At 50.5% G+C, this 70719-nt stretch overlaps 2 protein-coding genes and 3 long non-coding RNA genes across 5 annotated transcripts; 1 reads left to right on the forward strand and 4 right to left on the reverse strand.

Moving 5' to 3' along the window:
- Window positions 1–15617: 15617 nt before the first annotated feature.
- Window positions 15618–46106, reverse strand: LOC129656253 (uncharacterized). Its single transcript, XR_008716305.1, has 3 exons — window positions 45757–46106; window positions 16930–17122; window positions 15618–16456 (listed from the first exon to the last, which is right to left on the reverse strand). It is a non-coding gene; the product is annotated as an uncharacterized LOC129656253 (long non-coding RNA).
- A 1231-nt stretch (window positions 46107–47337) lies between these two features.
- On the reverse strand, window positions 47338–50927 carry FOXD2 (forkhead box D2). Its single transcript, XM_055585964.1, has one exon. The coding sequence runs from the start codon at window positions 50856–50858 to the stop codon at window positions 49398–49400; it is 1461 nt and encodes a 486-aa protein (XP_055441939.1). The 5' UTR covers window positions 50859–50927; the 3' UTR covers window positions 47338–49397.
- Window positions 50928–51317: 390 nt separating this feature from the next.
- Window positions 51318–56948, forward strand: LOC129655485 (uncharacterized). Its single transcript, XR_008716022.1, has 3 exons — window positions 51318–51721; window positions 56179–56395; window positions 56497–56948. It is a non-coding gene; the product is annotated as an uncharacterized LOC129655485 (long non-coding RNA).
- Window positions 56949–63898: 6950 nt separating this feature from the next.
- On the reverse strand, window positions 63899–65403 carry LOC129655486 (uncharacterized). Its single transcript, XR_008716023.1, has 2 exons — window positions 65361–65403; window positions 63899–64603 (listed from the first exon to the last, which is right to left on the reverse strand). It is a non-coding gene; the product is annotated as an uncharacterized LOC129655486 (long non-coding RNA).
- Window positions 65404–67124: 1721 nt separating this feature from the next.
- Window positions 67125–68860, reverse strand: FOXE3 (forkhead box E3). Its single transcript, XM_055585965.1, has one exon. The coding sequence runs from the start codon at window positions 68858–68860 to the stop codon at window positions 67913–67915; it is 948 nt and encodes a 315-aa protein (XP_055441940.1). The 3' UTR covers window positions 67125–67912.
- Between the last annotated feature and the right edge of the window lie 1859 nt (window positions 68861–70719).

The following is a 70719-nucleotide window of genomic DNA, read 5'->3' on the forward strand; positions in this document are numbered from 1 at the left end:
AATAAGACAGTGGGATCCAGGGTTCAAACTTAGCTGCAGAACTCAAGCTCTTACCCACAATGCCACACTCCATTTTCTCCTCCCCACCCTATCCCCCTACTCTGTAACTATGGTCCGATTCCCTTTTCACAGATGAAGAAACTAAGTCTCAAAAAGCTCAGACCAGCTACCTGAACGATCATGTTGAGCCCATGAATCTATTGTTTTCAATAGTTTGGGGTCGAGACATGGCAATTTCATGAGGGTCAACCTGACAGAAACAGGATTTTAGTCCAGATTTGTCTGACTCCAAAGCTATTTCCACTTCCTGTGCTTTCTCACAAGCAAACTCACTCATAGGTTCTAGTGGGTGAGAAGCTGCTCTCGGGTGGTATAAGCAGAGGTGGTGGGGTCGGGGGTGGGGGTTGGGGTGCCTCCCAGGAAAACCTAAAAGACCAGGAGAGATGGAGACGGCAGAATGGGGCTTCAACTGACTCAGTACACCTTCATGCGCATCTCTCGTGCCCACCCCTGAGCTGATCAGTTCTGGGGAGAGTCCTGGGAAAAAGGACTTGTCCCTGCCTGCATGGAGCTGAGGTCAAGGATTCTTGCATGGCCAATATTGGAGGAGAAATAGAACAGAACGGCAAGAAAAAACAAGGGCTATGCAACTCTTAGCGTGCAGAAGGGAGGCTTCCTGGTCAGTGGAGGCCAGAGCAGAGCCTGGAGTGACTGACAGGTCATGGAGGGGCAGGAAGAAGTGGCAGGTGTTGGACTGGAGCACCAGAAAGAGCAGAGGCACAGAGGCTGCACCGAGTGTGAAGCAGCTTAGGTGAAACACAACGCATGTGAAGGGACAACTTGGAAGGAAAGGTTGAGAATGTCATTGGCTCATTCTCCAGTATTCACCAGGTGCCTGCAGCACATCAGGTGCATGTTGGGAACCATGCAGGCCCAGGCCTGCCCCACAGGTCTTCTGATCCTTAGGGAAGCCATGTGCTCAACCTGGAAGGACCCAGACCATTAGGTAATTGCAGTTGATGTAGAGATGGCCAATGTGAAGTTCAGGGAGCCATGAGCATCTAACGGGGTGATAAGACTTGAAAAAGAAGTCAATGAAGGCTTCCTGAGGACATGACATTTAAACTGAAACCTGAAGAAAGTGTTCACAAAGCTGAGCACTCCCAGCAGAGGAAGCAGCAAGTGGCAGGACCTTGAGTAGGAAGGGGTTTGTCATGTTTAAGGACCCAAGAGCAAGTCATGGTGTTGGTGTGAGCTGCACAAGGGCTGGGGGAAATGTCAAGAGGGGTGACCAGGAGCCATGCTGGACACAGCCTGGCAGGTCATGGTAAGGAGTTTGGATTTTATCCAAGAGCCATGGAAAGTGATGTCATCAGCTCTGCATTTTTTTTTAAATTCTTTCCTTATTTATTTCTTTTTGGCTGTGCTGGGTCTTCACTGATGCGCTGGCTTTTCTCTAGTTGCAGTAAGCAAGGGCTGCTCTCTAGTTGTGGTGTGCAGGCTTCTCACTGCGGTGGCTTCTCTTGTTGCCGAGCATGGACTCCAGGGCACAAGCGCTTCAGTAGTTGCGGCTCTCTGCCTCTGGAGCACAGGCTCAATAGTTGTGGCGCACAGGCTTAGTGGCTCCAAGGTGTGTGGGATCTTTCCAGAACAGGGGATCAAACCCGTGTCTCCAGCATTGGCAGGCAGATTCTCTATCACTGAGCCACCAGGGAAACTCTCCGTATTTTCTTGAGAATCACTCAGGCTGCTCCAGGGTGAAGGCGAATGGAGACCAGTTAGCAAACTACTAGAATAATTGGAACTGGATGGGGTCATGGCAGGGGAGATGGAGGGATGTGAAGCTTCCAAGTAGATTCCGGATGTAAAACTGACTCGGCAAAGCAGTTTAGCACAAGAGTTATGTGATGTAATCTCCCCCTACCTCAGTTCTCTCATCTGAAAATGGGGCTGTGGTGGCGCTAGAGGTAAAGAACCCGCCTGCCATTACAGGAGACACAAGAGACGTGGCTTCCATCCCTGAGTTTGGAAGATCTCCTGGAGAAGGGTGTTGCAACTCACTCTAGCATTCTTGCCTAGAGAATCCCACAGACAGAAGAGCCTGGGGGACTACAGCCTATGGGGTCGCAAAGCGTCAGACACGACTGAAGCAACTCGGCACAACAGGACCTTACTCATAAGACTGTTGAAATTACATAGGTGAGTTGATGCACCATGAAGTGCGTGGGACAGTAAAAAGTAGCCTGATTGACAGGCAGATCTGGGAGAAGATTGGGGGTCTAGTTTTGGTCTCATTCAGGCAGAGGGGTTTATGGGACATCCCGGTGGGGACGTCAGGTAGACTGCTGCACGTCAGGAGTGTGGCCTGAGGAAGTCAGGGAATTACTGCAGCACAGGTGTATCCAAAGCCTTGGATAAGGAGGCAGTGTCCCCGGGGAAGAGAGAAAAGTGAGCCCCACAGTGCCCAGCTGAGCCCTGAGACTCTGCTCAGCTCTGCATGCCAGGTACAGCATCGGGCTGCTCCTGAATCCCAGGAAGAATATTGGGAGCGACCGTGGCTTTGGCAGTGCTACTGGAGACACCAAGTCACTCCTTCTGACTCTGACCCGGGCTGTCTCTTCTGCTGGCCTTCCCTGGTTCCCCGGGGAGCCAGGCCTGAGTCAGCTCTTCCAGGCCCTGAACCTGTCTGAGCCTTCAGACCCATGGCTTAGGCTGCTAAGCCCCCAGCTCATACTGACAAATCCCTTCTAATGGGGAGATCAACCTTTCAATACTACCACTGCTGCTGAGAGACACATCCCAGGGCAGCGGGAGAGTGGGCACCCCAGCCTCGTGGGCTCTCTTGGCCTCTCTTGGCTTGTTACCACCCACCCAGCAGCTGCAGCGGCTCCCAGGTGCCTTGGCTTATTAAAGCCACATGCTAGGAGCCCCAGGGGGAGATGGAGAGAGCAGATGAACAAAGAATCCTGTCCCTGTGGGGTTGAGAAGACCAGACTCACATCAAAAGGGAAGCAGGAACTCCTGCGCTTCCACCTCTGGGCCTGTGCTGTTTCTCTGCCTGGAACGTCCTTCCTCCAGATATCTGCAGAGCTGGCTCCATCATCTCCTTGAAGTCTTTATTCAGAACCCATCTTCTCAGGAAAGTAGTCCCTAACTACCCCCACTTTTACAGGCAGACACAGCCCCTCTGTGCTCTCTGTCCTCCTTCCCAGCTTCATTTTTGTCCATAAGAACATTATCTGCTATACTATATGTTATATTTGTTACTGTCTATGTCCATGCACTAAAGAGACAGCTCCCTGAGGGCAAAACCTAGACCAGAGACTGGCACACAGTGGACCGTCAAACGATAGACCATCAAGAAATATTTGTTGATTGACTGATTGATTAAAACGCTGCCGCCTAGGCAAGTCATTGGACCCAGGATGAAAATACAGAATTTGAGTCTAATTCTCCCTTGTGGAAGAATTACTGGTCAAACATTTCATTAGGGGCACTCTCCGTCCCCCTTCTGATGTCTGTGTCAGACACTTTCTCTGTCTCTTTTTCACTTCAATAAACCTCTGCTACACACATACACAAAAAGCTTTAGTATTAGTCTCCACATCCATGAAATGGGGGTTATGTTGCCTGCTCTGATTCCCATATCAAAAGATTTATTAAATTCTTTAATATATTATTATTATATTATTATTTAAATAATATTAAACACGTAAAGGTGGAACAGAGAGTGAGAGAAGGTGGCAAGAGCTGTGGCCTGAGGCCGTGGGATCAGAGTATAGAGGTGGGGAGCACTCGGTGGCCAGCATTTTCAGCCAGGAAAGTCAACCAGCCTGAGGCTAAACTAGGGAAGACTTGCCGGGAGTTCATGGAAGGCCACCTGATTCATCCCTGAGGCCCCAGCATCTGGCACAGGGGAGGTCCCTTCCACCGGCTGGGCCTACTCGGAACACAGTATGCTCAAGCACACCTGAATCGTCCTCCAGGAGGAGCCCCTTCACCTTGTGAAGAGAAGACTTCCTAGGGAGCTGGGGGAACCCTGATACCACACCCAAATGCCTAGACAGCTTGGAGGAGGGGAGTTTCAGGTGAGCGCTCCAGCATCCTGATTGCAAGACAGACACGCCAGTTCCCTGTACTAAGGTAGCTATGAGGTTAAACAGGAGCCCCTGCTCCAGACCTGCCTGCTCCCCTTCACCATCTGCCTGGCAAATACCCACGGATTTTTATGACGGCTCCAATATCACCTCCTCTGGGAAGCCTTCCTTGATAGCTCCTCCGCACCTCAGTGCACCCCAAGTAGAACTGACCGCTCCCTTATTTGCACCCCCTGTGTCCTATTCAGTCTTCATTCCCAGAAAAAATATATATTTATGGAGTGTCCACTATGTACCAGGACATCCACTGCCCAAGGACTGGGGCTGTAACAGTGAAGGGGACAGATGAACGCAGTGGCCTGCCCTCAGGGAGTTTACAGACACAATGCTCTACAAGCCTCATGGAGCCATGTCTGCTCTCCCGCTGCACTGGGTGCTCAGTAAGGCCAGAAGCTCTGCCTGATGCTTCTCTGTATAATCGCCCAAAGCTCTTACCTAACTGGTACTGAATATTGAGAGGCTTCTGTCAGCGCCCCTCCCCAAATACCCACCCTGAACTCCCTTGGCCACTCACACTTTCCTCTGAGATCCTCTGGACCTGCCTCTATCCGTCACTGAAGGGTCAATGCCCAGTGACATAGCCGGTGATCTGATCTGATCTGATCTGATTGGTCAGTGCTTGTGACCAATGCTTAAATACCGTGGTCAGGTATTTAAAATATTCGTTTAATTTTGGCTGCATTGTGTCTTAGTTGCAGAGCACGGGCTCAGTTACTGCAGTCTGTGGCCTTAGTTGCCCAGTGGCATGTGGGATCTTGGTTCCCCGACCAGGGACTGAACCTGTGTCCCCTGCATTGCAAGGCGGATTGTTGACCACTGGACCACCAGGGAAGTTCCCGTTGTCAGGTATTTTAAATGTCACTCATTCCTGCACCTAGAACCACATCTAGCACGTAGTAAGCACTTGCTGGTATTTGTTGAAGGAGAAAAGAAGGCGATTGATTCTGGTTCTTACACCATTTATCTATACAAACTTTGAGTCACTCATTCTCAATAATCAAGGGTGGTCCGTGGCTCTACAGCAGGGGCATCACCTGGGATCTTGTTAGAAATGCCAAATCTCAGGGCAACCCTAGGCCTATTGAATTAGGGGCTATAGTTCAACAAATCCCTGGTTGATCCCTGTGCACATTCACATTTGAGAAACACAGTTCTAAGCTAAAGGAGATAATATCAGCCCTCCCAGGAGAGTTAAGAGTGTCAGATGGGATGACTAATGTGAAAATCTCTTGAATATTGGAACACGCTGGGCAAATGAAATAGACTGCTATGATTATTCTTATGATTAATAATAGTCCTTGCAGAAAAACCACTTTATAGTTCTGTCTTAAAACCTCATTAAATTCTGTTCAAATGTGCTATTAAAAGTTATGTTCTAGTCCACTTAGTTTTGTAAACCCCAAGCCTTTTAAAACAGAAAAGAGTCTGGGCTCCAGGACAGGAACATGGGCCCTGCTTATGATGGTTGCCATGGGCATGATTGAATGCAAATTTATTTCCCACAACACCCTGCCAACTGATTGATCCTGGGGAAGGAGATGTTGGGAACCCAGCTCCTCAGAGAAAGGAAAAACTAAGTAGAGGCAGAGGGTGGAAAAAGACAACCGTGGGGTTTCACGCTGGTTTGCGGGGCTGTGCTGCATGCTTATAATCTTCTGCCTTTCAGCCTCTGCCAAACCATGTGGAAAGAAAAGAAGGGCATTGAGGAGAAGGGAGCAGGCTGTGGAGGGAAATTACCTCAGCTGCAGGACAGGGCAGTGGGCTCCGTGGAGAAAATCTTTCAGCTGGGACAGCCACAATCGCAGCTGCATGTCACTGCAGGGGCTTCTAATGCAAGGCTGGCCAAAGCCCACGGCCCTGCCAGCAGCCCCCGCCACAGCTGTGGCCGCAGACAAAGGTTAAAAGCTAGTAAGAAGATGCATCTTGAACTAATGTCGGCAGGGGCATAAGAGAACCAGGATTACATTGCTGCTGCTGCTGCTAAGTCGCTTCAGTCATGTCTGACTCTGTGCGACCCCATAGACAGCAGCCCACCAGGCTCCCGCGTCCCTGGGATTCTCCAGGCAAGAACACTGGAGTGGGTTGCCATTTCCTTCTCCAGTGCATGAAAGTGAAAAGTGAAAGTGAAGTCGCTCAGTCGTGTCCAACTCTTAGCGAACCCATGGACTGCAGCCCACCAGGCTCCTCCGTCCATGGGATTCTCCAGGCAAGAGTGCTGGAGTGGGGTGCCATTGCTTTCTAGGTGGACACTGATAATGAGTCAGGATGGTGAGCAAAGGAGTAACTACCAAGTGTGGGAGGCTCTCTCTGCTGTCTCTCTGCTGTCTCCCTGCTCCCAGCCATGGCCCCACACTCAGGCTGACCACCCCAGGACTGCCCCTCCAACAAGAGGTGAACGAAAGCCCCCTAAGTGTGGGGGGACTTTCTGGAAGGATCTTGAGCCTGTGGCTCAGTCTGTGAAGTCTGATCTAGTTTTACAGTCTCCTTCTCGGCTTCTCCCTTGTCTTTCCAGTTATAAGCCTCCCAGCCCTTCTGACTGGCACACGCTGCCCGCTGCCAGCATGACTTCTCAACGTTTCAAAACCACCACCTTGATTCTCTCCATCAGTCAGTCAGTCATCAAACATTCCCTGGCACTGTTATCAGACCAGGCCCCGTACCAAGCACCAGAGTCAAGGAGACGAGTTAGACCTGGAGGGGACCCTCAAGGACCCCACAGTCTAGTGACAGAGACAATTATCACAGATGAGGACAAGTTTTATTGCAATGGTGAGCACAGGGGTGTCTATGGCCATCCTACCCTAGATGTGCCCAATCTCATCTGACCTGGGAAGCAAAGCAGGGTCGGGCCTGGTTAGTACTTGGATAGGAGAGCACAGGGGGTTAAGGAAACAAAGGAGAGACAGGAAATGCAGTGAGCAGGGCGCAGTCAGGGAAGGCTTCCCAAGGGAGGACGCCTGCGCTGAGACCGGGAGGTCGCAGGTGAAGAGGAAGCGGAAAGCCAAAGGCAACAGGTGTGGGAGCGACACCCAGCCTCACCCTAACCAGAAGTATGCAGATCAAAACGGTGAGGGGCCATTTTACACCCATCAGATTGTAAATGTGAAAGTTGAGTAATACGAAATTCTGGCAAAGACTTAGGGAAAACTGACCCCTGAACCACTGCAGGGTACTATCAGGCAAGACTCGGGGAAATTAAATCCAGGTCTGAGCACCCACCCCCATCCCCACTCAGCAGTGCTCCTCCTGGGTATTCACCACAAATAAATGCTTGCCCTGTCCATGATCATGAAGGTACAAGAATGTTCATGAGAGCACTGTTAGTGGTCTGAGGAGCAAGGAGTGGCAGGGGAGCAGGTAAGAAAAATGCAGTGAAATCACACAGCGTGTAGGCAGTTAGACACAAGGAACTAGACTTCAGAGGAGCATACAGTGATATGGATAGATCTTAGGAACATCGTTAAGAGTACAAACATAAGAAACAGAAGGTGCTCAAAAGCAAAATACCATTTATACAAATTAAAAACATACACGAAGAAAACAACACCATGTATTTTTTTCTAAGAAATGTGCATTTCCAAGCTCATACACCAAACACATTAGAGTGGGGACCTATTGGGAAGAGTGAAATGGGAGGAGGAACTAGGGATGGAGGGGTAGGAAAATCATAAATAGAATAAAACAAGAGCAGGGCCTTGCAGGATATATGAGAATGATGCTTTACCACATGGAGAAAGGTCATCAACTAAATTTGCTATGCCTACCTGAGATTTAAATAGAAAAAGAAAAGGCAGGAAGGAATTGGAGTTAGGCAGAGAGAGCCGCAGGTACAGAGACCCAGAGAAAGAAGAGAGGCCTGGGATGGGACACGCAGGAGAGCAAGCGTTCAGGCAGAGGCCCGGCAGGTCAGGGCAGGCTGTGACAGGTGGTGGGCCCATGGTGAGGACTTTGAACTTCATCTCACATCCACCAGGCATCCCTAGGAGAGATTTTTGTTGTTATTATTGTTGCCTTTGTTTATTTTTGGCAGTGCTGGTTCTTTGCTGCTGATCACTGGCTCTCTCTATTTGTGGCGGCTCACAGGCTTCTCATTGCGGTGACTGCTCTTGTTGCAGAGCCCAGGACTCCACGTGCAAGGGCTTCAGAAGCAGTGCCTCAAGGGCCCTCGAGCACGGGCTCAGTGGTTGTGGCACACGGGCTTAGCTGCCCCGAGGTATGTGGGAGCGGTCCAGCCCAGGGATCGCACCCATGTCCCCTAGGGAAGTTCCCTGGGATGGTTTTAAACTGTGAAGGGATTTGCTCAAATCTGGGTCTTCTTAGATACTCTCATAGCAAAAGAGATTTGTGGAATGTTATAAAGAGAAGGGACCAGAGAGATGACAGGGTCTGCCCTCCCTCCCCTTACTCATACACCTCCAAGGTCAGGAAGGTCACCTGAGCACTTGATTGTCTGCAAAGCACCTTCACACTCACAATCTCACTAATCCTCAAAACACCCGCCAAAGAGGCAAGGCAGATGTTACTGTTCCTCTTTAATAAGTGAGTTCATTGAGGCTTAGGAAAATTAAGAGAATCTTACACTCTTCAAATCTTAGAATTGCAGCCCACTTTTCCAAAGATTGTCAAGGTCCAAAAAAGTCAAAGTCCAGCTGAAATAAAGTGCCTTGTGTTAAATATACTAATTAGGGTTAAATCAATTGGCATTATGCTCAGTTGAATCCATTCACTCAAAAATGTGTTTCTAAGTGGCTCCTGTGTGTCGGCACATGCCAGAAGCAGGGCATGCGGCCACACACAAGACAGTCCCAACACTCGAAGGCAAGAGACTAGCAGGAGAGAAGTCTCTTGGATCTCACACTGCTCTTGTTGCCCTGGCCTTCCTGTCCCTTGAACAAACCTAGTTCATTTCTGCCTCAGGGCCTTTGTACTTGCTGTATCCCATTCCTGGAAAACGCCCCAGATAACCAAAGGGCTTGCTCTTTTGTTCAGGTCCCTGATCAAATATTATCTGAGAGAGGCTTTCTATGACCAGCGTATTTCTTCATAGCATGAAGACCACTGCTCCACCCCCATCATCCTCTACCCCTTTACTCAGCTGTGTTAATCCTCACTGAACTTTTCACTATGTGGCATTACAACATACATGCACACATTCGTGTGTGTTTATATATTTTTATTTTATTCTTGTCATCTCTGCTAATGTGAGCTCAAGGAAAGACTTTGTCAGCCTTTTCACTGTGATACTCAGAGCACTGGAACTCTTCCTAGTACATAATTGAATAAATATACAAAATTTTTATAAGTTGGATGTTTGATATAAGAGGTCATAGAATCTAGTTCAAACTAAGTCTAAAAGTGGAACGAAATGGAGTCAATTTATATTGGGCCAGAAAAAGTTCATTCAACAATTCATTTTACAAAGATTTATCGAGCATCTACTCTGTATCTATTTTATTTCTTTGGGATACCTGGATGACTAAAACATACACAATCTCTGCCCTCAGAGTTAATAGTCTAAGTTACTAAAGGAGTTACTAAAGGGTTGAGATCAATTAGCTCAAATCTAGGAAAGGAAACTTTAGTTGAACTTGAGTCAGACTGGGTCGATTCAAGTTGGACCAAGTTGTTTTAGACTGGGTTGGGATAATGGGTCAGGGCACAGCTAGTCTTGGCCCAGCTGACTTGTACTGGGCTGGATAAACCTGTGCTAAGGTAAACTCAGCTTTGTTGCACTGCATTAGATTGGGTTGTATTGATATAAACTAGACTGAGCTGAGGGGAGGAGTGAGCGGAGTTAAGTTGAAAGTGTCTTTGGGGGAGAATGGATACATGTTGCAGCATGTTGACACCCTGAGTCACTCTGCTGTGCCCCTGAAACTATCAAAACATTGTTAATTGGCTATACTCCAATATAAAATAAAGAGTCTTTTAAAAGTTGAGGGACTTTTAAATCTGAGCCACAGATCCATGGACCCTCCACTACCCGGATCCTCTTTTGCAGACTAGCAGACAGTAGAGACGCCTCCCTACCCTTCAGCCTCCCATGGAGCTCCCTGAGGACTGTTTGATTGCAGCTGTGAGCCTTCGAGAGGCTCGGCCGCAGCATGCACTCAGCCCTCTCGGCCATGCAAGGCACACAGGAGGACTCCGGGCAGCAGCCCCCAGGCCCTCGAGTGCCGTCAGGGCCCTGCTAGAGCAGTTTCTCCTCAGTGACTCCAGGGCACCAGCAGCAGCACCTTGTAAGCAGCTGGCCCAAGACAACAACCTGCTGCTCTCCCTGAGCAAAAGCATAGCCACATCTGGCCAAGGGGACTTTGAGGTTCAAACAGTCTCTTCTTACCCCGCTTCTCCTGCAGCCCACATACTAATTAGTCCCAAAGCCAGAGCAGGGCTGAAGCCTGGGTTCTCCAACCCCAAGCCTCCTGACAGCAACTACCACCACCCACTCTTCACTGCCTCACACACACGTGCACACGCACACACACACACACACACTCATACTTCATCTGGGTCACCTACATGAAGAATGAGTCACGTTGACAACAAAACCAAAAATTCCATGTTTTTCTCCTCCTAGCAGACACTGATAGGAAGCGTGGAGAAAAAAACCAGAAGGAGAGGAGAGCAAATAAGAAAATCCCAAGCATCATATGTCATTTCAAGATTGAGGAAATGGGAGAGAAGGCCCAAGATACAAGGAATGTTTTGATGAGGCTTGACGAGGGAATAGAATATCCCTTTTCCGGTTTTATCCCTGTTTTCTCCAGTCTTTGGGGCCACAGAGAACAGAGGGAAGGAAGGCCAGTTCTGAACATCCCATCTACTGTGAGAGGCATGAATCAAATGAGACGGAAGGTGCGTGTCAAGCACCCTCAGGTGGCAGAGCTGAAACAGTCCTTGTAGAGCATTTGTACTCTCTCTGCCCCAGGACCTTGGCAAATACTGTTTCCTCTGCCTAGAGGTCTCTCTTGCCCTATGCCTGACTTAGATGTCACCTTCTCAGGAATGCCTTCCCTGACTGCCCCCCACCATCACTATCAGCCTTAGAGCACTCTGCTCTTCTCCTTGAGAATTTCCCACAGTTCTTTATTGCTCACCACTATATCCTTACATCTCGTACATAGTAAGTACTCAACTGATATTGATGAATTAGTGAATGAATCCAATACACACACATACACACACACACACACACACACACACGCATGCATGGTCATGCACAATTTACAGATGAAGAAAGTAGTCTGAGAGCCAGGGAGTGACACCCTGGTCCACACAGAGTAGGCAGTCGAGTCAGGACTAGAACTCAGACACCCCAACTGTTGAGCCAGGGGACCAATTCCTCTCCCACATCTGGGCAAGCTGTAGTGGTCTCCAAGCACAGGGTGGGGTAAGCGCCAAGCAGAGGCTGATGTGAATTAGGGCTCCCCGCCCCCCCACTCCTGCCCTCAGCTCTGAAAGTCTCTCCTCTCCACAGTCACTGCCAAGGGCTGGGCCTGGAAACTCCTCCCAGCCCTAATCCACTGCATCCACCATCAAAGCCCCACTTGATTACCCACCGCAGAATGACAGTCTTAGAGCGGAAAGTCAGGAGCCTTCTGTGGATCAGAAACAACTGTTCTGACAATCAGTTCCTGAGCCTCAGCCTGCTGGGTAGGGGGTTCAGCATCCCAGCCTGTGGACCCCCTCCCTGCTCTCCTCACTCCACCTGGAGACATCCATCTATTATATGCCAGGCCTGCAAGGCCGTTATTGTATTTCAACTTCACAGGGTCATACAGAGGTAGATGCTATTATCATCCCATGTTATAGATTAGGAAACCAAACCTTAAAGAGGTTAAGTAACTTGCTCAGAACTGCAGAACCAAAATAAAACAGGGTGGGCTTTGGAAGCCAGGTCTATGTGATTCCAAAGCCAGTGGGCCACACCACCTTCAACAGGCCTAGCACCGGACTCAGCACAGTACATCTCATGGATGTTTGTGTGGTTCGGCTTCCTTGGATCAGTGGGACCCCAAGACTCTATGAAAATTTCCTGGGGGCACCCTGGGGCAGAGAAGGATGGCCTGGAGCTGGAGCTTCAGAACCCAAGCCCAAGAACACAGTTGTGTGTGCACACAGATATGCACACACAGATGTACACACACACGCACCTGCACACACCTCCTCCAATAGAAGCAGGGCCAGTCTCCATCGCTTCCCGTGTACGAGTGTACAATGGATCTGAACAGAAGACTGGGCTGCTGGAAACCATCTCAGGAGCAAACCCTCACCTCCTGAGCCTCTCCAGGGGAAGGGTCCCTGATTCCCTCATGTCTTCGGAGTGAGCAGGGTAGGGCGGCTTTTCTGCTCCTCCCACTCCAGTCCCTGGGTGCCGGGTCTTCTCGCTGACCCGGCAGCTGGGGCTGGGAATGGGGCTGGGCATGGGTGGAGAAGCACTGGCAAGATTTGGTGAGGTCAAGGGCAAGGCCTGAGGCAGCAGTGTGGGTGGGAAGATCCAGAGAGAGAGGGAGAGGCTGGGGGCAGGGAGGGGAGTACTCCTGCCAAAAATGCTTAACCTGAACCTAATCGTGAGGAACCACTGAGACAAATCCAAGTCAGGAGATAACTCCCTGAACGACCAACCAATCTAGGCCCTTCAAAAATGTCAGTGTTGTGAAAGATGACCAAAAAAGACTTGGAAACTACTCTAGATTAAAGGAGATTAAAGAGACATGACAACTAAAATAAATGTTCTACAGGGCATTATTTAGAAAATTGGGAAATTTTGAATGGGTACAATGTATTAGATAATACTAAAGTATCCAAATTAAACTCAGGGCAATAATCGTATTGTGGTTATGTAGGAAAACATCCTTGTTTGAAAGATATGTACTGAAGTTTGAGGGCTGAGGGCTGTTATTTACTTACAAATGCTGAGGGACAGATGGTGGGGGAGAGAAAGAGAGGGAGGCAGAGAGGAAAGAGGTGAGTAGGACAGAGGGAGGAAGGGGAGAGTGTATTCAGACAGGTAACTTGAGATGTACAATGCTGTTAGAACGATTCTTACAACTTCTCTGCTCTTCAATTTTTTTTTTTTTCCCAAAATAAAAAGGGGTATTGGCTAGACAACAGGAGAAGGCATCCCAAAAGCAGAGGTGTGCAGGGTTGGCGGGGAAAACCATGGGGCTGATCTTCATTACGAGAGAAGGAAGGGAGTGGGGGTGGGCTTCCTGAGCCAGAGACCACGGGCTTAGAAATCCAGGAGGGGGTTTAGTACTGTTCCCCCTGGAGCTCAGGGCAAAGAGAGGAGGGAAATGAGGTCTAAGGGCAGCGCGTGGGCAGCAAGCTGGGTGGCGCAGGAAAGAGAGAGGCAGACACGGATACAGAGGGAGAGGCTGGAAGCCAGAGCTGAATGAAGGGGCCTGGTCAAGTGCCATGGGGCGAGATGGACTGAGATGAATCTGTGAATTCGTGTCCTGGTGACAGGTGGGAGGGCCAAGGAAGCAGGGGGTGAATGGAGGATCACAAGCTTGTACACCAGCTCACCCCGCAGCTGGCCTTTTGCGGCACACGCACACATGCACGCACCAAGGGCTGGACACAGCCTGGCGAGGCAGCCAGGCCCCACCCCTACGCTACTTGACGTCTCTTTTCCTTCATCCACGAAAGGGGGCAATAGCTGTGCCCAGCTTACGGATTGCTTGTTGTGAGCATCTGGTGAGCTTGTGTATGTGATGTGCCCAGAAAGCACATAATAAACATTGGCTACCACATTAACAACCCACGAACTCTCATCTACAAAGCAGGAAGCTGCATGTTTACTCCAAGGACAGTCAGGCTCTTTGCTGTGGGACAGCACCATCCTAGGTGCAGACACTGCAGCTGCGAAATGAAACAGACAGAAATCCCTGCCCTCAGGAGAGACAGCTGATAAAATCAGTGATTAAATACACAGCCTGTTAGATGTAGGAAGCGCTATAAAGCAGGAGGGGACAGAGTGCTGGGGGGGGGAAGGGTAGGAGGGTGCTGTCCAGGAAAGGGCTCACTGAAAAGGTGACATCTGAGCAAAAACAATACAGATGTGGGGGACAGGAGCCCCCCAGGCCAGCAGAGGGAACCGCTAGTGCCAAGTTTCTCAGGCCGAGGCCAATGAGAATGGAGCAGAGCAGCCAGGAGTGAGTGAGGAGGGAGGTCAAGGAAGGAAGGCGGGGACAGACCATGGAGGATTTGAAGACACTGTTAAGAACTTTTCCTCTGAGTGACCGGGAGATCACTGGAGGTCTGGGGGCACAGGAGTGGCAGGATCTGACGGCCATTTGCAGTCTGGCTCCAACACTGAGAACAGCCTGACGGGAGCAGGAGCAGAGAGACCAGTTAGGAGGCTAATTTAATAACCCAAGAGCAAGATGATGGTTCTTGGACACAGGCGGTAGTTGGGGAAGCTGAGAAGTGGTTGGCTTATGGGTAGGACTTGGAAGGTAGAGTCAGCAGGGTTTTCTAACAGAGGATCACAGAGCTAGCCTGCTTGGTGTGGTGAAGCTGGGAGGAAGGTAACCGGAGCGTCTCCACGTGAATGCCACGCTGCAGGGACCGGATGGAAGGCACTTGACGATCTCATGAAAGCCTCTCTATGGCAGCCCAAGGGGTGTCCCCCAGGGCCTGCGAGCCCCTCCCCACCACTCCCTGCCCGGACAGGACCGCAGAGGCCACAGGTTACGGAGAGGGAGCTCACACCCCGGCAAAGATTGATGCCTTTTAAACAGACCCAGAGTGAGAAGGACAGAGAAAGTCAATATTTGTCCGAGCAAGCCAAACAGGCAGGCTCGCCCAGGAATGTGAGGGCGGGAGGGAGGCCCAGCGCCCAGAGAACATTATTTCAACAGACAGATATTTGGAAACCGTCACTGTCCTGGTATTGGGGGAGGGGGAAGTTCATCAAGCCCTCCTTTCTGCCCAGAGATGGATGGGACCAGGCCAGGCAATGAGGGGGCAGGGCGGTGGGTTCACCCAGTCACGGCCCATCATTTCCCATAACTGGAAATCAGAGCTCAGAGAGAGAATGGGATTTGATCCAGGATGTACAGGGAACCCCAACCCCACCCCGGGGATCTTCACATCTCTCAGGCTGAATGGCAGGCATCTCCACCATCCAGACCCTGTCCACCTGCTCCCCATCACTCATGTCACACTCCAGCCATTCTGAGCAATTTATGGCCCCAAAACACATCAGGAGCTAAGCTTACATTCACCAATGTGCTTTGGCTCACACCACTCCTCTACCTGCCACGCCTTTTGTTCACTCCAATTCATTCTTCAAAACCTGGTTCAAGGTTCACCTCCACTAGCAGTCTTCTTGTTTCAAGGACAAGAGCTCAAGGCCTAAGACCAGGGAGCCCAGGATTGGCCAGTTAGGGGCTAAATGACTCCGGAAATTCCTTAACATTCAGACGCCCTAGTTTTCTCATCTGGAAGATGATGGGGTGAGCTAAATAACACCCCCTCCCGAAGGTGTCCACATCCTAATCCCTGCAACCTGTGAATGTGTTACCTTGTGTAGTAAAAGGAGCTTTGCAGGTATGATTATGTTAAGGCTTTTAGAATGGGGAGATTATCCTGGATTATCTGGGCAGATCCAGTGTAATCATGAGTCCCTGCCACCCTAGGGAGGCAGAGGGTCTGAGTAAGAGGAGGGAATTTGGTGACGGAAGCAGAGACTGGAGTGACGCAAGAGCCATGAGCTGAGGGACAGAGGCAACCTCTGGAAGCTGAGGGACACAGGCAGTCTCCAAAACCTGACAAGGCAGGGAAATGGATTTTGCTATCATAGCCTGCAGAAAACAGCTCTGCCAAAATCTTGACTTTAGTCCAGTGAAAGTGGTTCCTGATTTCTGTCCCCAGAATTATAAGATTGTAGTTTTGTGTTGTTTTAAACCACTCAGTTTTGTGGGAATTTGTTACAGCAGAAACAGAAAACACATTCAAGTGAATACAATATTCATGCCTAACTGCTGGGCTCTGTTGTTCAGTCACTAAGTCATGTCCGACTCTGCAACACCATCGACTGCAGCACACCAGGCTTCCCTGTCCTTCACTATCCCTCAGAGCTTGCTCAAACTCATGTCCACTGAGTCAGTGATGCCATCCAACCATTTCATCCTCTGTCGTCCCCTTCTCCTCCTGCCTTCAATCTTTCCCAGCATCCGGGTCTTTTCCAATGAATCAGTTCTTCGCATCAGGTGGCCAAAGCGTTGGAACTTCAGCTTCGGGCTCTTGAAAGACCAAATAGCATTCCACATGGAGACCCCTTAGCACAGCACCTGGGACAGAGAACAGGCTCAGGAGTGTCAGGTGTCCAAGCTAGGGCCCCCATAGCCCCCTGATCCCTTCACAGCCCCTGACAGCTTGTTTTTTCCCTTTTTCTATTTTTTGGACAGACCATAAGGCATGTGGGATCTTAGTTTCCAATCAGGGATCGAACCTGCACCCCCTGCTTTGGAAGGGCAGAGTCTTAACCACTGGGTGGCCAGGGAAGTCCTGACAGCTTGGTCTTTAACTGTTTGTTTACACCTTTGCCCCTCCAGGCTGTGAGCAATTTGAAAGCAGGTTCACCGTACCATACTAGTCTTAGGTATCGCCAACTCCAACCACAGAGCAAGTACTCAGTAAATGTGGAATGAATAAAAAATGAATGCATGCTAGCATCAACCCATACACAGTGTGGCTTTATTCGTATAGTAGAACCCCAGATAGAGACAGGCAATTTTAAATTCTAGAATCCAGGGGACCAAACCTTAGAATCCAAATGTCAGAAGAGATCTCTGGAAATGGCTGGGTCAGGCAGGGCCGCCAGGTAGATGTCTGAACACCGAACCAGTCCTCTTTCCACTTAGATTCCCAGGTGGTTCCTCCTTGCTGACAATGTGAGAGGCAGTTTCACACACCTGGTTGCTACCCAGGTTAAAGGCAGTAGCTGTAAAGGCAGCCTGTGGGATAGGCAGCTTTAGGATGGATCATGGTGATGGCGAAGTATACACTCACCATTTAACAGCCTTTACTATGTCCCAGACATGGGGTAAAGCACTTTACATCATGATTTCACTTCATGCTCAGTGTCTATTATTATTCCCATTTACCAAGGTAGAAACTGAAGGTCAGACAGGTTATACAATTCACCCACAGTCACACAGCTCACAAGAAGCTGGGTCAAGACTCAAACCTCAATCTGTCTCAAAAGCCTGTTCTATAACCACCAGCCTCACCTCCCATCAAGCTGCCATTTCTCAGGTTGTGTTGTCTACGGAAGCCGGGTGGGACCTCAGGGCAGTTAGCTTGGTGGACTTGTCTGAGTTCCTTTCTAGATTTGTTCAACAAACACTTGTTGAAACTCCTCCGGGTCAGGACTTGCTCTGTGCACTTGGGACAGAGAGGCCACCCAGCCCAGTGTGGGGGACAGATCTTGAGCAATCATGACATGGTGGCAAGTGCTGGGTTAGTGGGACTCGAGAGGCCATGAGGCCGCGGGCATGGACGTCAAAATCTGATGGACAGGGACCTGCCTGGTGGTCCAGTGGCTAAGACTCCGTGCTCCCAAAGCAAGGGGCTCGGGTTTGATCCCTGGGCAGGGAACTAGATCCCACATGCCACAACCAAAGAGCCCACATGCCACAACTAAGACCCAGAGCAGCCAAATAAATAAATATATATATATATATTTTTAAATCTGCTGGGCATCAGAAATAAAGCTTCCTTGGCAACAGCCAAACACAGGGGATGGGAGTACAGCACATCCTTTGAAGGGGAAACTCCAGGCCAAGGAAATTGCATATGCAAAGGCCCAGAGGCAAGAGTATGGAACATTCAGGAAAACACACGTCATTCCGGGTGGCTTGCAGGGGAGTGGGTCAGGAAATGTGATAAAGCTGGAACATGAGCAGGGGCTACATGCAGACAGCAGCACTGAGAATGCCCTGGAGCCTGAGGGCAGTGGGACACTCTGGAAGTATTCCAAGCAAAGAAAGGACTTGGCCAAATTTTTATTGTCTTTCTAAAGTAATAATGACGACAACAACAACAGTATCTATCATCTATCATTTATCTAGTACTCCTTATCGGAGAAGGCAATGGCACCCCCCTCCAGTACTCTTGCCTGGAAAATCCCATGGACGGAGGAGCCTGGTAGGCTGCAGTCCATGGGGTTGCTAAGGGTCGGACACGACTAGGCAACTTCACTTTCACTTTTCACTTTCATGCATTGGAGAAGGAAATGGCAACCCACTCCAGTGTTCTTGCCTGGAGAATCCCAGGGACGGGGGAGCCTGGTAGGCTACCGTCTATGGGGTCACACAGAGTCGGACACGACTGAAGTGACTTAGCATAGCATAGCATAGCAACATAGCATAGTACTCCTTATGTCTCAGTCACTCTTCTAATCATTCTACATGGATTAATTCACTTAATCCTCAGTATAGGATCATCACTAACATATAGTATCCCAGTACACAGATGAGGAAACTATAGCACAGAGAGGTTGAGTAACTCGTCCAAGGTCACACAGCTAGTAAGATTGCAGAAATTAGATTTGGACCCAGAGGATCTGGCTTTAGCGTCCAGATGCTCAATTTGCTGAAGTCTTCTCCTAAAAGGCAGGGTTTACATGTGTCTGGATGACACTAGAACCCATCACAGAGCAAAGTAAAGAGGAGAAGGTGCCCAGGAATTCTGTGCTCAGCTGCCCTACAAGTGGACCTGGCTCAGGGAGAGGGACCCTGTTCTCCAAGCTGCTCTGGGCCCAAGGCAGTCGGTTAACTACATACATCCCAGCCTGCCTTGGAGTCACTGCCAGGCTCCCACCCTCGAGTTCCCAGGGCAGCGCCTTATCTTCCCAGATTTCTCTGGGATTTCTTGCAACTCTGCTCTCCTGGAAGGCCTTTCCGCTTTGCTGCAGATCCTATCTCCCCACGTGTTTCCCATTAGGAAAGCGATTAGCACTCATCCATTTGCATAAGCACAGGGGCTCCCTAGACCCAAGTGAGCCATGGCCTCTGCACAGCTGGAAAGGGGATCCCTCTGCAAAACCTGGCCAGGGCCTTGTTGGAAGCTACTTGCCTTCGCAAGGTGTCTCAGTTTCCTCATCTTTAAGTGGGGATAATGATAGCACATGCTTCATTGGGCTGTTGTTATGATTACCTGTGATGATATATGTGAACAATGTGTAAATCAATAAACAGCTATATAGGAGGAGGGGAGTTATTACTATTATGAATGTTATTATCACTGCCATTCAAATAATTGTTGCAATTAAAGAGAAACACATAAAAGTTCAGTTCTGGGCTTCCCAGGTGGCTCAGTGGTAAAGAATCCCCTTGCCAATGCAGGAGAAATGGGTTCCATCCCTGATCTGGAAAGAACCCACATATTGGGGACCAGCAAGGCCCATGCACCACAACTATTGAGCCTATGTTCTAGAGCCTGGGAGACACAACTACTGAGTCCACACGCCACAGGTACTGGAGCCCACATGCCCTGGCGCCCATGCTCCACAGCAAGAGAAGCCTCCGCAAGGAGAAGCCCGAGCACCGCAACTAGAGCGTAGCTCCCACATGCTAAAACTGAAGAAAAACTTGTGCAGCAATGAAGACCCAGCATAGCCAAAAATAAATAAATAAATAAACTTTTTTAAAAAGTTCAGTTCTGCTAAAGCAGCAGTATTACACCAGCTACCCAGAGAGTGAGGTGCCAGCGGTCATGCAGCACATGGTCAAAAACGCCATGCGAATCAAGAACGTGACCAAGTTCACCGCCATCAGGAATAAGCATGCAAGTAGCAAGCTCCTGAAGATCAGCACGATGCCTCAGCTGAACTCATCAGCCACCCAGGAGCTTGCCTCATCTCGGCTGGGACAGCCCTAGGCCCCAGGGCGCTGGGGAAGAGTGTGTTGTCTGTGAACTTTGTCTTGCTGATCTGGAATTCCTCAGTTTGTATATAGTCCTCTGGTCTATCTCATGAACCTTCTTCTCAGCCCAGTTTCCTAAATGTATATGGAGGAAAAATAAAGCTTTTGGTTAAAAAAAAAAAAAAATTCAGTTCTGTTGTAGGCATTCTAAAGGGCAAAAAGGAACCAACCACATTAACCACTGACAGTCTACTATTTGGCAGGCAGTGAGCTAAGAGATTTCATATGTCCTCTCATCTAATTCTCAGTTTCTCTATGAGATAAGGATTTCCCCATTTCATGGATGGGAAAACTGAGGTACAAAAACGCAAGGTCTCCTAACCAAGGTCACACACCTTGTAAATGGCTTTGAACTCAGGTCTACCTGGCTGTATAACTCCGGACTTGCTCTAATCAATCATGCTGCCCTCCAGTCCCAGGTCACCTCTGAAACACAGAGAAAGCAGTGAACATCTGTGGAGCTGCTTACAAACCTAGTCCTAAGACTCATAACAGAGACTGACAGGAAGTGTTGTGCAAAATAATACAAATAACTCTTACTAGATGCTAGGGTTCACGAAGTGAATCTCACAGCAATCCTACATGGTAGGTTATCCCCATTTTCTTGATGGGAAAACTGAGGCACAGAGAGGTGGAGTGACTTGCCCAAGATCATACAACTGGTAAGTGACAAGAGTCAGTATTTGAACCTGGCTCCAGACCTTGTGCCCTTAACCTTAACCTCTACACACAATACTGGAGATTCTGGGAGGTGAGACATGTTCCCATATACACATATGCACACAGACACACATACACACACACACAAACAGCATTCCCAGTGATCCAGGCCACTCTACTTCCTATGGCCCCGCCCCCCTTCCACTTCCTTGTATTGGGGATGCTCTAGATAAGAATATGTAGATAAGAATATGTGGACAAAAAAAATAAAGAATATGTGGGCAGAGGTGCATGCCCCAGTTCCAAGACCAGGTTCCCAAGGCCCACTGTGGAATGAGCCATCCTCTCAGGGCCCCACTTCCCTGTAGGCCTCGCTACTAGTAAAATACCATGGGCCTCCAACTGGGCTCCGATACGAGGACTTGGCGCTGCTTTCTGGAGCCCTAGCTGTGGTCCATCTGTTACCCTTTAGAGGGGACTTGGCGGTCCCGGCTGAGTTGCTGGAGAAGCCACAACTCTCCCTGCACGCATCTCCAGATTTCAGCTGTCTTTGAGGAAAGAAAAGCACTGCAAACCTCTCAGCCTGCACCTTTCCCCATGGATCCTGAGTGTCTGGGCCCTGTTCCTTTTTCCCAGTGACAATCTGAGAACCCAGCAGGCCCAGGGAATGCGCAGCACACCATCCTTCCAGCATCCACACCTCAGAGCATTCCCCTCCATCCTCAGCATCCCAGGACCCAGGCTCCTCCCAGGCACAGGGAGTCACCCAGGAACCCCAACACAGCAGCTCCAGTACTAGCAACCTTGGTAAATGACAAAGAATTTCTAGGACTCTTTCAGGAACTTGACTAATTGAAGGAAACAAACAACAGACACAGGCTCTGTCCACAAAAGGAGCAGTTTGAAAAAAAGAAGGAAAAACAGAAACAAAAAAAGCTAATCTGCAGGTGTAAACATCACTGCTGAGAAAATAGCCTACTAAGTGCTGAACCCAGCAGCTCAGGCCTCCATCATCTCGTTTGTCCACTTCTTGCTCAGATCAATACCCACTGGATAAAGAAGTCAGTGAACTAAACTCAGCACAAGTTCAGTATTCTAGCATCCAAATTCTGTCACTGCCTTTTTATATAACCTTAAAAAAGGTCTCCCACCCCTGGGCCCCTGTAAAATGAGGGATTGGTCTCTCACCTTCCTATACCCAAGGATACAGATGTCAAGGGCTCTGGTCCAGCACGTCTCTGCTCTTAGCAGCTCCAGATTCTTGGAGGAGCCCTCACTAGAGTCCAGACATAATCACAGAAGGGGGCTGCTCTCCCATCTCTCATTCCAATTTGCCCACATCTCGTCTCCTCAGTATGAAAAAAAAGAGGCTTGACTCTGAGACAAGCTGAGAGACGATTCACAAGACGGAGTAGATCGGGCTGTTGGCTAGAAGCCTCCATCCTTGAGACAAGCAATTGTCCCCTTAATTAAAGACATGCCCTGGATCATGGCGCAGCCTGTGGGGACTGACTCATTCACACTCAGACCAAGAGCCAGGCTCAACTAAGAAGCCTACTCTCCGGCACAGGAGAGGAGGTGGACCTGTTTATGGAAATGACTAGAGCTTTTCTCCCCTCAGGAAAAACAACTTTTTTTTTTCTTCTTTTTTGATGGAGTAAACAAAACAGGACTCTGCCTTACTCCAAACCAAGAAATTCAAGTCTCATTCCAGCTTCCCCTGCTGGGTTTCCCTAATCTGTGAGGACAGTGGGGACAGAGGGGCAGAATTACTCAGGCAAAGCTGACACAGTCATGGAGAAGGACCTTTCCCCATATTCATCCTCTCAGAATTTAGGCATGCTTGAGATAAGCCGACTTTAGCATTCCTGCCACCACATTCCCTCCAGGACTCCCCAGTCTGACAGGGGAGACACAAGCCAGCCCACCCCTAAGGAGAGGGTGATAGGAAACCCTAGCCCCACACACTCCTGACAGAAGCATTGGCTGTAGCTATGGGCTCAGATAGAGATGATGGGCCTTGTGGGAGGAGGGAAGGAGAACAAATGGATGGGGGGAGGGTCCCTGCTCATCCTGTTCCCAGTGACCCAGGCAAGAGGCTTGCCAAGGACCCCCTCCCACTGAAAGAAGCAATCAGGAGAACCACATGTATATTTGCATAATATTTGCATTCAATTTGCTTCTGATTTACATAAGTCCCCTAGCATGGGCCCATCCTCTTAGACAGTTCTCTTGGTGAACATGTCCCTCCCGTCCTGGAAAGAGCCGGCTTTGTCTTAGCACCTCTGAAGGCTCCTCTCTTAGCCTGCCTAAGTCACCTGGGACATGAGGTAGAGGTGAGGGGAAGCTGGAGTCTCAAGGATCAAGAATGCCAGGCTGGCCAGGGGCCTGTATAACGATGCACAGCTAAAACAGAGGAGGAGCGGAAGGGGAGGAGAGGTGCCATCAGTTTCCACAGGATACCTCTTCCCACTCCCCGCTCCATCTCCCCTTCAGCAAAGCACCGGGACAATTAGAATAAGGAGTGGAAATTCTGATGGGGCAGTGAAATCAAGGATGACTTCATGAAGCAAGTACATGAGCAAAGCTTTCAAGGAAGAGTAGAGTGTGACTAGGTGAATGGAGACCACAGTGGTGAAGGACAGAGTGAGTCCTCCATTTATCCATTTATAAATGGAGTGAGTCACTCCATTTATCCACAGAGTGAGTTACTCACTCCATACATAGATAAATAGGTAGGTGATAGATGAACAGATATGGGCTTCCCTGGTGGCTCAAATGGTAAAGAATCTGACTGCAATGTGGGAGACCCAGTTTTGATCCCTGGGTCAGGAAGATCCCCTGGAGAAGGGAATGGCAACCCACTCCAGTATTCATGCCTGGAGAATCCATGGACAGAGGAGTCTGACCAGTCCCTGGGGTCACAAAGCATCAGACACAACTAAGCGACTAACACATCTAACTTCTTCTATAGATAATACATAGATGATAAATGATTGATAGAAAAATAAGTAAATGACTGATTGATGGTAAATGATTGACAGATAGTAGATACATAGATGATAAATGATGGATAGATGTTGATGATGGCGATGATGATCATGATAGATCTATAAATAGATAGACAGACAGATGCTACTACTGGCCCAGCTCTGAGCCAGGTACCAGAAGCACAGGGATGGGTTAAGCATGCTCCCTCCAGGCGGTGAGACAGAGAAGCAAGCAATTAATTAAAATTCAGAATGGTGAATGCTGTGCTAGTGAAATGTACAAATTGTTGAGGGAGCACAGGGGAGGGGACTGTTAATTCAGCTGGAAAAGGTAATGTCGAAAGATGTGAAAGAGACACTGTCACAAAGGAGTGACATTCGAACTAAGTGTTCGGAAGATAAGTAGAAAGTCATCAACAGGAGACAATGTAGGGAAGAGCGTTCCAGGCAGAGGAAATGATCAGAGACAAGGCATGAGAGTCTGGATAAAGCACAAAAAGACCAGGCAAAGGAGGAGAATTCGAGAAGGAGACAATAAGGCTGAAATTCTGGAAAACAAACCAGGCCAAGGAGGTCCCTGGGGGAAGGACAGAGGAAGAGTCCAGAAAAATCCCTTTGAGCTGGAAAAAGTGGTTATGGATACTCTGTAGAGGGTATCTATGATTTCAAAGGGATATTTCTAAATTGGAAGGCTGAGATACTGGGGAGGCTGCTCAGAGAACTGAGGGAGTTGAGATGAAGAAACAAGATACATAAGTAAAATGGTGAAGGATGGACGGATGGATGAATGGAAAATTAAATTCATTATCTACCATACCGTCTTTATAACAATGGATGAATTAAGAGGTCTTGGAGATGATTATTTTAATCCAACACCAAAAGCAAAATAAACAAGTGGGACTACACCAAACTAAAAGCTTCTGCATAGTAAAGGAAACTATCAACAAAATGAAAAGGCAACCTACGCTCAAAACAGGAGAAAATATTTGCAAACCATGTATCTGATAAGTCATTAATATCCAAAATATATAAAGGACTCATACAACTCAACAGCAAACAACAACAACAACAACAAAAAACACCAAAAAAAACCAACAATCTGACTAAAAACTGGGCAGAAAACAAACAAACAAAAAACCTGGGCAGAAGATCTGAATAGATATTGTTCCAAAGAAGATAGGTGGCCAACAGGTATATCAAAAGATGCCCTACATCACTGGGAAAACACAGGTCAGGATCACAATGAGCTATCACCCCATACCTGTCAGAATGCCCATTATCCAAAAGACTAAAAACAACAAGTGTTGGTGAGGATGTGGAGGAAAGGGAACCCTCCTACACTGTTGGTGGGAATGTAAATTGATGTAAATGTAAAACAGTATGGAGGGTCCTCAAAAAATTAAACATAAAATTACCATATGATCCTGCAATTTCACTTCTGGGTATTTACCCAAAGAAAACGACAACGCTAACTAATCTGCATCCCCATGTTCATTGTAGCAACATTTATAATAACCATGATATGAAAACACTCTAAGTGCTCATCAATGAGTGGATAAATGGATATAGAAACTGTGGTAGAGAAGGTGAGTTCTCCCTTGAGAGAGATATAGAGACCTTATTAGTAATTTGTTCAGTCAATAAGTCATATCCAAGTCTTTGAGACCCCATGAACTGCAGCGCTCCAGGCTCCCCTGTCCTTCACTATCTCCCGGAGTTTGCTCAAACTCATGTCCATTGAGTCAGTGATGCTATCCAACCATCTCATGCTCTGTTGCCCTCTTCTCTTGCCCTCAATCTTTCCCATCATCAGGGTCTTTTCCGATGAGTCAACTCTTTGCATCAGGTGCCCTAAGTACTGGAGCTTCAGCATCAGTACTTCCAATGAATATTCAGGGTTGGTTTCCTTTCCTTTAGGATTGACTGGCTTGATCTCCTTGCTGTCCAAGCGACTCTCAAGAGTCTTCTCCAGCAAAACAGTTCAAAATCATCAATTTTTCAGTGCTCAGACTTCTTTATGGTCCAACTCTCACATCCACACATGACTACTGAAAAAACCACAGCTTTGACTATATGGACCTTTGTAGGCAAAGTGATGTCTCTGCTGAATAATGATTATGAAAGTTTACCTTTGAAGACAATACTTCATTTTGCAAAAGAATGCCTACATATTTTTGTCTCACTGAAAATTTTCAAAGCTATGAAGCTCAGGTTTAATACCTTAGGACTCCATCAGCTGAGGTCATACAACTATCAGTTCAGTTCAGTCGCTCAGTCTTGTCCAACTCTTTGCGACCCCATGGTCAATACTGAAATCAGATTGATTATATTCTTTGCAGCCAAAGATGGAGAAGCTCTATATAGTCAGCAAAAACAAGACTGGGAACTGACTGTGGCTCAGATCATGAGCTCGTTATTGCCAAATTCAGACTTAAATTGAAGAAAGTAGGGAAAACCACTAGACCATTCAGGTATGACCTAAATCAAATCCCTTACGATTATACAGTGGAAGTGAGAAATAGATTCAAGGGAATAGATCTGATAGACAGAGTGCCTGAAGAACTATGGGCGGAGGTTCGTGACATTGTACAACGATAGAGACAGAATTTTCTGAACTGAAATTCAGCACACCTGGCCAACTCCAGCCTCTAAGGAACACAGCGACCACAGAATGGAATGTATGACATAGGTATCATCCTGGGGACTCTGGGAGTAGTGGAGGCTGTCAGTGTGGTTCCAATTCACAGCTGGTCAATGACAGCAAAGGTCTACCCACAGGCACTCTCCAGGTCTGGAGGTGGTAGAAGGAAGGAGGGTAGTGAGTGATGAGGGTACACGAAAGGGCAAATGGGAGTGCACACACACCCTAGATCAAGGCCACTCAGAGCTGACAGTCCAGGTAAGTCTGACACGACTAGAGCTGGGCAGAGCAAGCTGGGGAGGCTTCCTGGAGAAGGTAACACCTAAGCTAAGGTACAGATAGTGGCTTCTGCTGGGACAGGGGCACCAGAAGAGGAGCAGTTTAGTGCATGGGAAAAGGGACACAAAGTTGGGAAATTATAAATTCATTTAGAGACCTGAAGTCTTTCTGTCTATGCTTTCTCTTGCACAGATCTTACAACCTCACAGCCCCACCCCTGTCTTCATTTTTCCAAGTCCTCCATCTTCCTAAAAATCTTCCCAGCCTTGGAGCATTCCAAGGGTAAGGATGGCCTGGTAAGTGGGTGACCAGGAATGATGCCCTGGAAAAGCAAACCCACAGCTGGAGAGGGTAATCTCCACCCACATCATGGCTGCTGGCTGCTCACATGTCTTCCTGCACGTCTGGGGCAGCTCAGCTGCCTTCCCCTCTTTCTCTTTCCCTGTCAATAAGCCCAGCTACCCACATTGCCCAGCCCTTCTGGCTTAGTTGGAAAGGATTCCTGTCTCCTCCATCCAGAAGAAACATGGTTAGCTGTGTGACTTTAATCCAATCACGAACCTCTCTGGGCCTCAATTTCTTTGCCTATAAAACAAAATTAATAATTCCCAGCCTTGCCTGCCTCCCCCAGGTCTCTTATGAGAATGAAATGAAATGCAAATGGTCACCTACTGAACATCTGTTAAAGATACACAGGTTTTCAATGTTTCAGTAGAAACCAAATACATAATTATATTAAGCTGATTTTTAATTTTCTTCTCTTTGCTCATGATAGTTTTTAATGTTGTTACAGTAAATAAAAATTACTTATTCAATAACTTGGGAAAACTAAAGTTTGAAAAAAAATAAATTCTACCTAGAAGTGGAGGAAAGTTTAGCATTTTGAAATTATTCAGGGACATTTCCTGTTTTGCTGTTTTTTGTGACAGTTCTCGTTTATAGGTATAGTCATTGTTACCATCATCATCACTGATGAATGAATGAATAATGAATTTTTATCCTCATCTTGCAGATGAGGAAATAAGAGTCTCAGGAAGGCTAGACTAGTTGCCCAGACACATAGCCAGTTACTGGCTGAGCCAACACCCAGATCTTTGGTCTCCACGTCTAATGATCCTTACAATACAAAACAAAACATTTTTGCATGATCTCTTCCCAATGTTGGCAATGCTTACATTCAATTTTTAATTATCATGTGTGTCTAGCTGCCACAAATCTAAATTCACATATGAAAACAAAAATATAATTAAAATAAATAAACACACATACGGTGAAATTCAGCTATCTAGAACCTTTGATTAATGCATTTTTCCAGATACCAGAGCTTTCAGACAGCTAGAGATTTAAACATCAACTTTGTTTTTTAATTTTAATCATTTCTAGAAACTGTTCTCTAAAAATATGTGCTCTTTCCCTGACTTCTTAATCAGCATATACAGAAAGTAATGTAATCTTTCTTAAAGCCTAAAGGTAGCCATTCTAATCCCAGCTGGGACTCGAGTATAAATAACTTCATCATGTCCCTTCTCTGACCTCCATGTTCTCAATAACAACAACAACTAACATTTATTGGGCACTTACCACATACACCGTTCTAAGTAAATATGAACTGACATAATTGTCCAAACCCTAGAAGGTGGATGCTGTGGCATCTGTTTTATAGACAAAGAAAGGGAGGCACTGAGAGGTTGAGTAACTTCCTCAAGGTCACAGAGCTGGCAGGCTGGGGACTCAGGATATGGATCCTGGCAGCATGGCTCTGGCAGTGAGACCAGGTGCTTCCAGCCCTGGCCTGTAAAGCCTTACCCTCTACGCCCAAAGAAGTGTTTGATGGGCATGGGTGCCAACCCCCAGCATAGCCCAGGTTCAGGAGAGAGCGCACGTCCTCTCCAGACATTCCATAAGGTCTCCCACAGGCCACCGCAAAGCTTCGTGGAAATCCCTTTCTTCTCCCCAGTTCCCAAAAGTTGCTGCAGCTTATGAAGCTCGAAGATCCTCAGCCCTCCTGTCGGCCCTCTGGCCCTGCCAGTTCTGAACTTTATACCTTCAGCCTTTTTCTGGCTCTTGACAAACGGAAAAAAAAATCATTCTCAGGATTGATGTGTGTGTGTGTCTGTGTGTCTGCCCACAGAGGAAAAATGACATTTTTGGCCCTTCCCTCAACTTCTAGTTGCATAACACCGGAAGAGACGAGGGGCTGGACAGAAACTCAAGGAGGCGGTTGCAGCCTCTTGCCACCCACCCCAGCCCACCATGGGCCACACAGCAAACCCTGCTGCTGCCCAATCCTTTCCCTTGTTCTTCCACAGGGAATCACTGCTGTGGCCTCAGACCCAACCTGGAAAATGTAGCATTCCTGCCCACCTTCCAACCTCATCGCCCACAACTCCCCAGCACACGCTCTTTTTTTTTTCCAGATGATCCAGACTCCTCATTGATCTCAACCCATGTTTCATGCTTTCCTACCTCTGTGCCTTTGCCCACACTACTTCCCCTCCAGGAATGCCCTCCCTTCTCCCTGCCCTATATCCAAACCCACCATCCTTCCAGGCTGTGCTGGGGATACAGAGATGAATAACGGAGCAAGGGTCCCTGCTCTCAAGACAGTTTTTAAAAAGTGACTGTACAATTTAATTGCAAATGGTAAAAAGCCTTCATTGCTACACCTGTACTCACAGCCCCTCCACCCCGGGTGCTGCCACCATCACCTGGCAGTGCTTAAAAATAACCTCAGTCTCTCCTTCCACCACCATCTGCAATTAACAAAGATTCTCTTAAATCTTTAAGGCCTTTGACCAAAGCCCGCTGCCTCCAGGGAATCTTCCAGAAAACCCCACTGTCGATGCAATCACTCCTCCTCAGAACATACCCCTTGTGGTTTCAGGGGCCCCCCCTCTGTGGGCAGCCCTGTGTTGAATCTCACAGCTGCACTTACACAGTGAGTGTAACTCTGAACCGTACACTCTGGGGCTTCTGACCAAGTACAGTCCCCTTCCACTTACACCAGTGTGCCATACAAAGACTAGGACAGTCTCCAGGTGCCATGTCTTGGCAAGGCATGGAAGCATCCGATGAAGCCAGGATATTCTTAAGGCCCGTCTCATGCTCTAATGTGCAAGCCTGCAACATTTCCTTGCTGGCTGCCCAGACTGAAGTCTGTGTTGAGCAGTGCCATTCTTATGGTTAAAGTCAGATCATTTAATGGTCTTTTCAATTTTTTCTCAAAATTATCATCTTGGGTAGTTTTTCTGAAATCTTTTCAATAGTTTGTAAGGGGGCTCTTGACAGACGAAACACCATATGATGAAGAGATACAGCATCAACCAGCAAAAATCATCTTGCCATTGACAGTCCCCCAGATTTTTCCAGAATTGGAACAATGAAAATTTTTCATGAATGACTTATCCAAAGATAATTTGGTAGGACAAGGTAGACTCAGTGAGGAAGAAGCCTTATCAGGGTAAGGCTGTGTTCATAGCGAAGTAAAAGGAGATGAAAACTAAATCAAATTCTGTAATTATGACAAGCAGTGAAGGGGTAACAGTATCTCACAAAGGTGATGAAAATCCGGTCCGCGATGCAGTCACATCTCAAAATTCTTGGAGAAACTGTTCCACTTTCCTGGGATGTTGGCTCCTCAGGGGTCGTAAGCGCCCCGCCCTATGTTAAACAGGATGGATTGGGAATGTGAGCTGGTGGGAAGCAGGGAGGCCTGGCTGCTGAGTGAAGTGGTGTAAGTGTTGCTGCCAGCCCACCACGCTCTCCTATGATGATCTCACAAGATGACCACCCAGGCAGCCGCGGGGCGGCTGTGCACGGGCAGCCCTGCCATGCTGGGGACGATCTGCTCTACTCGGCCAACTGCTTTAGAAGCCACCGTCCCAGGGGGCAAACCTGCATCCCACATCAGAAGGGCAGATCTCGTGGTCCAAGGACTCGCCTCCCTCAGTAGCTCGTCCTTGGAACACTCCACACACACATCCACATGCAGAGAGTGTTCAAGACTCATCCAACAGACCTATGACTGAACGTCCAGATGCTGTGGAGTAGAACACACAGGGAAGCCACGGCTTCCTCTAAGGTGGAAGAACTCTTTCCTGCTGCTCCCAGTCAAACACCTGCCCAAGACCCCATCACCACAGACAGGACCTCTCATGGGTGAATTCAACACACAAAAGCCAATCAACTGGAAGAGAAGCAGGACCACTCACAAGGGCATTAAGAAAGTAGTCCTTCTCAGAGCTTTCACTGTCAGAGCCCAGGTTCAATTCCTGGCGGGGGAACAAAAAATCCCGAAAGCTACACAGCATGCCCTCCTCCCCAAAAAAGAGTTAAAAAAGAAAGTAGTCCTGGAAAATGGAAAGCTGTAGAAAATCACAGTTATTATTTTAACTATTATCATAATTATTAACTTGAGGAGGAGGTGAAGGAGAGAGCTTCATTGCATCCTTACAAAAGAAAGTGAATAGTCTGGTGACCATCAACTGCCTTGAGCCATGGAGAATGGGCTGCTGGAGAGCCTGGTCCCTTCCTTCACACTAGGAACCTCCTTCCTCGAGGGGTTCCATCAGAAAACAGCTAACACGGTGCAGGATAAAGCCAACAATAAAAGCTACCCAGTCACAAGATCTAAAAGGATCTTGTGATAACACAGAAATGCAGGAAAGACACTATTGCTTACGGGATATGATAATTACATCAAGTTGTTCTGAATAAAAGCAAAACTCTCCAACTGTATATATAGTTCAGTGCATGCTCAGAAACTAGTACAACTGATGCAATAATTCCTCTGTCTCAAAATTAAAACAGGATCTCAAAGAAGTAGAGGACAGAGGAAACAAAAGTTTGATAATTGTTGAATCTAAATGGTGGGTATATAGGAGGTTCATTGTACTTTTCTCTCTGAAAATGTGCATTAAAAAAATTTTTTTTAACAAGAACTGTCAAAAACTCGGGGACGTGTAACAACTACTGGTCCTACTGCTTAAACACTGTTGAAGTCCTTGTGGTTCAGGTGACTGTTGATTCTTAGAACTACCCTCTTTGTAGTACATACGAAATAAAGATTCTTGTGTAATCGCAGAAAAAAAAAAAGAAGAAGAGAGGCTGTGGAAAGGGAAGAAGAGGGGAGGAGGGATGGGAAGGGCAGGATGAAGCAGAGGAGGGCACAGCTGAAAGAACTGAGCTTCCACGGGAGCAGGACAGAGTTCCCATCATACCTTCCCATGTGTGACCATGGGTAGGTTTGTGGTATTCTCTGTGCATCTATTTCTTCTTTCTGAAGATTAGGATATTGTCCTCCATAGGCTTGTTCTGAGGCTATAATTAAATGTAAAGTGAAAGTCGCTCAGTCATGTCCAACTCTTTGTGATCCCATGGACTATACAGTCTATGGAATTCTCCAAGCCAGAATACTGGAGTGGGTAGCCTTTCCCTTTTCCAGGGGATCTTCCCAACCCAGGAATTGAACCCATGTCTCCCACAATGCAGGTGAATTCTTTACCAGCTGAGCCACAAGGGAAGCCCAAGAATACTGAAGTGGGTAGCCTATCCCTTCTCCAGGGGATCTTCCCAACCCAGGAATTAAACTGGGGGGCTCCTGCATTGTGGGCGGATTCTTTACCAACTGAGCTATCAGGGGAGCCCATAATTAAATAATAGATGTTAAATATTCTGCACATAGTAGGCACTCAAGAAACCCTGACTATTACTACTTTATAATTCTTTGTGCTTTATAAAACAGATACATTCAGGAGATGCTATGCTTTACAAAAGAATTCACCCCAGGGTCCCTTTAAGCTCCTAGCCCTGCTAGTGCATTTTAAATGGGATTGAGTTTGCAGAAACCCATTTACCCAGGACTTTTCAAGAACGCAGCAGCCAAGGCACTAATGAAGGCAAGAAGATCTACAGAGAGAGTCCCTGGGCAGAATGTCTCAGATCCTGTCCAGCAGGATTCTCTGAAAGACAGGAAACTAAAAAACATCTTCTCTGAAAACCCACAAAGACCCACTGGCTGCCCTCTGGGAAGCCTTTTTCCCATGCATATTTGGAAGCACTATGGTACCTCCAGCTATGGATCCAGGCTTATGAAGACAATAGCACTAAGCCAACAGCACTGGTTAACATTTATTGAGAGCTTCTTATGGGAGAGGCTCTGTGTTAATTCCCGTGCAATTTCCTACACAAGGTGATAAAAGATAATGTCTGTATAACTACAAGTGCTTTCAGATGAGAAAGTTCTTACACTTCCTCATGAAGATCTCTGTTAGTTGTTTTCTTTTTTTCCCAGATAGAAAAACAGAGGCACAGAGTAGGTAAATCATTTGCCCAAGATTACCCAGCTATAAATGATGGATTATTGGAACCAGTCTATCTCTGAAGTCTACCCCATTGCAGACCCACTGTTCTGTGCCAGGTACCCTCTCCCCAAAGGCACTCCATCCAGCAGTGACAGGACTACAGGGCTAGGGTCCCTGCAGGAGGCCCCCCACTCCCCATCTCACTTAGCCCTCCACAAGCTGTTGTCAATTGCAGTGAAGTATTTACAGCAACCAGCAACCGCTGACACCTCTGTCCACGTGGGCTATAATTTGATGCTCAAGCTGTTAAACAGCTGCTTTCGAGCGCTGAGCTCTCCACAATGAGTGTCTCTCCCAAGAGCCAGGCTGGCTGCCTCTCAGCTTCTCCTGACACTTGCACACCTCTCTAGGCACGCGCATGCACACACACACACACACACACACACGCCAAATACCCTATCACGCACAGATACTTCCTCACAGGCACAGTTATCATCACAAAATGATCTGAGTTCACTGTTCAGGACACACCCACCCAGGCATGACACATGTCACAGATTCCCAATGCACCCAGTTCACACTGTTGTTGTGTTGGCATCGACACACAAGACACTACAAGGATAACGGCTGAGGCTAGTCCATGACTGTTAGTAATGCCCATCCCATACCCACTTCCATGAAATACACCCTCCCCACATAATTATTCATGGGAAAATAAAGAACACACTCAACTCTGCATTAGTGTAACCAGAAAAACGCTAAATAGACTTTTTCACTTACTTGTGCTAAATGCAGCTGTCACTTGGACATGCCTGTACCTAATCATTGTTTTATCTAAGTGGTGGGTGTGTAAGGAATTCATTTTACCGTTCTCTCCGCTTCTGCCAGTATTTGAAAAGGTTCATCCTGGGGGGTACACCTAAAGCCCTGACTCTACATCTGTGTGTGGGTGCCTATGTGTGTTGCAGGGTAAGGTAAGGTGAGAGGTGTGCATGTGCTCACACTCCAGCACGGCTGCCTCTGTGTGTGTGTGTGTTTGTACAGAGCAAACCCTGCACTGTGACTCTGTGGCGGCCCCTCTCCCCGGGGAGTCTTTGCAGGGTAGGGCTGCCCTCTGCATATCTATCCAAGAGCAAACACATCAGAAACCAGATCCCCTTGCAGCCCCCGTCAATGTAGCAGTGGGGGGAGGGGTGTTCTGAAAGAGACAGGGGGCAGGGGATGAGGGAGGGCAGAGGAAGAAACTGGGACCTGCCGGTCCAGAGGAGAATAGATTCAGGAACACGTGCTCTTCTGTAATCACCAAGGAGATGGTCCAGAGCCGTGGACACTGACTGGTTGAGGGTCTGAGGAGGACTTGGGTTTCCAGCCCCTCAGGGGTCCTCTGAGGTCACCAGATCTGAGAGGATGGGGGTGAGCCTCAGCCCCCTTCCTGGAGCGGCTGAGGTTAGGGTGCCTAGAGGGCTCCAGGAGACAAAGGCACCGGAGTGAGCCTGCAGAAGATGCCCTGCAGAGCGGCCTTCGGACAAAGGAGATTCAGATTGGATGCAGAGGTGGCGGAAAGATGAATGAGGAGAGAAAGAGAGGAAAGGACAGGGGGCAGCGAGAAGAGAAGAAATGTCTGAGTAGGATGGATAAGAAGACTGAGGCCAACGGGGGACCCTGGGCAGTGCTGAAATAAAGGACAGAAACTCTCGCAGCAGGAAGGGATGATAGGACTCAGGACTAGGGTCTCTCTGGCAGCCTTAGCAAGTCATTGACAAAGAGTGGGTCCTGCCCTACCTGTCCAAGAATCCTCAAGGAAACCTCCCTGGGACCTGGACCACACTGTGAGGGGGGCAGGGGGAGGGGTGAGCATCCCTCCCTCTTCAGAGCCTGCCTGGAGCCCATGGAGGAGCAGGAAGCTGGTGGGAGGCAAGAAAAAGAAAACCTTTCAGTGGGGACAAAGGAGCAAAGGACCCTTGGAATCAGATCAGAGTTCAAGTCCTGATGCTGCTGTATCTGGTGCAACCTTGCAGGAGCCCCTTAACATCTACAAGTCTCATCTGGAAAATACAGATGCTCACCTCAAGTCCCCAGGTGGACTAAATGAGACGATGGGGATGGAACTACTTTCTAGCGAGGTCTGTGCACCTCTTCATTGATGGAGGTTGCCAGCGGGGGAGAAGCCATGAGACAGCGTAGACATGACCATGAGCAATTATCTGCCAACAGGGACACTTTACTCTCAATACTTACGTGTGCTTCTACGTCCCTCCTCATCCCACAAAGGATTTGAGTTGGCTAAGAGGGGAAAATCAGACAGACTGACCGAAGGGCAAATGGGTGGAGAGAGGAATAAAGACAGAGGCAACAAGAAGGCAAGAGACTTTTAGGACAAAGGTCATTTTTTCCAATATTCAATTCAACCTTTCCTTCTCAAGCATCTTCTGTGTTTGGTTTCAGATGACTTTCCCCTGACAGAAGTGTGGCAAGGTCAGTCTACTCCTCTCCCTACTCCTTCTCCTCCTGCACACAAGCATATGTGCGCGGGCATGTCTGACTCTTTTGCAACCCCACAGATGGTAGCCCACCAGGCTCCTCTGTCCATGGGATTCCCCAGGCAAGAAAACTGGAGTGGGCTGCCATTTCCTTCTCCAGGTTATCTTCCTGACCCAGGGAGCGAACCTAGGTCTCCTGCACTTCCTGAACTGGCAAGCGGATTCTTTTACCACCTAGAAAGACCCCTGTGCTCAAGACCAGATACTATTTCCCAGCTAATCAGCTGGAGCCGTGTGACTGGGTTCTGACCAAGGAAAGTGATCAGAGTGATATTTGCTGCCTGCAGACCTGGCCTTTTAAAAACTCACACACGCCCCCACCCCACCCCCACCCCAAATCCTCAGCTCTTTCCTCCTCTGATGAGTTTAGAAGTTCCAGTGGAGGATGCCAAGCCACTAGAACTGGGGTACATAATCCCCAGAGGGTCGATGATAGAATTTGCTATGTGGGAGCTTCATATATTCAGATGAAAAAATTTTTATCTTTATTTTTACAGAACCTCCAAACTGAGATTCAATATTATATTTAACTGCAAAGAGAGGCAACAAATCCCAGTGGTATTCCCCATACCTGTCACTAGGCCACCCATATATTTTTCTATATGATGTTAAGTGGCTGTCGAAATATCAAAAGATCATTTACACTGAAAACATGTTGAAATTGTACTATTAATCCTTTTGCTGTCTTCTGCTTGTTATATTCCATCCTATTATATAAAAACTCTTAATACTTTGATACTTGAATTTCAATATAATTGATTTATTTTACAGTCCCATGAATTGGATTTTATGTATTGAACATTTTTATTCTTAGGGGTCCATTGGCTTAAGCAGCCTGCCAACGGGATCCAGGACACACAAAAAAATAAGAACACCTCCTCTAGAGAGTAATAGAGCCCCTAGAGGGAAGGCCCTGGGTCTCTGGATGACGTCCCCTGCCCTACTACCACCACCACTGATCCAACATTTGGATTATGAGATGAATAAAAACAATCTTCATTTGTTAAACTACTAAGACTTTGAAGACCTTTTATATACAGACAGTAGTCTTTGTAGATCCAGGAAGAGTACAGGGTGGCCCTCTTGGCTTGAGTTAACTCTAGACTCAGTCTTAGTTCTCCTAAATGCCATTGCTCATGAAGGATGGAATGCCCTGGATGCCCTCCCCTCAAACTTCTGCTATCCAAATTCTCCTAAACCTTCAAGTCCCAGCTCAAATGCCACCTCTTACAGGAAGTCTTCCTAGGTCTCCTCCCCATCCCAGAACCCCCTTGCCCTTGAATTGAAGCACCAGGCGATACCAACATTAGACTGTGAGCTTCCTCAGGCATAGGACATTGGATAAATTCCCTTCCTGTCCCCCAGCCTACACCCATCCCTAGAGTGGGCCCACTTCAGGAATGATCAGCCATGGTAGGGCTAGTAAGTGTTTGCTGCATGGGAGGCAGGTGCGTGGCCAGGGAACTGTCTGTTTGATTCAGCTCTACTCCTTGTAACCTGGTCCAGGTCCTCACAGTGTGTGCACACTTAGGGAAAATGGAGTGGGTGAGGGTGAGGGGGCACTAGGTGCGTTCCCACACCGGGGCCTCAAGTCCCCTTCTCTTGAGATTATTTCTGTTCAGCCTGGATTTCCAATCAATACATTTGTCCTCTAGGTCTCTGTCATCTGGGTAGCCAGATGAGACGAGAAGGAGTTCAAAACAAGATGAGTCTGATGAAAGATGCCTTCTGTGGGTCCCAGCTGAGTCAGCCTCTTTGTCCCATACCCTTGAAAGCCACTCCCTCTGCCTACTCCCCTCTCTCCCACCCCTCCCTCACCCTCACTCACACCAGGCAAGTGAAGCCTCTGCCCTTGGACTGGGAGCACTTCTCTTCTCCGTGTAGCTCTGGAAGCTCAGACCTGCCCCCTGACAGCTGCTGCACCATGGGAGAGTGGAAACAGTGGAGAGGTCTCTGGTCCCCTCTTTCAGAGGGTTCCTGCCAGCTCAAGCTCCTTTCAGAAGGGAGAGGAGAATTGAGATGAGCTGGGCTGAAGTCCCTGCTGCCTTTCTCTCTTCGGGTTATCTTGCTACCGTGGGGCTCACGGGCCCCCAGGCCCTGCTCTGGATACTGCTGTGTCCACTCCCTCTCCCCCACCACACAGGGCACCAAACACCATCACTGCTCTATTAAGGGTCAAGCATCTGAGTAACATTAACTCCACTTGACTTTGAGTAATGTGATGCATTTTGGGGGCACTTCCACACACAGGTGGTTGATTCATTCACTCAGGTGCCAGGCCTGTGTCATGTCTGAGAACACAGAGATGCACTGGATTCAGCTCCTGCCCTCGGGAAACTCCCAGTCTGGTAAGGGAGGTAGAACAATGAGTAGAAAACACTCTACAATAGTTATTTAAAAGCACCAGGGGTTGTAGAAGTACTGGGGACAGGATCTAACACCAGCCTTGAGGGATAGGGATGGAAGGCTTCCTGGAAGAAGTGACACCTGAGCTGGGAGTGAACCAGGTATTAATAGAAAGGGGGAGAAGAGACAATCAAATGCACGAACCTTAGTATCACTGACTCTTGGACTTATCAAAGGATAGAATCATAGACATCTAGAATCATTCTTCTAATGAACAACAATGTATTGTGCCAGATGACCATGATGGGTAAAAAGATCTCAGAATCAAAGGGATCTTGTATCTCAAAGTTGGCCTGGCTTCCATAGCAGCTCTTGAAGGGTAGACTGCCTCTTCCAACTCCAAGGACCAGGGGAGAGGAAAACGAGTTTGAAGATTCCCTGAATATAAGAAAGAAGGGTGAATCCCTCTTGGTGGAATGAAAGTAATTCTCTGAGATGGACAATGGCACAGCAGAAGGGGACCCTGGCTCCCTGCTAATGCAGTGACTGGTAACCCCATGGTCAGAGCTCTGTTGATAGGCATCAGAGTCAAACAGGATGGAGTTTTGGGTGGTGGTCGGTCTCCCCAACAGGTTGCCGCGTGCCAGAGCGGGGAAGTGATTCACCTCTTAAATTATATCCTCCAGCTAGTCTCTCTCAAAGCCCCCTGTCTCCTGCCTTCAGAGCCCATGTTACAGTTTTTATTAGATATGCACGTGTCTGTTTCTTCCTCTCCTCCCTAGATCATCATCACCTTAAGGCCAGGAACAACATCTGTTTTGCTCACCACTGTATCCTCAAGCACAAAGCAGGTAATAAGAGACTTGCTGAAATGAATTGAGACTGATGAGTGGATATGGAAGGACATTTCAGCAAATGAGGGATGGCCTGGTGGTAAGCTCGTTTCATTTCACAGAGAGCAACACTGGGCCCACAGAGGATGGAGTTGCCCCAAGCTAGAGCTGCCAGTGTAGACAGAGAGGTGAGGGCAGGGTGGGAGCATAGACACAGGAAGGCACACATAGCCCTGGCCCCCAAGATGCCGCAGCCTCTACAGAATCAGTTTCTTAAGGAAGTTCTCCTTCCCACACTCCACCACCTTTATGGCAAGCCCAGCCTTCTCTTCAAATGATGTGCCAGAGGGAGAAAGGATGGAGCAGCGACCGGTGTGAAGGTGGGGGTGAGGATGAGGGGTCCAGTTCCGGTGCCAGAGCTTGGGGACCTACGACAAGGACTGGACAGCCTCAGCACTTAATCTGTGAGGAAAAGCCTTGCGAGCGAGAACACAGAGCCAGCCGGGTTAGCCCAAGCACGTCCCCTTAGCACGTTAGCGTGGATCGGCCCGGGTCAGTGCAGGGTCACGCCTGTTAGGGCAGGGTCAGGCGGGCTCAGAGTTGGTCATCCCTTATAGCGCTAGGTCGGCTCGCTTTAAAGCAAGAGCTTCCCTGTTTGCAGATCAGCCTCTAACGGAGGGTCAGAGCGGGCGGGGCGGGGTCACCTCCTCGGTAGCGGCGGGAAAGCTCCGGGTACTTCGGGGCCAGCGGCGCCCCCAGGTGGCAGGGCCCCGTCGGCGCTCGTATCTGGGTCTGGGAGGGTTTCAGGAACTTCGTTCCTCTCACTTTCAGGTGGGGAGCCTGGTGGAGGTGGGGAGACTGGAGGTCCCGGGCCTCGCCCTGCAGGAAGTGTTTTGCTTCCCAATAGTCTTTACACGCATCTTTGTGGCTCTTTCTGCTCACAGCGTGCAACTGGGTGTGTGAGCGCATCTGAGAGCGAGAATCCTAGATGCAGGCGGAGAGCAGACGAGTCATCGGGAAATTCCAGGCTCCGTTCCAGGAGGAGCGACCACGGAGCCCGACCCTCCCCCTCCCGCCTCTCCCCTCTGCCTTGGGTCTCGGTCTGCGGACAGGCTTGCAGCGGATTTGTCTCTGAGAGCGCGGTCCACCCCCTACCCCCTGGCTCTGTGTACTTGCCGCTACAACCCTACACAATCTGAAGTTCTCAAGTTTGCCCTCAGACGGGACACCAAAGGAAGAAGCAGAACACAGCCCGCTCCCCAGCCGGGCTTTGGAACTGTCCTTCCCACGCCGCCGCGGGCCACCTATCCTGGTTCCAGTCTTTCCAGCCCCTCTCCCTCCTCCTCAACACGCGGACACTCCCCATAGTGCTTCCCAGAAAGGGGGGTGCGGTGTCTCTGGACAAACAGAGGCAGGAGTAAAGGGAGCTGGGGAAGGGGCTCCCGGTCACTTTGGAGACCAGCCTCCCACTCCCTGGCACCTATCCCAATGCCACAAAGGGCAGGGAATTCAGCATGCTGCCAGGTGCTGACTCACCTTCACAGTAGCATGTATTCCCCATTATCCACAAAGGAGGCAGGTTTATGCAGAATCAGGGAACCAAGAAGTCCTTGGAGACTCAGCTCCTCAGCTCTGCCAGGGGAGGAGAGATCACACAGTCTAGGCTAGAAGTCTCCTGCATCCAGAAAGGAGCGAGTCAAGCCCCCACTCTCCTACCCCTCAACACAAGGGACACCCTGAGGTGGCCCCCTGGGCTGCGTCTCTGGAGTCCCAGCACAACCTGTGGCAGGCCAGCTCTGTCCCTTCCTGCACCCTGGCAGGAGAGTGGAGGGAGGAGCGAGAACTCCTTGGTGGACCAGAGGGAGGAGCTGGGCAAAGTCATTGACCCCAGACCTGGAAGGTGAGTCCAAGCTAACGCAACCCAGCTCATTTCTCAGACAGAGAAACTGAGGTTCAGTGAGGGCGGGAAGGACTGGCCCCAGGCCACAGAGGCAGCAATCCTCTCCCCTCCTCCCCGTCTCTGCCCCTAGTATTAATCATCTTCAGGAAGGTGCTAAAATGAAAACTGCGAAGGAAGGGAAAGAGGCATCAAAGTCTGGTACCATTCGGGGGTCAGTGTAACTCAGAATTTCTATGCACCCCTGTGCATGCACGCAGGTGGGGTCACACACACAGGCGCACACATACACTGGCCTTACCGCCCACCAACATTCCTCAAAGCCTTAGAACTGGGCCATTGCATCCATCCTGGTTCAGGAAGGAATGGCTCCAGCCAGGGGAACCTCAGGCCTACCTGATTCAGATTTTCTTCATTTATCCTCCACTGTCTGAAAGGTCTAAAGTCTGATGGGGCATGGGAAGCAAGACTCGGGGTAGCCAGGTGGGTGGACTGACAGATTGGCCAAAATACTCATAGAAACCGGGAAGGAGGAATGCTACTCACTGGGAAGACTGAAGGGAAAGAGACAATTTATTGGCAAACCCTGACTATTCTCCTGCCTCTCCACTGCTCCTTCCTCACTGCGAAGCTGCTGCCCCAAATTCGCCAGGTCTGGGGCTCACGGAAGGATTCGGCTGTCTGCCCCAGCCCAGGAACCTGGCATAGAGTGGAACACAAGAGGTTCTTGCTCACTCACACTCCTCCTGACTGCACCTCATTCACCTAAGGGCAACCAACCCCATACCCTAACTTATCTGAATCATAGTCTGCTTTCTCACACCTGGATCTCAACATTCCTCCAGTCCTGCCTCTGGGAAGCAAGGATTCAGAAGCATCCATAACCCAGACTACACTTAAAACTTCCCTAGAGAACCAGGGGAGATGCTGGGTTTTTATTTCCCTCAAAATGCCTAAGCAAATACTTTAACTATTGATGTTGGTTCATAGAGCCTGTAGATTCCAGCATTATATCTGGCATCCTGCTGAGCAACTTTGAGCGAACCCATCCTCACCCCTCCTCTAGACCTGTTTCTCCATCCATTCAATGTTAGCCTTGGAAACCTTGCAAGCTCCAGTGTTACCAGCTCAACAAACGGCACAGTCCTCTTGCTGTGAGATTAGTTTCCTAGGAATGAAGACTCCAAAGCCCTCGGGGCTGCTGACCAAGTGTGGGATGGAAGAGTGGAAGCGGGGAGTGGGGCGGGGGTGGGGGGGGCATCTCATGGCACCAGGCAGAAGAGCAGGTCAGAGGCCAGACTGTGGAGCCTCTTCACTGCTCTGGAAGAGCCTGGAGCCACCCATCTAAGGCAGGCTAAAGGGACTGGACACCAGTGGGATAGGGGGGAAGTGGAGGCTTTGAGGGGAAGGCTAATCTGCTCCACTACGGGTTGGTCACTGTGCCCCTCAGTACCTTCACTGGCTGCCCCCAAATCCCAGCTTTGCCTGCAGTGGGGAAGGAAGTAGGAAGAAGGTGGACAGGTCTCAGTCTTTGCTAGAAGAATAAGGGATGAGGCTCAGAACTCAGGACTCCTCCCCACCCCTGAAGAAACCTATTTCTAACCCTTCCACCCCAGTCCTCCACACCCACATCCCTCCAGCTTCTCCCTCTGCCCCAGGAGCGGGGGACCACACTCTCACACAGTGATACAGTCACAAATATACATGCTAGCACACGCAAGTGTTCAGCCCCAAGCCATCACCCACACAGACACATATTTCCTCTCACACACAAACATATACACAGTCACAGACCCCCAAATACTCAAAAATCACATACACATAGACTGTGATACCTGGAACCATCATCATAAAGTGGAAATCTACCATCCTTAACCCTTAACATACCACTTTTTTTTAAACCTCAAATATGGTAATAATCACTTCTTTTGTTTCTCTTCTGTTCTCCACTATCAGAATTAGACGGCATCTTATGATGCTAGGCAGATGTTTGCTGCTTGTACCTCTGGTACAATGCCCAGCACACAGTAGGTGTTCAATAAATATTTGTGGAAAGAAGGAGCCAAAGAGTTAAGAGATGTCCAGGGCCTAAGGCAAATTAACTCGCCAGCGTTTGATCCTTACAGGTACCTCCTTGAACAGGAAAACTGTTCTTTACACAAACTGAGCCCTGACACTGGCCTCACACTCTTCAGATGGTCAACAGAGGGAGGAGGAACGGGGTAAACAGATCAGAGGACAGACCTGCTGCCTGGGGCCCATCAGAACCCGGAAGCTGCCTCGAAGTCCATCTGCCCTCTTAATGCTATATCAAAGACTCATAGCTTTGCAAAAAGATCCTCAGAACAGTCCTCCGATCCTCCAGTCTGCCTGGGGCTGTCGAATGGTACCAATGCAAGGCCAGCCCAGCAGCGTCTCCAGCCCTGCGATCCGACTCCTCCACTCCATACTGGGAGCCCAAGTTCTTGGATCCACTGGCCCGATCCACAACTGTTCCGCTGTGTAATACCGGTCGGGTCTCTTCCATTCCAAAGCAGAAAGTGGAGCCATACCGTCCTCAGAACCCTCTAGGCTCCTGCCATCTGGGTCCAAGGCTAGTTTAAGTGATAACCTCACCAGCTGCGCTCTCTGGACTGGAGTGACACGTGGGGAAGGGAGAACTAGCCCCCAAAGATTGGACATTTGCATGGAACTCGCAGTTGTGACTCGAGCTCCCGGGCCCCAAAGGCGCAGACCGGAGGCACTGCGAGGACTAGAGCCTGTGTGGGGGTGGTGGTCTCCCTACACGGTGACCGGGACCCGCACATCTGCATCTGAATGGAATGGGCCGCTAGTCTAGGAGTCCAAACAACACCGACACCTGCTGGGGAGGGGGACACAAAGCGAGGGCACTCTGGAAGGGGCGATGAATTAATTTGGACAATAAGCCGCACTCCTATACCCTCATCTCCCTCCACCCCGCCATACACACACACACCGTTTGGCAGTGTCCACACATAATTTGAAATACGCTTTTCAGAGCTGCGGCGATTCTTTGGAAACGTAGGGACTGATTTAAATATCTTGTTCTGCCAGTAATTCGTCCTTTCCAGTCCTAAGATCCATGCAACCGCAATTCCAAGGATAATTCTGCCTTCGTAGACAGAAATGCCCCGAAGGTGACACTATCCTAAGACGTTTTTCCAACATCGGGGGAAATGAGCACAGACCTTCAAGATCCCGGCTTCCCGGGGCGAAACGCTCAGGGCCCCCTGTAGCAGCTGCTGTGAGCATCTTCGCAGCCGCCGGAGCGTGCGGGCGCTGATGCGTAGCCCTTGGGAGCCGCGCATCCCCGAATAGCTGGGCGGGAAGGAGGCGGGTACCGGCTGAGGACCCGGACCCTGTCGACCCCCTTCAGGAGGACGAGATTGCGGCCAGGAGGCTGGCATGGCCGGGGGTAGGACAGCAGGCGCAGACCCCTGCCGCGTGGAGAAAAGCAAAGACGCGGATGACAAGCGTCTTCCGCTCTGAGTCCGCGTGGAGCGAAAAGACAGAGCTCCGCAGACACCCAGGAATCAGAGCCGGGAGCTGTGCGAGGGTCGGAAACAACCCCGAGGGTGTTTCCGCGCCCAGTCCAGCCCTGGGGCGCAGGTACCGGAGGAGAACGCTTTCCTTCACCAACAGTCCGAAGCCTCTGGGGCTCCGGAGCGGCCACAGTCTCGGGCCGCACTGCTTCTCCGCTACGAAAGGAGGCGGTGCCCGCTCCGCCCCGCGCCGCGCCCACCAGCTCGCGGAAAGATTCGTTCCCTAAACCAGAGCTGGGAATCTCTGTCCTCCCTACAGCTTTCTGTGTTGGTACGTGTCTATGCCGACCTTAAGGAACAGAATAATTCCACTCCAAAACTCTAACATTTGTCTTGCTCTCAAATGCCCTGATAGACGAAAAGCTTAGGAGGCTGAATTATCCTGTACGACCTCTGCCACCTTTAGTTCTCTTTCACCGTTTCTCCGGAAATTTCAGAACACCAGCCGCAAGGTCAAATGTGAGCTGGGTCTCAGCGTGCGGGTGGGTCCTCTTGGATACCTCGCCAGGCCCCAACCCTGCCAACCTTTTGAACCACGTATCGGAATAATTTGGGAGCAAACCCAAACTCGCCTCGCTTCTCTTTGGCGGGATGCGCAGCGTTTCAGTTAAATTCCGATTCCGATCCATAAAGACCCTAGGCGACCCGCCTCCTCACACCGCCCCGCTAAGGTTGAAATCTTAAGAGGCACGCTCCACACTCAAATCTTTTCCCCCTTTTTTCTTGCCGGGTCCCTCGTTTAAACTGCGTCGGCGCCTTTATTCGCCTGACCCTAAGCGGAGGAAAACCCGCCTGATCCGTCATTGTCTGGTCCGCGGTCGGCCCCACCCCCGCCCCAATCAGTGTCACAAAACGCCCCTTTCAACAGATTCCAAACCCTCTTCACCCGGGCTCACCGAGCCTTCAACTTCATTAAGTGTGCGCTACGGCGGCGCTGGAGGAGGCGAAGTTTAAATAAACCGGAGCGGAGAGGGAGGAGGGGTGGGTTGCTAGTTGAACGGGAGAGAGAGAAGTGTTTTTGAAAAGGGGAAAAAAGTCATCAGGGGAAAAGCGCTTTGTAACCACGAAGACGCGCCCGCTGTGGCGAGAACAAATTGGATATGGAGTGGGAAGTGTCCGCCCCCACCTCAACTCCCGCTCCTGGGTGGTCCGGGGAGCCCCAGGAGAAAGAAAGATGGGGAGGAATCGGCGGTGAAAAGAATTAACCAATTTAATTGGGCTTCAAGAGAGAAATGGGGCGAGGCTCACCGATGTGCCCCGATCACCGAAACCAAACACCCTTCAGTAAAGTAAAATAAAATAAAAATGAAATAAAATGTCTGCCTTTAGCCTTGGCTGAAAGACGTATGTCAAAGTTTGAGAATCAAGGCTGTTCTCAGCCATAGAGGGTAAATCTGCAAGATGGGGAAATTCTGCCCGGAAAGACCCCCTCCCCCTCTTTGTGGCCTCGGGCCTCCCGGCGCCGGATGAAAAGGAATGAAATTGAACGAAATTGAACGAAATGAAGTGAAATTGACCAGTGAAATTCGCCAATTTTCTTCTCCTTTAAACTGCCCGCTCCCAGCAGCACTTACTGAACCCCAAGCCGATTTTTTTGGCATTTTTTTTCTCACCTCGAGAGATGAAGGTGTGCCCTGGATATTTTCTTATTATTGTCACCGATCGTTGGAGCTTGCGGGGTCAGAGACTCAGCTGTATCCACCCAGACGGCCAGGGAACCCACAGGAGGGACTCCAGATGGAATGGCCTATTTCTCCTCCCAGAAGGCTGGCTTCCCTCCTAGGTAAGCGGACTTAAACTGAACCACCACCCTTATGCACCCAAAGGGTGAGAGGGGGCCAATTATAGAACCTCTCTTGTCAAGGGAAGGGGGGAAAAGAAGTCCCAGGCCTCTACCGTACAAACGTGGGATTACTTCAGCCTTCTCCTTGCCCCTCCCTACAATCCAGGTCCCAGGTGGGTCCTTGCCAGCTCTTAATTAACAGGTTCCCAGCCCACACAACCTGAAGGAGTCCTGAATTCAAAATATCCTCCCTTCTCCCCTGACTTCAACGGTGCACATATCTCAACAGTTCTTGTCTGGTATTTTTCAAGGCCAGTAATTATATCTGGCCTAGATCTGGCCTTCTTGACCCAGGACAAAACTGGGGTCTGAACTGGTCTGAGACGCCAAGCTCCCTAGAATCCCCTGAAAGGATGCATCTCACTCTTCTCCAATCCTCTTTATTTCTACCTTTTCCTCATACAGACCCTCTGACGCATATACACCAAGCAATATGCGTAAATTCATGCACACACACACTCTTCACAAAGACACACTGAACAATCCCAAAAGACCCACTGCTTCTCCTGGAAGTAGCAGTTGTGGAAATATCTATCTACACCATCAGATATGAATTCTGGCTGACTTAATTTTCTCTCTTCTAGAGGAGAAACAAATTGGTATCTTTTACTTAACGCTCCAACCTAATATCTGGGGGTGGCATATTCATGGTAAATTAGATCATCTAAGCTACAAAGTGTTTTACAGAGGGCAAACACACGATCATGTTCAAACGCTCAACCTTCAAGTGAAAAGAAATGAAATCAAATTCAGCAACAGAAGTCAACGAAGCAGCCAGCAAGAGACCATTATCCCAGAATCAGCAGACATTTCCCTCTATCTACCACTGAATCTAACCTTCCTTCTCCTGAACTATTTGATAAAATCACTGGAAGGGAGCTCTGTGCTTCAGTCTCACTCCATTCCCGCAGACTCTCAACAAGATGGAGGAGAGGATGCCTCACCTCTGGCAGAGGGATTGCATTTAACATCTATGCCTAGAACCTCCTCTCTCCTTAACTGAAAGGAAGGTGTTAAGAGACTTAGGAGTCCCAACCACTCTTCCTGGACCCTGGTGTGTTCTCACCCTGATCCTGATTCTGACCCTCTTCATACAGGGTACTGTCTCCTCTACTTCTTCCTTCTTTCCTACTGCTTCTAACGCCCGAGATTTGCCTAAAGCAGCCTGTAAGGCTTTTCCTTGTCTGCCCCTCTCAAGCTCACTACATTTGATTTCTGACCTTTCCTTCTTCCTTCTCTGTCACTTGTCTCCCAAGAGACGTGTCGCCCCCAGCATGTGTCTATTTTCTCTGAAGGCTGAACTGCTTCTTACTGCACCTCCAAATTTCTCTTTTTTCTCCTATGACCTTAGTTGAATGTTCAGAGAAAAGAGCTAAGTAACCATCTTTGTTTCACCCCAAGTATCACCTCTCACCCAACACACTTGCAAGTCTGGCCTCTGTGAGTCCAGACTCAGGGCTCATGGAAGACTCCAGCAAGCCCAATGGCTTTGCATTCAGGCAATAGGTTCTGAGCAAGGCTCAAGGACTGGGGAAGTTTACCTTAGTAGAACGAGGCCTCACCAATCCTCTCCTTTAGTTCATACTGCCCTCCCCCAAGTTTCTCTGGCTGGAGGAGAGAGGGTTTCACAGTTTCCAATTCAGGCCTTTCACTCTGATTATTCCATGTGTGTGTGTGTGGGGGGGGGTGTCCAAGGGGGGACGCAAAGAATGCCCTACAATGGCCAGAGAGAGACCTCTCCCCTCTTAGGGACACAGAAAGAGATGGTGACAGAGAATCGAAAACACAGAGACATGGTCACAGATACACATGGAAATAAAAACACAGATGTCCTGAAATACAACTGACACCCCCCCCCATAAAGGACAAAAAGCAAGGCTACATGACAACCCAGACAAACATGAACACAAGCTCCATAAAAGCCCCCATGTCCAGAAGCACAGAAAGGCTTACAGAATATGCATCAGTAAACACTTTCATTGTACTTAATGGGTATATTTGTCCATGAGCCTGAGGCACCCAGATCTGCCCAGGCCATGCTAAGTCTGAACTAGAAAGAGATGAGAATCCCCCAGGTACATTTGAAATAAAACCTCTCTGCAGACACCCCAGGCAGAAACCTTCGAGGACCAGAGCGAAAATGAAAGTGCTGGAGGGGTCACAGGCACCCCAGAATCCTGGCCTTATCAACAGCCGAAGGCCAAGGCCAGTGTCCCCTGTATCTGACAAACCCAAGCCCTCCTCTGCCTGCCTGGCCTGCTCAGGGCCCTTCCTCACTTCACTCTGCCTAGGAGTCTGTGAGACCCCGGACTGGGAATGGGGAGTGCAGGCAAGCAGACAGAGCTGGTGACTGCTGGAGTTCACGTACATTTATTCAATTGACACTGATGGGGAGTGGGGGGAGACAGGTTTTCTTTTCTTCCACACAAACCATCAGACGATTTCACAGAGTCTCCCCAATTGCAGAAGTCTAAATCAATGCACACCCAGTGGACAGAGAACGCAGATAGCAGCCTGCGATACAGGTATTTACACATGGTTACAGGACCCCTGCCACAGGATGTGCCCTGGCCCACCCCACCCCCACCTCTCCGGTCCCTGACCCAGACCCTCCTCTCCCACCCCAACCTCATTGCCTTTAGCTACAATAAATATCCCAGGGCCTGGGACAGAGCAGACCGCGGAGAGGGCTGCTGGCCCTGGATGGCTGGACCCAGCCGGCCACGGGAAAGGGGTAAAGTTCCTTCCAAAGCGCCCCCGACGCAAAAGAGGGAGGATTTTCCTCAATGGAGTGGGACCTCGGGATTGCCCAGGCATTGTGGAGACCCTCGCTTCACCTCTCCGTTCACCTTCGCCTGTGTAGACACTGCAGTAGGCTTCCGAGAGAGAACGAACTGCTTTGGAAAATAGCGGGGGGGGGGGGGGGGTTGCATTTTCCTTTTAAGCACAAAGTAGATAATAGATGTCTTTAAATTATAATATTGAACAATCAGGGCCTCAAAGCTGGGGAAGGAGTGAGGGAGAAGCAGAAGGGGAGACCCCTCTGCGCAGTTGGTGTTTCTGGCGGGATCTGCCCGGGCCTGGGCAGGCACCTCTCCGGGAAAACATTCTTCCGGGGCTGCCGAGAGACGCAGAGACTGGGGAAAAGCGAAGACATCCCCTCCCCCTTTTACTGCTCAAAGTGAAATGGGATCACGGCTAGCGACCTCGTCGCGTAGACCCGGGCCTCTTCCTGAGCGATGAAGCCCGCTTCGTCCCAACTGTCGGAGAGATTCCGAGCGTGGAACCACGGGCGCCGGCCCAAAGTCTGGAGACTCTTCATAAATAGACTCCCTGAGTTCCGCTGGGACCGCAGGAGCTCCAGGAGAGACTGAGGAGTGCGGGCTCAAAGTGGCCCGGATCCCGACACGGTCAGAAGTGGCAGCCACTGAGGCCTGCGACTTTGCCGGCAAACGGGGGCCCTGAGGACAGGAGAGCGTCCCCGTGGTGCGAGAGGCGAACGTGGCCGGCCACTGGAGCCAGGGCCGGGGCAGTCAGCATGGCTAAGACCTGGGCCTGACCCCCAGGACCCGCCGCCGCCGAGAACGGCGACCCCGGGGAGCCCTCGCCGGCGCCCGGGGGTGCTGCCCCGCCGCCACCATGGCCCATAATGTGGTCTATAGAGAAGGAAGGCCTCTGCCCGGCCCCGGCGCCGCCTCCGCCCGCGTCCGTCTTGAGGCCTGGGCGCAGGAGTGCGGTGCCTGCTGCGGGAGGGCTCAGGGACGCGGGGTAGAAGGCTTTGGCACAGCCAAGCTCCGCGCCCAGGAAGGCTGGCAGGCCCGAGGGGCCCGGGCCCGACCCTGCGCTCGGAGCAGGCGCAGGGGCCGGAGCCGAGGCTGCGCTCGCGAACACCGAGGCCGTCGGAGGTCCGGGTGGAGGCGCCGCGGCACGGCCCGGGGGTACCGACAGCTGGCAAGGGGCGGCGGCGGCGGCGAAAGCAAAGGCGTGCGGGTGTGGATGCGGGTGCGGGGCTGGGCCCGGCGGGGGTGCGCTGTAGGCCGGGAGCGCCAGACCGTAGCCGTAGCCATAGGCGCCGTAAGCCGCGAAGCCCGGCAGGAAGGCGCCGGGGTCCCCCGCCGCTGCAGCCCCGCCACGCAACAGCAGCTCGGGGTGCGGGTGCGTGTGTGGATGCGGCGGCGGCAGCGGCTGCCGCTTGAAGCGCTTGCGGCGCCGCAGGAAGCTGCCGTTGTCGAACATGTCGGCCGACTCCGGGTCGAGCGTCCAGTAGTTGCCTTTGCCCGGGTTGCCCGGCTCGCGGGGGATCTTGACGAAGCAGTCGTTGAGCGAGAGGTTGTGGCGGATGCTGTTCTGCCAGGCGGGGAACTTCTCCCGGTAGTAGGGGAAGCGGCCGCTGATGAACTCGCAGATCTCGCTCAGCGTTAGGCGCTTCTTGGGGCTCTGCAGGATGGCCATGGTGATGAGCGCGATGTACGAGTAGGGCGGCTTCACCAGGGGGCTCCGAGTTGCCGCGCCCCCCGACGGCGGTCCTGGCCCGGGCCCCGCCGCGCCCCGGGCCGCCGCCGAGACTGGCCCGGGGCTTCCCGCTGCTGCCGCCGCCCCTCGGGGCGCTAGAGCGCGGGGCTCGCCGTCCGAGCAGCCACCGGACTCCTCCTCGTCCTCCACGACTTCCCCCGCGGCTTCCTCCGGGGGAAGCTCGGGGCCGTGGGGGAGCACGTCCCGGGGGGCGCGGGGCCCAGAGCGGGCAGGGAGCTCCCCCCCACCGCTGCTGCCGCCGCCGCCGCCCACCACGTCTATATCTGCGTCGGCCTCGGACAGCGCGGCCGGGGAGCTCTCGGAGGACATGATCTCGCAGCAGCAGCTGCCCAGGGTCATGGTGCCGCCGCCGCCACCACCGCTCTCCGGCTCCGCTCCGGCCGCGGCTCGGGCTCCGCCGCGCTGCCTCTGGGGCGAGTGTTTTGCGCGCGGGCGGGGAGGGGGCGGGGGACTGAGGACTGGCGGGGAGGGGTGTCCCCCAGCTCTGCAGCGCCCCCTCGTGGTTCACTCTGCCGCTCTCATCTCTCGTTGAGTATCCTACTGGCGACGGGTCTCTCCGCTGCCCCGGGAGCCCGAGCCAGGGGCAGCGCCCAGGGCGCGGGCGGAAGGCGCTGAGGCACCCCCTCCCCCCTTACTCTGCCGGTCTTGGCCCCCAGCCCCCCCCCCCCCCCCCCGCCCGCCCCGGGCTGGAGAGGTCGGGGGATTAGTCCCTCCCGCTTGGCGGCAGCTTAAGGCGGAAGAGCGCGAGTCCGGGGCGGAGCTCCCCGAGCGGGGTGGGGCTGGCGGGGGCGGGCAGAGTGCCTCGGCGGAGGGGCCCGGCGGGAACAAACAGCCGCCGCCGCGGGAGCGCTGCTCGGGTGGCCGGAGGCAGAGCCTCCTCTTGCCCGCAGATCCCGCAAACGCTCGCTCCCTGGAGCCGCTGCCTTCAGTGCGCTCAGCCCTGGATGGGGAGGGTTCACGCGGGTGCCAGCTGGAGCTGGGAGCAGCAGCGATAGTCCCCCACCCGTCATCTCCCCAAAGCAGCGCCCGGGCCACCGAGGCCGACGCGCGGTTGGAGCCGCACCAGCGGAGCCTGAGACGCCGGGACCAACGCCGCCGGAGCGGGACCCGAAGGAACCCGAGCGGCTTCCGGCCCAAGGCGAGACGCACTTAAGTGATCGCAAGGAGCAAAGCTGGCGTTCTGAGCCTCGGGTCTCGGAGAGGTGAGCGATTCTGGCTGCACCCCTGTCTTCCCCTCCAAGGCCTGGACCCCGCCACAAGGGACCCCTTGCCACACCGCGGGACTCCAAACGGGGGACTGTGTGCTGGCAGACCCAGGGAGCGCTTCGCGTGCCCGTTGCCCGCTTTCCGAAAGCTTTTCTGGGGCGCTTCGTTCGTCTTTCGAGAGCGCGGACCGGCCCATCACTGAGTTTGCTTGTATCGGATCTTCTTCTGTGTTGGTACCCGTTTGTCTCACTCAAGCTCTGTGACTGTGTTTCTCTAGCTCTCGGTGAATCTCTGCCTCTGTTTTCTGTGGAAACCCTGCATTTATCTGGATTTCTCTTCGTCGGTCTGAGAATCTCTTTCTAAATTTCCCTGTTTCTCCCATCCCCAGTCTCACTACAGAGCCACGTACGTTCCTTCTCCCTTCCCCCTTGTTTCGCCGGACTTGCAGGCTCTACCGACAGGCAGCACCGAGACCTCTGTCAATGAACCCTGACCTCAACCGCAAGCCAGTGTTGCTTTCAGCTTTCACAATCCTATGCACACAGTGTTGGTTCCGTGCTCTTTTTCTCATCAGCTGGGTTCCTGGCCATACCGTAAGGACTTCTCTCCTGGCCTCCCTCCAGCAACCAGTAACTCCCAATTCAGACTGGGGCCGTCTCAGCCTCTGGGGGTGACAGGGGAAATGGGCACTGGACGTGACCAAGTAGAGCCGTGGACCGGCTGCTGCCCCGATAGCGCCCCACAGTGGTCAAAGCTCAGGCATGCAGGCCGCGAGCCCAGCTGCGCTCAGCTGTCGCAGACTGTAGGACTGTCAGCTAGTGATTCTCCACCCCTACCGCCGCCTCAGTTTCCTGCTCTAAACAGGAAAGAGCAAAGACCCTGGAGCCAGCCTGCTGGGATCCCCGTGCTGGCTTCACTCCTTACCTGCTCTTTGTATTTTGTGTTTCTTCCTCTGTAAAAATGAGGTTAAAAACATCCACCCCCTGACTAAAATGTAAAAGCCACATCACTCTAGGCTAGATACAAAGGAGGATCTTGAAGGCACTTTGCAGACTCCTGGGGAGAAAGGGGTTTGGAGCAGTATAGTCTCCCATCTGGATCCCATACCCCCTTCTAGCCCTGGGCTGGGTTACACGGCTGCTATCTATTAATAGTCCTCTCCAGTCACCTTACTGAACTAGGTTTTCTGTATATAGTACTGGGGGCAGAGTAGAAGGGATTTATCCATCCTGCAGGCTATATCTCAGCAGGGTCATGTCAGAGTGGATGAAATCTTTCACCCAACAGCAGTCTCCGTTCTAGTGTATTCCACAGGTGGGACAACAGACGCCCCGGGGGCAGTGGGACTCAGTCTCTTACAAAAAAGCATGAAAAAGCATGGCTGGGTGCAACTCTTGTCATGGAATCTTCATGATAAGAGTTCTCCATCCTCCCCAGTGATTCAGCTAAGAGCAGAAGAGAGTGGAAGGCAGATCTGGCTGCTCATATCCTGTGAGAGCAAGTCTGCCGGTCACCCCCATCTGGGACTTCAGACCAAGGGGAACCACCTAGTGTGCTGGGTCCGCAACAAAGACTGTCCTTGGGAAAAGAGAAGTGCTCCAGTCCTCAAACCATAATCAAGAAATTGGACAGAGACTAGTGGCCCTGGAATCAGAATTTCATAGGTGTTGTGGCCCCCCAGGAAGCAAATAAAGGCCTTGGGGACAAGTATTTGCATGAGTCCAGATGAACTCACGTACCCAGGGTTGCTAGATTTACCAGGTTTATTTTATCTGGCAAACCTATGCAATCTTCAAGCTTGCTCATTACTACAGGGACCTCTCACTGACACTCACAGACACCCCATACCATCCACCACATACACAGCAGCTCCAACCCAGCTGAGCTCTGGTAATGTCTAAGTAAATAGAAGAACAACAGTGGCAACATCCTTCTCCATCTCACTTTCTAAATGTCCTTATTTCTAAAATGGCAAATATGAATCAGTAGCTTCTTTCTTTGCCAGAACTCTCTCCTGGTTCCCCTCACTCGAGCCCCCTGCCCAAGTTCAGGGTAAAACTAACTGAGGCGTTTCAGGCTCCAGTCAAGACTCTACCTTTCTACAGAGCAGCTGCAGCCACCAGCCCACACCTCTGCCTGGCCCTGTTTCACCCTCCATTCTGCTGAGACTCAGGTCAAGGAAAGAAGACATGCCCCCCCCCCCCCAACTCTGTTTTGCAAGGTGATTCTTAAAAAATCCTCCAGATTCTTCAGAACACACAGTTATAAGAGTGGAAACAGTGCAAGGAGATCATGTGACTTGCTAGGCTTTTTGAAGAGCCCCTTGGTTGGGTTGGGCCCAGGTGTCCAGGCTCCCAGACTAGAACTCCTCTATTATTCAAATAACGCTGCTTAACACCTGACCCAAGCTCAACGCTTGCCTGGGGAGGTGTTTCTGGGAGCTTCTCACTCCTCCCAAAGGTCTGGCCAAATTTGTTTTGAACAATGCCAGGAATAGGTGCCCTGGGGCTGGGAGAATGGCGACCCAATATTCGGGATTCGTTTAGTTTCCTGCCCTTCTCTCCAGCTTTTCCTGCCTGCAGGCTCTGCCTCTTCGACGTCTGTGGGTCGTATGTGCGTCCTTGGGTGTGTCTGTCACTCCTCGCCTCAAAAACCTGGGTGCTGACAAAAGTCTAGGCTTTCAGCACCCATGCCTGCAGCCTCCAAGAAGCAGGAGGCGACAGATTGTGCGGGTCTTGGTTACAGTGTCACTGGTAGTTCTCAGCCTCTTTCCTCCATCTCACTATTTAGCCACCTTTCTGGAGCAGCCCAGAAAGGATTGAGGGAAAGCGTCGGGGGCGGGGGTGGCGGGTGCTGATCCAGGGAATTTTCCACTCGGAAATGTTCGGAGCACCGACAAGAGGTTGTTGCTTGTTTGTTGCGCTGTGCAGCTATCAATAGCGTCCCTCCCCTTATGGCTCCTCCCTGCCCTTCTTCTGGCCCCTGTAGACGTGCTCTTCTCGGCTTGAGGGGAAGGAGAGATTCGGATGACTGTGAGAATATAATTGTCATCACTAAACCGGCCAGGAGCGGCGCAGAGCTCTCCCGCGGCCTTCCCACGGTTCGTGTGCTGTGAGCACGGAGGTCCGCCCCTCCATGCAGACCCGCTGCAAAGCGCCGCCTGAGCCAGGCAGGGGACCCCACGCTTGCACGCTTCTCTGATTTTACTCACAAACCTAGCCAAGCTACCGCTCAGCCACCCGCTCTTTTGGTCCCTCCCTGGGGCCGCAGCTCTGGAGCAAGACGGCGGTTGGGCCACAGCGGGTCCATCTCCCCTTTCTCCTCCAGATCATCGCCTGCTCAAAGGCGGTCGGCTGTCTTGGCCCTTAGTGGGAGGCGGGAGACTCCAGATCGTGTGACCTGCAGGGGCGAGCTGCAGGCGGTGGGGCTCCACACACACAGGAGTTCAGGGAGAGGCCGGCCTTTCTGCGAGCCCAGAAATGGCAGGGCCTCGGGCGGCGTGAGCTCTTTCACTCCCAGGCTAGCTAGCTCTGCACCGGCTCAAGGGTCGATGCCTCTGCGGTCCCCCACACCTTGGGAATCCTCCGCCTCTTGGAGGAAACGACTTTCGCTCCTTCCATTGTGCACGGCCACCGTCCCCAGGCTGCGTGATGGGGGCTCGCGGGAGCACCCTCCGGACCCAGCCCTGGGCGCCGCGGAGCCTGTGCACTCTGGTTCCTTCGCGGGAAGAGGGTTGCGGGCTCCGGAGAGGGTGAAAAAACAGCGCGGGTCCCAGACCACCCGCCCGATCAGAAAAGCCGGCTTCACAGCGACCAGGAAGGACCGGCCGCACACGCTTGGGAGATATGCCGCAGGGCCTGGGGAGTTGGAGACGCTTCCAGGTGTGTGGAGGCCTGGGCATCAGGTCAGAGTGCCTTGCGGAGTGCGTCCTGGGTCCGCATGCGTGTGTCTGCTCCTCCGGGCGACGGTGGCTTTGTGTGCTCAAGTACGTCTCTGAGAGGCCGGCGCCAGTGCCGAGTTCTCCCCTTCCCGACCGCACAGCTGGGCCGGGGACAGCCCTGGAACGATTGCCAGCCAGGCCCACAGCTCCACCTCGGGGCCCGAAGGGGTGCGACCTGGTCTCGAGCTGCAGACCCACTCCGGGCCTCTGCGTGACCCTCCAGGGAAAGAGGATGTGAGGGTGCGAGCCTGGGCAGGGGGCTTGCACCGTGGCGAGGAGAGGAGGGGCCAGCGGCCTCGCGCGGAGAGCCAGGAGGATTGCAGCAGCCACCTCCTTCCTATGAAGTCCTCGCGGCTGGCGAGGACCCCAGTGCCGCGGGAACCGGACGGCTTTCCGCAGCCCCAAATGGGTGGAGAGGGAGGGGCGGGTGCGGAGCCGTCCGAATGAGATTCCCCTACCCTATACGCACGGACGCGCACACGGGCCGTCACGTTTAGCCTTTCGGAAACCCAGGCAGGGTCACTGATGATGCCGTAAGTCCTAGCCGGGGCGAGTAAATATTGCTGGACCTGAGTCCTTTGGAGCTGCTGTGGAGCCGTGGAAGCCAAGCTATAGGGGACCAGCCAGAGTCCTGGCTCTGCCGCGCTGGAGCTGGGGACGGATTCCGGGGAAACAGCGACCTCTGGAGGAGCCGCGCAGACACGCAACGAGGCAGGGACTGGACGACCAGGTCTGGGATCAAAGCGCCCCTTCCCCACCCCTCTTGGCAAAATCATTCAGAAGCTTATAACCTCTGGACTCCACTTTGCACATGCTTGTATCCTTTCACAGCTTGTACCCAAGCTTCACATCCTGGCTCAAATCCTGCCTTCTTGAGAGCCCAACTCATCTTTCCCTCTTCCTGCTCCGAGCTCCCAAGAACCTAAAGCCTGAACCCTCGACTCTAGCGCTCTACCGCACTAGGCAACTGATCTTTCTCCAAAGAAAGCGTCATTAGCCCATCCACTCCACCCACCCTTTGCATTCCATGCTGAATGTGCTGTTTTCCTTCCTCCCCCCTTCACCATCAGTAAATACAGAATGAAATCATGTATCCCAAAATTGGACTGTCGATTTCAAAGTTCGTTTCTTAGATGGGGAAATTGAGACCCATTTCCAAGTCAGAAAGAGGGTTGACTTGCCCAAGGTCACACAGCAAAAGTGGAACTAGATCCCAGGTCCCAGCCCAGAGCCCTCTCCATTTCACCTGAATAGGAACGGGAAATGCCAGAAGGAACTTGTGTGTACGTGTGTAGAGGTGGGGGTTAGGGGCGGGGGGCTGTTCCAGGCCTGTTCCAGGATGGGGCATTAAGGAGGGCAGGGAGGGCAAAGTTGCCCTGGAAGATCAAACTCTTCTTTCCCCTGACTCCAGCCCAGATCAAGCTACTTTGAAGGGCTCCAAATTTCAGGGGTTGGCCAAGCGTCCTTACATCAGCAGGCAGGTCTGTTGGTGGCTGAAAACACTTCAATTCAAGCAAATACCACCCTCTCTTCTAACCTGGAAAGGGAGAAAGGGGCTGGTAATAAATACCCAGAGGGTGCTGCTGAGATCTGAGGTCAGCCAGAGAGGGCCTTCTGGTGCTTGCAGTTAGAAGGTTAAGGGAGAAGCTGGGAGGGTGATTGGCATGTAATTTGTAGGAGGCTCCTGTGATACCTGCCTGGCAGCCTGAGGCCTCCTCAGGGATGCTCTCCTTCTGGGCGTCATGTGCTTCTCTGCAAAGGCTACCAGGCAGCCTGGTCCCTGCCTGCTTGTCCAGCCTCATCTCCAGCTTCGGCACTGATTTGCTCTTTCTCACGTCTTCACCTTGCACACAGCTCACTCCTCCTAATCCATCCATTTCAAATGTCAAGATTTCTGAGTTGCTTCCCCTCCCCATAACACCCCACACTAGCCAGGCTGTGCAGAGCTCCTGCCTCTGTTTCCAAAACGCTAATTCCCTCTTGTCACAGTTTGTTTTCTAGTCTGTTGCCCTCACTAGACTGTGTACTCCTTGAGAACAGAAATTACATCGTCTTCATCCTCGTCTTTCCTCCTCTACAAAAATAGCGATAATAATTGTACCTACCTCATTGAATAGTTGTGGGAATTAAATGAAATAAGGCACTTAGCCCAGTGCCTGAAACTTTCAGAGAAGCTCAACAACTATTTCTTATCACCATCATCATCATTATTGAACACTACCTCCTGCCAGGCATAAAATCCAACACAGATACTCAGATAATGTTAGATGTGTGGATATGTGAATGAATAAATGAATGAATCATACGACACACTTCTCACTCTGGGACTCTAGACAAAGTTGTATCTAGCTTACATCATCACTAGAGATATGTGTTCTCTTACAACATTGTTTCTCCCCCATCAGTTCCCTTCCCTGAAGGAAGGAAAATGTGTATCCCCATCAGGGGGAGTTTTTCCCTGGTCCCTGAAGCCACTGGATTTCTCTCTCATGCTGTCTACCTCAGTTTCTTTCCTTTAAAATGGTTCTGATCAATCAAACTAGCCACACTTTGCCAGAATCTCCTAGGGACTCTCCATTGCCTATGAGACAAAATTCAATCTTCTTAGCATGGTGAACTGAATATGTTCAGTTTTGAGATGTCCCACCTCTCTGTTGGGTAAGATCTCCTGTATTCCATGTGGTGCTCCTGATGGGGCTGTTCAGTCTCTTTCCTCCTCACACTTGCCTCCAGGAGCAGACAGGCAACCTGGTTGGATCAAACACAGCATTGCAAGCCCAAGGTGATAGGCCTAGGTGGGACCTAAGTCAAGCCAATCACTCCTTCTATAAGATTCAATACATGAACTCTGAGATGCCAGAATATAAAGACTCTGGGGCTCTGGGATACATGGACATGGAACTCTTGGAGGTTCTCCTTTTGGATCAGAAGATGAGCACGCAGGTCTAGCTGCCAGCAACCATCCTTCCTGTCGTGTGGAGAGTGCTGTTTAACATCAAAGTCCATCCACAGATGAAAACACCCCAAGGAGCCAGAGCTTAGTGACAATGTTGAGTCCTCCTCCTCTGCCTGAAACTAGAACCCTTAGACTTCACAGATATTCTAAAGATATTCCCCTTTCTGCTTAGTAGGTTGAGTCAAATTTTTCACAAGCAGCAGCACCACAGCAGAGAAGGATCCTGGGTTTCTGAGACCATTGAGGTGCCATGCCATTCTGAACTGCCTGCACAGACTTTTATGTGAAAAAGAAATAAACTTCAGTCTTGGCTAAGCCACTGTTGTGGAATTTTCTTTGGTATGTAAGGTTGGAGAGGAGGGAATCAGTTGCTCACAGTTGAACTTAACCCTAATTAATACAGGGAGGGATGGGGGAATGTCTCAAAAACATGAAACCTGGTTTGGGAGGTGTTAGCCTGGAGAATAAAAGACTCAGGGTTAACATAGCCACCATCTCCAGATCTCTGAAGGGCTGACCTGGAACACAAAGACCAAGGCAAAAGGGGATCTGAAGGTTATAAAGAGACTCAATTTCTGTGACTCCATGGAAGGGAGAAATTCCATCATGGCTGTCCTTCAGAGATTCGATCTGCTACTTTGATGGTAGTGAGCTCCCCATCACTGGAAATGCATAAGTAGAGGCTGGATAATCACTGGGCAGGAATCTTAAAGCCATCCAGGTACAGCAGAAAGAGTACAGTTCTTAGAGCTGAGTTTTAATTATGCTCTCACCACTTACTGGTCTCAGACAAATAATCACTCTAAGCCTCAGTTTTCTCATTTGTAAAGTATCCAGGTAGCTAGGTTGGAGACAGAGACCAAGGAAATTTCCTGGCACTACCTCTCAGGGATTTATGAAACCTAGTACTCCAGTTGGAGCCAACTAGGAGTCAAGACGAAGCAGCAGCAGCAGGAGTCAAGAGGCCTTGATGAGGCTTCTTGCTCTGCTCTTCAACCTTGACATTTTTGAGCATGCCTGCTCCAACCTGCCAAGAGAATGTACCTCCCCTGGTTGTTCATGAGACTGGAGAGGAGCAGTTGCACCTGAGGCCTGGGATCTACTCCCAGACCTTCCTCTCCCTTCCTGTGTCACCTCAGATACACCTCTGAACTTCTCCCATCCTCAGTTTCCTTATCTGACATGTGAGAAGCGCATCTTCTCTTCTGGGCAGTCTGGATCCAGAATCAGGGCTCTTAACTACAGTACTGTGCCCTGTCTATAACTCCAAATGTGAGCAACTGGCATTCACAGCAATAATAATTATCATGTTTCTGTAAGCCTGACCTTACCCAGGTTCTTGCTCTTCCCAGCCCAGGTCAGTCTGGCATGGTGCCATCTGCTGCATGAGCTGATGTCATGAGTCTGGGATGACCTGAGGTTCCCCGGCTGTGGAGGGACTTGGTTTCAGCCAGGAGTTCGGCTCTCATCATCACATGCTTGCCTCTCACAAAGGGCTCTGCTTGATCTTCCCTTGTCCACTTCCTCCCACAAGGCTGGGGCTACTCAGATTTGGATGATTAGAGGCAAGGAAATGAGAAATCAAAGGCCAGAGAGGAGCAGATCTTAAAACGTGATTCTGTAATCAGAAGAAGAGAGTCATGATTGGGGTCTGAACGGGGATGGCCAGAAGGGCAGATAGCAGTGTCTGGCAAGAGGCCTGGAGGTCCCTACACCTGCCAGTGATGCCCAGGGTTTGGGGGCTGGAAGGGAGAAGGAGCGATCACCCTGCACAGATTGATGCCCAGGACAAAGACCCTCCCAGGGTGGAGGTGGCAAGTGCCCAGCCTTCCCAAATCTAGAGACCAGAACATCTTTGGGAAGGCCACCGGGGAGGAGGGCAGTGAGGTTTGAGTAGGTGAAATTCTGACCACAGTCACTAAGAGTCCTTTTGTTAAATAGAAGAGGGCAGCTGCCAAGAATAGGGGAGAATGGAAGATCTGGGAGGGCTTCCTGGGGGAGGTGGAAACTGCAGCCCGTTTTTCTCTTCTAAAACAAATCCATGGGCTGCTCATGAGCAAGTGCCTTTCAGAGATCTGAAGCGACCCTCAGCCCCAGTTGGCATCCAAATGGATCCTAGCTTTCTTCTACAGATGAGCTGCTCAAATCAGGTGCATACAAGGTGGCCAATAGGTGGCGCTTTTGTCTCCATAAAATTAATGAGTGAGACCAGGGGAGAGAAGGAAGCGTCCAAGAGGGAGGAAGGGGCAAACTGAAAGAAAAAGGAAACCGGAACCTGTCCCTTGGCTTGGGAGAGTAGCTTTCAATATCAGGACTGTGGGTGTGAGTTGAGGGGACACAGATATTGGGATGAGCTGAGGAATTTTACTGGTGTCTGGGGCTTTCCATCCAAGTTTCCATCTCCACTGGCCTCCCTCAGAGGAAGAGAATGACTTTGGAGTCAGGGGGACCTGGAATCCAGTTCTGAGTCTGTCACTTTGCAGTTTGACCTGGGTAAGTCACTTAACCTTTATGAGCCTCAATTTCATCATCTATTAAGTGGAGCTAAGAATTCCAACAGGCTTCCCTGGTGGCTCAGATGGTAAAGAATTCTAATAATGCCATCCTGCATTCCCGGAATAAACTGTATTTGCTTGATAGTGCATTTTTATAACACACTACTGGCTTTAATTTGGTGATATTTCACTAAGGAACTCTGCTGCTGCTTTGGTATGTGAGAATGGCTATAGTTTGCATGTTCACTGCTTATCAGCTTTTGATAACATCATTAAGTAGATAGAATTGGGATGACTTCCATTCTTCTTGTGTTCTGGAACAATTTATATAACTAGAGAAGTAGGTTCCTTAATGATTTGAAAGAACTCACTGGTAGTACTGGCTAGCCTGAGTGTTTTCTGGTGGAAGCAGTGGGGGAATGGTCTCTGGCAATGTTTTCTGCTTTCTCCTGTACTAATATGTCTGTTGTTTGTTTTAGTCACTAAGCTGTGTACAACTTTTTTTTGAGCCTGCCAGGCTCCCTTGTCCATAGGATTTCCCAGGCAAGAATACTGGAGTAGGTTGCTATTTCCTTCTTCAGGAGATCATCCCAACCCACAGGTCAAACCCACATCTCCTGCTAGGCAGGTGCATTTTTTTTTTAACCACAGAGCCACCAGGGAAGCCCCTATTAAGATTAGTTACTCCTTAAATTAGTCAAATGAAACCAGATTGTCTACTAGTCAACTTCCCTTGACCCTCAAAGTTTCAGAGTGGGCATGTGAAGTGAAAGTCACTCAGTAGTGTCTGACTCTTTGTGATCCCATGGACTATATGTCTATGGAATTCTCCAGGCCAGAACACTGGAGTGGGTAGCCTTTCCCTTCTCCAGGGGATCTTCCCAACCCAAGAATCAAACAGGGGTCCCCTATGGGGCAGGCAGATTCTTTACCAGCTGAGCTATCAGGGAATGGGCATGAGGCTGTGATGAAATGGGAAAGTGTGTAACCTCCACGGAATAGGATGGTTCTAGCCAATGGCTGCTTGTTTCTATACCTTTGTACTACTTTTCTCTACCAACACCATTACTGCTACCAAGCCACCATCCTTTCCTGCCTGGATACTGCAATAGCCAGTCTCCCCACACAACCCCAGTTCCCTCTAACAGCATATTTGGGGCTATGAAATTTCCTTTCAGACTTTTCCTTTGACTGCATTGTGTGGATTTTAATATGTACTATTCTCACCTTTATGATTTTATAGTCTGTAACTATAATTTTCCTCTAATTTTAGAGTTACTTAGATAAATGACTTAAATCTTCAAGTGCTTGTTTCAAAATCTGGTCCAAGAACATATTCTTATACAATCACAAATTTGTGAACATTTTTTAATATTATGTTTTTGTTTCAACAGTAATCTTAAACACATTCATTTAAGCATATTGTGGGTCACTTAAATGACCTCCTGATATCACAGGTATCAGAAACTTGGTATTTAGAGTCTTCATTTGCATTTATTATCAAGGAGTTCTTTAATCTTGAGATAAGGTAAAAAATGATGTAGCCTTGATAAATAAGTGCAGTGTTTGGGCCTGTTGGTGACATGGCCTGCTACATGAAGGAATGCTTGCACTTCATTCAGAAGGAAAAAAAATAATGGATGGATTTAGCCATCACACGGCTCAAGGCACACCAAACCCAGAGACCTACAGTGGGCCATCAGAGTCACATTCACGCTACAAGTGTTTTGTTTCAGCAAAACAATGTCTTTTTTTACATTTGATTAATGTAATGAATTTGAATTTTTATTTTGTAGCTCTGTTTGAATTTAATTTATTAAAATACTTTGTTTTACAGTTATATAAGAGATACAAGTCTGAGGAATTTACACCTGCTTGTACTAAATGACATTATAATAAAACATTAAAATCAATTCTAGGGGCCCACAGAGCTTTATTCCTTTAGGAGGAGACCACTTTAGCCTCCTGTATCCTGCAAAATCCTCCCCCTACATCATGCTGCTGCTGCTGCTGCTAAGTCGCTTCAGTCGTGTCCGACTCTGTGCAACCCCATAGATGGAAGCCCACCAGGCTCCCCCGTCCCTGGGATTCTCCAGGCAAGAACACTGGAGTGGGTTGCCATTTCCTTCTCCAATGCAGGAAAGTGAAAGTGAAGTCGCTCGGTCGTGTCAGACTCTTAGCGACCCCATGGACTGCAGCCCACCAGGCTCCCATTGCCTTCTCCGCCCCTACCTCATACTTCTAGGTATTTCCCATGGGCTTAAAACCAGCCAAGCCAGTCCCTAGCAGTAGAGGGTTCTCATGTGGCCCATTTTTTCTTCTGCCTTCCCAGGTGAAGCACAACCCTGAAGATTACCTGAAGGAGCTTCTCTACTGACATTCTGGCCAGTGTCCTTGCCAAAGATGTCACTTTCCTAGGTACTCAATTTTCTACCTGCCAGAGTGACAGTGGCCACTTTCTTGAGCTGAATCCCACAGGCCCTCTAAGCAGCTCAGCACCATCAAGGGCCCAAAGTCATTCTTTCAGGGGGCTCCAAATCCCCCTAAGTCAGGAAGCAACCCCTTTCAGCTCACCTATGAGTAACTCCTTATTCCTATAAGGAACTAACCGTTCCCCTAGCTTAACTCTCCTACCCAAACAAGCATCCTTCATTTCTATAACACTGAGCCTCCCAAGTTTCCCAGTAGATAGGTAGGGTAGGCGGGAAGTATGTACTGAACCCAAGAAACAGTCTCCCATTCCCCTTGTTCTCAGCCACCCGTAAATAAAGTCTACAGAACACAGCTTTGACACAATCATTTAATTGTCAAAGGGCACACTTAGCTTCTCATGCTAAAATAATCATCTTAATTTCAGATAATGCAAAATTTTCCCCCAAATTGACCTCGACTGAAACAAAGAAATAAACCACAAGGGAAGATTGGAATCCCAGGAGCACAGGATCCAACAAAGGATAGAGATGGAGGGAATTCCAAGGAAAACAGTAAAGGGAAATTTCAGGGCCACATCTGGGCAGCAGACATGTAGCACAATCAGCCCAGTCTGAAGCTGGAGGACAGAAGGCTCTGGGAGAGATGCCCCCGGGAAAGGAAAAACATGACCAAAAGTGATGACAGATTTCCTGATAAGTTTGATTCATGAAAAACCATGCTATTGGAAGATATGGGAAGATTTAGCCGCAGGTATAAAGCTAAGCAAATGAAAACAAAAATGAGGCAATAACTCCAGGAAAATTCAAAGTTGCACCAAAAGGAAAAAAAAAAAGGAAGAGTAGTCATGGTACACTAGCAACTTATTGGAGAACAAAATTTATATGGCAATAGTCGTGTAAAAGAGCTTCCTTGTTGACTCAGTGGTAAAGGATTTGCCTGCTAATGCAGGATGCAGGTTCAGTCCCTGGGTTGGGAAGATACCCTGAAGAAGGAAATGACAACCCACTCCAGTATTCTTGCCTGGAGAATCTCACGGACAGTGGAACCTGTTGGGCTATAGTCAGACACAACTTAGTGACTAAACAAGAAGAAGTAATGTAAATCCTAGAAGCTAATTTAACCAAACGTTGGTAATTTCAGGCGGAGTTGGGAAGAGAGAGATTTAGAGGTAAATGATCATCTATCATAATAGGAAGTTAATCATTTCTGTTTTAAGAGAGAATAGTATAAGCATGGAAATAGGAAAGCAGATCCAAAAGAGACAAATATGAACTGAAAATAGATGCTTCTAAGAAACAAAGCACAGGTCCTAAGGTCTTTGATTGCTATTTGACTTGCTAGGTTATATGATTGTTTCAATTTAATAAAAACAAAACTCAAGTGTTAAAAATGTATCTTCAGAGTAAAGATGATATCAAGTTTTCTATAAGAATGAAGGGATAAGTATTTGCTTAACATTTCTGAAGATTATTCAAATTATTTCCTCTAAAAAGTAGAGGAAATAATATTGAAATCTCACTTCTAGAAAAAATAGTGTTTGGTGCTATAAAGACAGAATTGAATTAGGGCTTTTGCTTTGTTTTTTCAACACCTCCCAAAGTGTCAAAATTCTTAGGATGCTCTATGACATGAACTCTTTCCAGACAATGAACTCTGTAAGGGCATAAACACTCTCATGTTTGTATCCTTATTGGTCTCAGAGCCCAGCACAAGGTCTGGCACACAGTCAGCCCTCCCTGATGTTGAATAAAGGAAAATTAAAGAAGCATTTTAAAAATAAAATCTTTCTGACTTTCTAATTCAGTATTTACCTTTCTGGTGTTTCCATTCAGACATTTCTCATCTCGTCCCCACTATTTCAAGATCCCAGGGACAGAGACTTGTATGGCAAACAAGATTTGAATTCAGAATTCAAGAAGCACTTCCCGACTTCAGCCAAGTAAGAAGGATCCTCTTCTTCCTGTCTGTGGAAATTTCTTGGATTTGGAAGGAATTTATCATGAAGTTCTGTGAGGCAGGAGGACTGTAACACCATTTGGAGCAGAAGCAACTATGCATTTTGATCTCCGCGGTGCTCTACTCCTTAGAGAACTGAGGGCGGGATCTTCCCTACCTGTTTGGCTGCAGGGAGGGGCGATTTTCTCATTGGACCAATGGGGACTTAGTCTCCACCTCTACGTCTTTCAGCTCTACTGCAGATCAGTGCGAGGACTGCAAGTGAGAATGGGTAAGAAGGTGCCAAAGTACTGTCAACCCAATCATTATTCAGTAAGTCAGGCACAATATTAGAGGCTAGGGATTCATTCATTCAGTCAGTCATCAAATATTAAGTGAAGGGCTGTTATGCATCAGGCAAATTAAATCTGACTTGCCCAAAGGGGTTAATAGATGAGGGAGCAGGGTCTGTCCAGAGCATTTCATGCCAGACTCTGCATACCTACTGCCCTATCCCCAAAGAGGGCCTTCCCTGCCTTCTCGGATTTCCTGAACCTTTCTCCTCTATGAGCTGCTTAGTCTCTGTGCTCACCCTCCATCGCTGCCCCAAGAGCTTTAAACTCTTGTATCAGGCACGTCCAACATGCAAATCACGTTCACCCTGGGCTCAGACACACTGATCCCCTCCCCCGCCCTTCCCCACACCTAATTCAAGCCCCAGTAGACTGAGAGCCCTGGGGCAAAGGAGCTGGGAAAAGCCTGATGCTTAGCGTTTGGATCAGCACCAGGAAGCAGGGTAGGGTCAAAGGCCAACTCCTTCCCTCTCCTGCAACTTCTGAATGCTCAGTGCTGCCCTGTCCTTGGTGCTGGGGACACTCATGAATCAGCTCAAGTCTCTGCTGCTCCAGCTCCCATTTCAGCAGGGGAGTTAAGACAGGGTGCAGAATGCAGCTCCAGAAGTTCAGCAGGGCATGTTTGGTTCTGCAGCCTGGTCCCACTCCTTAAAGTAGGGAGTAGCCCTTTAAACTGAGCCCCAGCCTTCACAGGGTTCCTTTACTCCAGAATACTGTGCATTCTAATCACCCTGGAATTTTGTTAAATTGTGGAAACCGATGATTCAGTGGGTCTGAGTTAAGATTCTGCATTTCTACCAAGCTCCTAGGTACCTGGACCACAGTTTGAGTGGAAGGCTGTAGGGTACTTGTCTCATTTCTCCGAGAACTGATTGATAATGTCTCTTCCTTACTAACTCATAAGCTCAAAGCATGGATCTTGCCCATTTGTTTAGTGATTATATTCTCAGTGCTTGGCACATTCTGTGAGTGCTTTTTGGAGGAGTAGTCATTGCTCCCTTATTTATGAGAGCTGGGACTAATCCCACACAGCAGACAAACCCACTGGTCAAATATACTCACCTGCATGCCCCATCTCTACCAGCTTCTGCAGCAGGTGATGGATGGCATTTCATCAGGCCTACTATGAGCACAGCTATGGCTGAATCACATCCTAATCCTACTTCATGAACTTTTGCCTGGTAACTCACAAGGGGCTCACCCCATGCGGCAACCCAAGATCCTGAACAGAACTCCCCTACTGTCTCCCCAGACCACTTCCCCAAATCACCAGCCAGCACACCAAGCCCAGAGGAAAGTTTCTTCTTTTTAATTAAACTAGTTTTAATTAAAAATAATAATATAGTAAGTCTCAAGTTTTTCAGATGATGGGGCAGCCCACTAACTCCTCCTGAAGTCAAGGTGTTACTTGTCTCAGAAATGAAGAGCTGTCCTGGGGTCTGGAGGAGCTCAGCCAGGTTCCAGTCTGTGTCAAAGGGGAGTGCTCTCTCAGTAGGAAATAGAGCAGACAGGTAAGTGGGAGTGGGGGACAAGCTTGTGGGGGGAATGAAGGGACAACAGCCAGGGAGTCACAGACCAAGGAGTCTGGCCTCTAATGTGTTATTAAAAACCAAAAACAAAAAAAAAAAAAAAACAAAAAACAAAACACCCAGGGGAGGTTAAAGACCAGTTGGGAGGCGGTTTGAGATCGAAGGTCTGACTTCCAAAGGCTTGAAATTCACCAGAAATTCGAGATGGGGGTTCACAGGTGGTTCTCCAGATCCTCAGACATGGGACCCAAAACAGTGCAGAGGTCGGGGGCGTGCACAGATGAGAGCTCACAGTGGAGGGAGAAGACATGCGGGCCTTACAATTCGGAATGGGGGATGGGGAGTTAAGTCCAGTGGAGAAATGGTGCGAGGTTCCCCAGGGATGAGGGACAGCGGCGGGTGAAACAGGTGTGCTCAAGTCCACGAAGCAGAGCTGGGGAGCTCCAGGTGCGCTCTAAGGCACGGGGACAGAGACTGGGGCTCCCAGGCAGCGCCCCTTCCTGGGGAACAGGGGCCCGGGCCGCCCCCCGCCGATGGGAAGGGGGCTCACAGATAGCGCTCCAACCCAGGCGCGTAGCCCGGCGGCCGCAGGTAAGCCTCCCCCGGGCCGAGGGGGCCGAGCGCTGTTCCCGGCCCTGCCAAGGCCAGCAGCGGCTCGGCTGGCAGCGGGCCGGGGCCGGGGCGCGTCGCGGGCAGCCCCAGGCGGTCGGGCGGCGGTGAGTAGAGCGGCGGGGAGGCGGTGCAGGGCGAGAAGGCGGCGTCGGGGGCCGCGCAGCAGGGCGGCTCGGGGGCGCCCAGCCCCGCCAGCTCGGGCGGCAGGCTCACCAGGCTGTCGACGCTGAAGAGGCGCGCGGGAGGCGCGGAGCCGGGGCCGGCTGGGGGCGGGGGCGCGAGCAGCGCGGGCCCGGGGCCGGGCGCGTAGGGCGCGTAGGGGAAGGGCGGCGGGCCGGCGGCTGGCGGCGGGGCCGGGAGCACGGGCAGCTCAGCGCGCTTGAAGCGCTTGCGGCGCCGCAGGAAGCTGCCGTTGTCGAACATGTCGGCGGCCGCCGGGTCGAGCGTCCAGTAGTTGCCCTTGCCCGGGTTGCCCGGCTCGCGGGGCACCTTGACGAAGCAGTCGTTGAGCGTGAGGTTGTGGCGGATGCTGTTCTGCCACTTGCGCGGGCTGTCGCGGTAGAAGGCGAAGCGCTCGGTGATGAAGCGGTAGATGGCGGCCAGCGTGAGGCGGCGGCCCGGGGCGTGCGCCAGCGCCATGGCGATGAGCGCGATGTATGAGTAGGGCGGCTTCCCGCGCTGCAGGGGCCGCCGCCGCCGCCGGCCCGGCCCGGGCGCCGGCGCGGGCTCCGGCTCCCCGCGGCCCGCCGCCGCCTCCTCGGGCTCCGGCCCGGGCTCGGCTCCGGCGAGCGGCGACGGCGGCGGCCCCGACGGCGCGACCGAGGGCGGGGCCGGAAAGCCCGAGAAAGCTGCGGGCGGCTCCATGTCGCTGCGCCCAGTCATGGGAATGCGGCGGGCTGCCCGCGTTCTCGGAGAGACCCGGGCCACTGACCTGCCTTATATGGACACGGCCCCCTCCCTCTGTGCCCCCAGCCAGGGGCGAGGGCTCGGACCTTCTCCGCTGGCCAGCGCCTCCCCCTCTAATTTGCCTTCCCAATCCTCTTACAAGGTTGACGGTTCTCTCCCACATCCCCAGCCGTTCAGCCCTCCCTTGGCTCCGTCCCTTTGGGTCAGTCTTTCCCAGACCCAGCCTCATCCCTCTCCATCTCCATTGGGTCAGTCTTTCCCAGACCCAGCCTCATCCCTCTCCATCTCCATTGGGTCAGCCCCTGGTCCAGGCCCATCACACCAGACTCAGTCAGCCCCCTTCCCTTTCCACTCTTCCCTCAACCTCCACCGCTTTGGGTCAATGCCAATCACAAATCCATCCATTCAGAGCATTCTCTGGGCCCCCTGCCCATCCTACTTCTCTCAGCTAAGTCCTGTCCCCTCTGTCCGTTTCTCCTAGTACCCCTCCTAGTCCTTCCAATCCCAGCTGGGGCAGAGATGAGAGCCGCCCAGAGCCAACTTGCCAACCCTCAGCATCCTAATGCTGTGCTGGTCAAAGAGGTGTCAGACCCACCCCAGGACATTAGACAGTGGAGAAAGGTAGGCTGGGGGGAAGGGAAGAGCAGGAGGCAGGCTTTGTCAGGGGAGGATATTTCCTGGCTCCAGGGTTAGCGTCTCCTCTCTCTGCTCTTTCCCCCACAACCTTGTCCCATCCAGGCCAGGAACCTTTGAAAAAACAAAATTGTGAAAAAAAGCGATCCAGCCAGCAGATTTGGGAACCGGAGAACTGATTACTTTAAATCAAGAGCCCCCTAGAAAATCTGTAATTTGGAATTGCCTTCTGGCTGCCTCTTCTCCATGCATCTTCTGTTCTAGGGAAAAAGGCTCCCTTTTTCACACCCTCATGTCATGCACCCTGGGAAGATCCACAGAACACAGATGCACAGCCCAAAGTTCCAAGAAGCGGTTACTGGTTCAAAGAGAGACACCACCCCCCCCCCCCCAAGTGCTTCCACAGACTGGAAATCTAAGAGAGCTGCTTACTGGCCCAAAAATGCCAGACTCACATCTCACTGGGGAATGTTCTGGCGGGGTGTGTGCATGCTGTCTCTTCAGTTGTGTCCGACTCTTTGGGACCCTTTGGATTGTAGCCCACCAGGCTCCTCTGTCCATAGGATTCTCCAGGCAAGAATTCTGGAGTTGGTTGCCGTGCCCTTCTCCAGAGGATCTTCCAGGCCCAGTGATTGAACCCAGGTCTCTTGTGTCTCCTGCATTGGCAGGTGGGTTCTTTACCACTAGTTCCATCTGGAAAGCTCCAGAAATGCCAGACTCACAGCTCATTGGGGAAGGTGGTAATGAGGAGGTCCCTTATTCTTTATTAAAATCTATCTGTAGGAAATAACCACCACCTACCACACTGTTCAAAAGAGATGCAACCCTGAGCCTATTTCAGGAAACTTTTCCAAAGTGACAGGAAAGCCAGACATGGCTTGGAGGGAACTAAGGGATAAAAGAGCCTTGTCTTAAAGAGGCTTGTCTGTCTTAGAGCTAGGCAAGTTCAAGGGGGCAGGGCTGAGACTAGGTAAGACTACGGAAGTGGCCCAGATTTAAGGGAGTGCTCACTCTCAGGGTGATACAAGTGCAGGGTCAGCATTTAAGAGCCAGTGCCTCCTTAAATTTGGAGCCCTAGGTATCTCACCCCAGTTCCGGCTGCTGTGGAGGGCCCCTGGGTACAGATGATCAAAGCTAGCTACAGCAGCCAGAGGGCCTAGGGCTTCAGATTCCAAACTCAAAGCTCAATAGCCCACTCTCCC

Source organism: Bubalus kerabau, chromosome 6 (assembly GCF_029407905.1).
Source record: "Bubalus kerabau isolate K-KA32 ecotype Philippines breed swamp buffalo chromosome 6, PCC_UOA_SB_1v2, whole genome shotgun sequence".
Taxonomy (NCBI): domain Eukaryota; kingdom Metazoa; phylum Chordata; class Mammalia; order Artiodactyla; family Bovidae; genus Bubalus; species Bubalus kerabau.

Coding starts and splice junctions, on each gene's coding strand:
- FOXD2 (XM_055585964.1), bottom strand. CDS start 50,858: ATGACCCTGGGCAGCTGCTGCTGCGAGATCATGTCCTCCGAGAGCTCC.
- FOXE3 (XM_055585965.1), bottom strand. CDS start 68,860: ATGACTGGGCGCAGCGACATGGAGCCGCCCGCAGCTTTCTCGGGCTTT.